This window comes from Populus nigra, chromosome 14 (assembly GCF_951802175.1).
Source record: "Populus nigra chromosome 14, ddPopNigr1.1, whole genome shotgun sequence".
Lineage (NCBI taxonomy): Eukaryota > Viridiplantae > Streptophyta > Magnoliopsida > Malpighiales > Salicaceae > Populus > Populus nigra.
This window is the reverse complement of record NC_084865.1, coordinates 11,033,250-11,105,338: the sequence shown is the minus strand read 5'-3', so window position 1 is coordinate 11,105,338 and position 72,089 is coordinate 11,033,250. Positions and strand designations below refer to the sequence as shown.

The window sequence follows — 72,089 nt, the reverse complement described above, 5'->3', positions numbered from 1 at the left end:
GTGATAAATGTTTGTTTTTTATACCAGCTAATACCTTTTATTACTTCAACTTGTTGATCTTCTATCGGTCTCTATTATTTTTGTTAATCTTACTGGTTACGGTAATTAATTTTATGATATTGTTGATTTAATAGCCTAATATTTTTTCCTTTTGAGAAATGGTAAAAAACTAATATTATTCTCATATCATAATATTTTTCTTATATTGTGAAATACACCAGAAATTATAGCTTAGAAAGTAAGGATTTTAGCATAATATACTCTATTTCTAACAGTTAAAATGTAAAATGATTGGTGTTTGGTTGGTAAATATGCTGTGAAAACAAAATTAAACAATTATCAGGATAAGTAACATGTAAATTATTTTTCATGTGAAAACATAGTAGTGGTGCATAAAGTCTTAATCACATATTTACCCCACAATAAATGGAGGTCTAAAATTGACAATAACATAACTAATACTATTATGCATTTTAGGTAACTCTTAATATGACCACAAATTAATTAATTGTTTCATATTCATTCAACTTGATGTGTATGAAAAATCCAAATTTTAACTCTATATTGCACTTATATGGCCTCAAATGAAATCAAAAGTAAATCTCAAACATTCAAAGACATTGAAACAAAAATCTAAACCAAGACTTGTAATATACTTGTTTGAAGCAAGGGAGAATAAAAGAGAAATGTTTTCTGGACAACCAAAGGCATAAATTAGCATGTGGAGTTATATCAATTTTGTTACCATTTAATCTTTTTCTATCAAATACACTGGTGAAAAGGATTGTCACTTAATTCAATTCATTTTCTCGTCTATTAAAGACTTCTCAAAAGCATGTGGAGTTCTTTTATTTTTGTGCAATTACTTTGGGTCTGACATATTCACCAGACCCACGTTACCTTGGGCTTGACTATCTGCCATGTCCAAGTTCTTTAGGTTTGGCATGTTTGCCAAACCTATTTTATTTAAGATGATTTTTATCTATAAAAATCTTAACCAAAAATTCAATTCATCAGTTTCCCCAAAGCCTTTAATGTGTAATCTTGCATTAGAGGCTTAAGAGATTTTGAGGGAGATAATCGGTTAGTAGACATCTTGTTGTCCTTCGCAAAAAAAAATTTCAACACATAACAGTCATCTGTATCATAACCCTTATCTTTGTAAAAAAAGTTGTATTTTTTAGATGTACATGTACTAGGTGGAGACTTCATGGGTGAAGGACATTAGACAAACTCTTTGTCTTTGATGGCTGCAACGACTTTAGTAAGGGAGGTGTTAAATGAAAAGGCATGTGCTTCAAGATAACCAAGATGTTCCTTGAACGGTTTCTTCTGAATCCTTTTGGGATTGTTATCTCTTCTAGGAGAGTGGTCTTGCTTAGGCAAATAACCTTGTTTGGGGGATCTTTCTGGTTGTTTGTCACTGGTAAAATGAGAAGGACTATAATGTAGTGTACTTGCCTCCTCTACCCAAATATAGCTCTTCATGGTTTGCTTCACCTTTAGTAATCTTCTATCTGATAGAGCGTACAACTCCCTCTACAAGGTTTTTTCCCTAACCTCACTAAAAAGCACTTTTGAAGTTACCGATTTACTTAAGTCTTTAACCTTAAACTTTTCCTTATTGAATCTTTTGAGGTATGTCCTTATAAATTCGTCCTCCGCTTGGGTGATTCCAAAGAATTTAGTGGAACTCTTTTTTGTTGGAATATTTGTACTAAAACATGTCACTAACTTGGCACAGAGGTGACTGAAGCTAGCAATTGAACCTGGTTTCAGGTTGTTATTCCATGCTCTTACTAAACCTTTGAAGGTTGTAGATAAGATCTGGCGCATGGCATGGTTGTCTTGAATGACTAGCTCCAGATTTCTATGCATATTATATACATGTTCTCTGGGATTTGTAAGCCCATCATAATTATCCAAGGTCATTTTGGTGGCAATGTAATCTCTAGGTATACGGTTGTTTGGCACACGTCTAGATAAAGAATAATCTCTAATGAGAAGATCAGGCAACAAGTAATATTGTAGCACTTCCACTGTTTAATAGTGCTTATAGGTGTTTAATTTGAAGGGTAGGACTAATGTCAGGCAAATCAATGAAGAAATCTATAAGAATTTTGGTTCCCTATACGTTGATTGATTCAAGTTTACGGCATTTATTTACTAGATTAAGAAGACTAATTTCTGTTACATAGCGACAACTCCATAGGACAACAGTCTAGAAATTCATGAAGGTGGATTTTCTTTCCTTATTGATTTCCCAACATTGTCTAGGTAAGGAGTTGTATTTGTTTCATAAGTTGTTGAAGGATTGGTTGTACAAGGGTTGGAGTATCTGTTGTGGTAAGGAGGTAACTCGTCCTATTCCAGGGGTGTCTTGGTTATCTGCCATTAATAACAATAATTAAGGAAATCAGTTAAACAATAAAGCTATATATGACTCTTTGTAAGTAGTTCATATAAAAGGCGCCACTAACAATGTCCTAAAACCCAAGATATGTAAATAAAAGGTTATTTAGTGTTTGAGATAGTGGTTAATCAATATGTTCAAATGTTTGGATTTCTTCTTCTTAATCTAAGGAACTCCAGACTTATGATAGAAACTTAAGTATCTGCAAAAACATTCACAATCATGGGGATTTAAAAATTCTCTGATGATAAAGTCGGTATATTTATGGAAAATATATTAAATAATTTAAGACAATAAATGACTTACAAGAGCCTCAAATTTAAGAAACAAAGATGTTTATTCTTGAGTTTTAAGTTGATTAATGCTCTAAAATCTATATATCTTTATCTTAAGAGATGAAAAGTTCTGACATTTTACCTTAATGGTTCAGGGCCAGTTTATACCTTCTGAACCTTTCGTTTTCAAATAAAAGAAGGACTGAAAAGTCATCTCCTTTTAGCGACATTAATGAAAGACAAATATCTCTTACATATCATTAATGAGATAGTAAGTATGGTAGGTCCCTTAGAAAACCTTGTATACACCTATGAGTATAGATATAATGGTTTATCATGTCTTTAATACTCTTATTATAGAGAATCATTCATGATCACGTATATAGCCTTAGAACTTGATAATGTCCAAGTTTTTTGGGTCTAGCATGTTTGCCAGACTCAATATATTTAAGATGAATTTTATTTATAAAAATCTTAACCAAAAAGTTACTTGTCATATTGTAATGTGAATTAACCAATCTTTATAATTATAAATAAAAACAATCTTTAATTATCTTGATAGGTGTACTTTAAGAAGAATTATTTTGCTTAATAGATTTTCTAAGTTTGGATTTAAGGACTCGGCTTTTAAAAATTTATTTTTCTATATACACTAAACTAGTGTAAGAGGTATGTTTTTAATATCACTCATAAAAAATTAATTTTACTTGACAAATAAATTGATCTAGGGATATATTTCATCATCAAAAATAATTTATTTTAGTTTCAAATTTAACATGCCATCCACTAATTTCTTTTAGATTCATAGATTTCACTAGCATATAGATAGGTTGTGTTTGGTTCTTGTTATAACTATTTTTCAAACAAATTTTTTTAAAAAAATTAATATAAAAATTTCAAGAAAAAAAGCATTAACAATGCAATTCAGCTAGTTTTTGGCAATTTCATAATTTTCAACCCTTTTTTGTTATATTCATGTTAATGATTTTTTAAACGCTAATTTACTAACAGGCTTTAACCAAATTATTAAGGAATATCTCAAAAAACACAAAGATAACAACAAGCATTAATATTGCCTGAGTCATTAATGGTGACAACATCATTTTTAAAAAAATATATAAATATAAATATTTGTAAAACCATAACATTAAATTTTAATTTTAATTATTATCTATAAAAATTCATGTGTTATTTAAATTTGAAATTCTTATGTTCATGTTGATGGGTTTGTGAATATATTCTTATGTTCTTGTAATTTAGGACAACTTTGTTTGATGTTGTGAGTGAATTTGGGATGGATTAATATAATCTTACATAAACCATTGAGTATGAACAATGGTTTTTGAATCCATTTTTATCAATATAATCATGAACATGTTTATACATATCAACTATTTACCATCCCTTATGATTACAATGCTCGTGTTTTAAAATTGAGGATTGAACTCTTTTTTTTTTTTCAAGTTTCAAATCATTGTTTTAGGTCATAAAAGGTTTTTTACTTTTAGTTATACATGCGTATGCGCGCGCGCGCCCACACACACAGATATATATATATATATATATATATATATATATATATATATATATATATATATATATATAAGTTTCTATAATTTATTCTTGTGTATTGTATCTTATGCATTGCCCTTTTTATTTATTGATTTTTTTATATTAGATATGAACTTGTGTTTATGAACCCAACCTACTATACAATACTTTCAGCAGGCACATTATCTTTAGATTAACAAGGAGAGCTAGTGAATCCTCAATGGTTGTTGAGCCAAGTAACACTTGTAAAACAACTAAACTCTTAGGGATAGTTTTTTTTATCATGATTAATAGCCCATGAGCATTGTTTTTATTTATTTTCTTTGCACCTTATAGGCCTTGATTTAATTTATTAATGCCTATTAATCAAGCAATGAAGGATTTTTTTAGACAAAATATAAAACAAAGAAAACAAATATAAATTATATTTTAAAAGCTTAATTTTTCTTGAAAACCTACATAATTCCAAGCTATGAGAGATAAAGAGGGAGCTCAATTCAAGAGAATTAGATCAACTTCTTGAATTACGAAATTACTCAGCTAATTGTTTTGCTATAACAAACTATTCACCCTGAAATTTTTTATAGGAGACCTATGCACACAAAAGCTAATACCGTATATACATTTTCAAACAAAATAATATTAAATTAAGCTGGTTAACACTCGTTAAGGAATTAATTGATCAGTTCTTGAAACTAGATAGAATTATTTAATTCATTACAAATTAATTTATAATTTATTAGCTTTTAGTTATTAAATTAAGCATGGTTAATAAAATAATAATAATCTTTATTTTATTTTTTTAGGTGAAAAACCGAGAGAATTGGTGATATGATCTTACGATGTAAAAAATGACCACATTCTGTCTCTTTATATTGGCCTTAATAATTATTATTTTTTCATAAATTTCTCAGTACCCAACCCATTCTGCTTCTTTCTACGTGCAACAAGAAGCCTAAACTCAAAGAAGTCTTCTCCCTCTTAACTTCTCTGTTTCTTTGTTGAAAGAAACGAAGAAAATCTATATGGCGAAGGAAGAGGCAGGGATTGATCGTTTACCAATAGACTTGCTGGCTTACATATTTGGTTTGATAACTCCCTTCACTGATTTAGCCCAGGCAAGTAGTGTTTGCAGGAAATGGAAAGAAGGGGTGAAGCAATCTTTGGCACAAAGAAACAGCTTGAGCTTTTCTGGTTGGAAGATGGATGATGACTCCACTGCCCGTCTTGTTCGCCTTGCTTGCAACCTTAAAGAACTCGATATGTATGCCTCTGTCCCTTTTCAATTATTGATTGAGACTTGGTGGTAATTTTTATTTAATGGGTTGTTTGCTGATAGTTAATTAAACCACTAAAAGATTGGAACTTTGTTCAAAAGAAAATGTAATGTTTGCAAGAGGTCAGGAAAGTTGGTTTATTTTTTCTTTGTGATTTTGGGTTTTGTTTGAAACTAAGGCTTTTACGTTCTTGAAAGATTCAAGCATAAGCAGTCATGTCTCTAGCTTCGATATCTTTTAAGATTTTAGATATTGTTTTTTTGTGGGATGGCTTGAGAAACATGCAACTTGTTTCCCGTTTTGATTGCCCAGTGAACACTATTGCCTAGAACAGCCAGAGCCTTCAATATTTATATGTGTATAGTGGTTGATTTGGCTATTGACATCGCCTGTTGGATGATTATTTGTGTTCAATATATATAGTGGTTGAATTGGTTTTTCGGAGCTTGAATTGGAAAGAGCTTGAAAATAATTTCTCATTTTCCTTTTCTATTTTCAGTTCTAGGAGCCGGTGGGATTGCCAGATAACTGACAATAGACTGTAGCAAATTTCTTTGGCAAACTGACATCCATATCTCTACGGGGCATGGCCAGGATCACCGACAGGGGTGTTGTTAAACTGGTATGTGATAGTCGCTTCATGGAGACGATGACTTTAACTTTGATTAGTGTAGAACTTCTTGTGATAATCTTTGGTGACTGTACTAGTCTCCAATCATGCAAAATGATTCAACCTCGAAGTATTTCATAGCGTTTTCATTTTTCAACAGATTTCAAGGGCTAGCTCCTTGCAACACCTGGACATTGGTGGTACTTTTATCACAGATGAGTCTTTATTTGCAATCGCAGATAGTTTTCCACATTTAAAGGTGAGTTGCCTGATGACATCACCCCGAATTCCATTTCGGACATAGTTTTAGATACGTCCATGTTTATTTGTCAAATGGCAGTGATGGTCTAACAATTGAACTGCTCGAAGGATGAAATCTTGCTTGACTGATGTTAATATTGGTCTCTAGAAAGTGATCTTACTGGAAATGACTTTGCATCTTATTTCGTTCTACACTGTTGTCCCATGGAGCTACCGCCATGTAACAGAAATCGGTCTTCTTTCTTTCTTAACGTATGGGGAACCAGAATTCCTGTACATTTCTTCATTTTTTTTTTTTTTTCAGAATTCCTGTACATTTCTTCATTGATTTGCCTGACATTAGTCCTGCCCTTCAAATTTAACCCCATTGAGCACTATTAAACAGTGCTCATTGCTCTTGTATGGTTATTATTTCTGCTTTATGTTTCAATCATTATCACGAGCCGATGGATCCAACAAACAGCTGGGAATATCCTTCAGATTCTTCCTCTGTATCAATGAAGTTAATTATTCCTATCTGTAAATTATGAAATTTGGCTTTGTATAGTATTCGTCAAGATTTGTGCTTTATACATATGAATCTTCTGATTTTTCAATCCATGCAGGTTATGATTTCTGTTTGCAAAAAATAACAAGGCAGAACTAACAAACAGTCCTGCAGAGGCGTTAATATTTTGATTTCTTAACTGTAGTTGTGCTTATTATGTATTGTTCTATCCCTTGCATTTATTCTCAAGAACCAAGCCCTCATGCATTTTTATTCCAATTGCTAGAATTCACCGAGACATGTGAAACAACATGACCTATTTCATTCTAGAAGACAAGCCCTCGAAGAACTCCTTATCCTGACAGCCTACATGTTCCACATTATTCAGAGGTGGTATGCAGAGGATAATAATGGCCCAAATATAAGTGGGCGAGCAAACCAATAGAAAATGTTGAGTGAAACTAGTAATGTAATGGAAAAACTTCAACAGTAGCTCCATTCTACTCTACCCCAACCGCTAAATACTATGGTCAACAGACAACCTGAAGAACATGAAGAGAAAATCTGTCAAAACTAGAAACATAAACATGAATTCTTCTTACAAGCAAGGAAGAATATGAGCTTTTAACACATGAATTTAGCCAGAACTCTGTGCAGTACAGAGAGTATGCAGTACTTGCAGAGCTGCTACAATGTTAATGCCTATCTATTTCCTCATTAGTTAAAAGGACCCATGCGCATATTTTAAGGACATTAGGTGTTTTAATGAAGAGATTGTAGAAAACCAGGAACAAAATAAAATTAGTGCTTAGAAATAAAGTATATACTGAATCAGGGAAGAACAAGAATGCAGATTACCAGAGAGAGATTAATATACTGTGTTGTAATTGGTAAGTTTCTAGATAATACCTAGAACCTGCCAAACACCTTTACCACTTGAACGAACACCCAAGTCCTTCAGAATAATAAAGAAGAGACTACCACTTGGCATCGTTTGCTAGAATCTTTAGCATTTTCAAATTGAAATTCGAGGTAATTCAGTTTCTACCAGTAGAACCCATAAATCTTACACGGTTAATGAACTTTTGACAGGATATGAGTAGCATTTGACCATATCAAATTGAATGCAATTGCTAATAGCCATGAAGATGAACCGCAAGTATATGAAAAGTCAGAAATGTTTTTTGAAAGTTGGAGATTAAGTTTATGGTTAATAATAAAAATAATTATATGCAGTCTGCAGAATTTAATAAGTACGGCAAAAGCCTTGGTTTGCAGATACAAGAACGAAATTCAGATAAAAAGTCCTCATATTGGCATGCTTCAAAATGCAACATATCCAGATATTTGTACACTTATTTGAGGCTTTTATTATAAAGTTTATGGAAATCTAAATCATGTTTTAGTTAAGATCAGGAACACAGATGTTTAATGTTGCTAAAAGTAAAATAATGGCAATTCTTTAAGAACCACACAACCCTTAGAGTGAAGGAAACTACATACCTGAACGTTTTCATGACATGTTCTGATCACTGTTGGCCACTGCATACCTGAACCTTTTCTTGACATATTCTGGTCACTGTTGGCCACTGCATACCTGAACCTTTTCATGACATATTCTGGTTACTTTTGGACACTATCTACCTCAGATTCCTGTGCAACTCCTTACTTTTTTGCCTCAATATAAGAATCTCAAAAGTTCTTTGTTTACAATCACATTTCATATCTCTGAAAAGTATTCCTTTACCTTTCTCTCAATAAGGCTGGGACATGGTATACCAGTTATTATTGGAGAATACATACAGAAACTATTAACCTCTACCAAAGAAGTAACTCCCTAACCATCTAAGGAAAAGAGTGGATCCCTAACCTCCATCCAGAAATCATTCACTGTATCCTTAATATGATCAAGATGCTGCTAATAGAAAAGAACAAGAACAAAACAGAGCTATTTGGAGATTGGATTTTTGATGCAGATTTCGAGAATTGAACAGATCCAGTAAAGCTTCCTGCAGTATTTGACAGTGGGCTTGTACTTCCCGCGGTATTTGTTACAGGACTTACATTAGGTATGGTAACATTATTGCAAGATCCAAAAGGTGCTCCAGCCTGCAAAAGACCATAATATGGCATCTTTAGCAATCAAATTTATTCACATTCTAATACCATAACTATTCAAGAGCCCTTCACAAATGGAACCCCAGGACTCAAAGTGATCAAACTATATTGTCCAAGCCATAACCAAAACAAGAATCCATTGCTTTTTGTTGAATAAGTAAAAAAGCAAGGAAAAAGTCAAGTTCAAAACTTATGTCATGGCAAGTCATATTAAATCCTTTAACCTGTCACAGTGACAATACACCATGAATATGTTTTAAACATTTATTCAAAACTCCTACTCATCATCCTATTGTGGCACAAGAATCACTCTCCCATGGAAGGGGATATGAAGCAAGTCTCACAAGCTAGTGGCTAATTGTGATCCAACTCTAGATTGAAAAATGCACCCCAAATTAAATAGACCAATATTCAAAAGAAATCAATTAGGCATGCATTTGGAAATATGTCAGAATTGGAAATTTTTTATTCTTTTTTTCCAGAAACAACTAAACCACAGTGTGGAAGTAAGGCAGTTAATATTACAGAGGTAAAATGGGTAGACCTGGCAAGCAGTCACAGTGCTACAACCGCATGCCTGTCCGTTCATTCTATCCATAGCATCAAAAACACCACCACCATCACTCCTCTGCACCATATTCATCCCAGTTAGAATGCTTAAATAGGATATGCTTATTTCACATCTATTAGTGCATGGTAGAACTAATACCATGTAAAAGTTGACTGCCAGAAAATTTGGCATCACATTTCCAGCTGCTTTATAGCAGGTACCAACCATCTGAGCAAGTGGAGTTGAATGCTCTTTGCAAGCTTCAGTTTCAACTGGATATGTTGGGAAGTAATTCATTAAAAAAAGTGATGCACTTTTGGAATTCAGTGGCTTTGATTCTTTTCTGCTTGGGCACGAGCCTGGTTTTACCCCAGGATCTCCAGCTGAAATTCAATTAATCATGCAGTTGTTACTGGACCATGCGCCTCCAAGCAAACTTTATAAAACCAATAGATATTTATGAACATGATGCTTACCCTCATTTTCCAGCATATATTTCCATTGATAAGCAACTCCTTCCTCTGCTTCCTTTGAAGCAATAGAAGTGAATACCACAAGCCGGTGATTTTCTTGCACCATCTCTGTCACAGTAGGCCAATCTTCTCCCTTTTTCGGCATCTTAGACACAGGAAACCAATACTTATCCAAACCAGCATTGATGAACAAATTTATCAAGCCTTTTGGAGTATGGACGTAGTCCTCAATGATAATTGTCACAATCTCATTTGGATTCTCACTCAAGAATGCTTCCACTTCCTTCAAAGTGTTTATTGCAGGTTGCTACAAAAATCCAGATGGGCACGTCATAAACCAATTTACAAAAACCATTAACAAATTTCAAATTAGTTAAATTGGTAAAATGGAAAGATGTATACAAACGCAGTGAAGTTGTAACATTGCCCTCGAAATGAATGGCAGAGCCAGATGTCGCCCTCGAAATCATACATATCCAACATCAACCCCCTCACACCATTCTAACAAACAACCGTGAAAAAAAAAAAAACAGACAATTAATGATAAGTAAAATATTCATCAATGTCTACGGAAAAAAAAAACGATTAGCTTGTATAATTGCCAGGAAATTAAGCACAAGAAAGGAACGAAATATAAAATTCATCATTTAATTGTGTCATCCAACTTAGCACCAGTATATAGTTGAATACTCGAAAAGCTCAAAATTTTCATTTCAGTTTTTTTCTCGCCTCCAGATTCTGAGTAACCAAACAAGTCATCAAGGAAAATGAAAAAATAGAAACCAAATAAAAACAAAAGGAAGAACAAGGACCACATACCCTCAACTGATTTGTCACAGTGTCTTCTTGATTATAAAATGTAAGCCTCTGAACACCAGGCAAAGGAGGTGCATCGACAATGCTAAAAGAATTATGAGTAACTAACCATGTATACTTATTAAAAGGCAACCCATTTATCTGCAAAAGCACACACAAAAAAATACACAATCTTTACAGTGCTTTAGCTAAAAACAACCCAAACCCATAATCAAAAACACAAAATTCAACCAAAAAAAAAAACATACAAAAGAATTAGGTATGATAGCTTGGCCTCTGGTGCAAATGGGTTGAGTCTTGCCTAAAGCAGGGCAATTTCCACAATAAAGACCTGGCCCACAATTTGTGGCTTCTGTACAGGATTGTAACACCTATGGGATTGACTCGAAATTCTGTTATAAATTGTACAGATCATGAAAAATAAAAATAAAGAAAAGAAAGAGATGCAAGCACCTGTGCATGAGCTATCAAGAATGAGGAGAGAAGCAGAGAGAGGTAAAGGAAGCCGATTGCAAGAGGGGCTCTGCATAGGCTACGGTGGACCGTGAAACACGGGGACATCGCCACTGTACGCTTATGCAGAGCTCGAGAACTGAGTAAAGAAAGATAGAGAGAGATTGATGGAGAGAAAGAGAAGTCTTTTGTACTGTGTAAACTGTAGTGAAGGTGACAAGGCGGGCTTTAATGACACTCCCCCTTTAATTTCTCTTTTTTCTATAGTTTTATTTATTACATTTATTTTTTTTAAGAAGAAGAAGAAAGTTAATTATATTATTTAGTCCATAAATTGTGCTGTTTTCCATGAATCGTTGGTAATATTTACTTCCTGAATTCATTTTAAAAAAATACTTAACAGGAATAAAAATTTTAAAAATATATTCTTATTACTTCTCTTTTTGTTTTTTTAAGAGAAGCTCAGATAATATTACTAATTACTCCCGATGATCATAAATATTTTTGTTGTTTTGAATTAAATAGTAATTATATTCATATTCCCCTTCCAATCAAGAAAAACATTTCGAATTTCATCCTTTATTATAGTAATAATTAAAAATAATTAATGCTAAATATAGCTGTAAATCATATATAAAAAGCTGTTTAAGAGACTTCATCGGAAAAATATTTTAGTTTCTCTCATATTAATTAATTTTGTTTCTCTGAAAAAAATGTTCCTAATTGTAATAGGAAAAAAAAAAAAGAAAAAAAAAAAGGCAAGGGATACCCTATCATCAACGGGTACGGCTCCCAACAGTTTGCAGTCTCTTTTACTTTATTAAGGTTAACAGGAACTACTTTTGTTTTTGAGCTTTTACTTTAACAATAACAACGACGTCGTTTGGTCTCAAGACTCTCAGGAGACAGGCAGTTGGGCTCGTTTATGTTTTGACAGGTTGATTGAATGTTATCGAGTAAATTATAATTTAGTCTCTATAGTTTTAATAAATAAACTAATTAGTCCCATCATTTTAAAAACCAATTATTTAGTCCCTTGATTAGCATTGATCATGCTTAATTTAATATTATTTAATTCCAATAAATCTCTTTTTCTCATGAACCTTTCCATGATATATATATAAATATTCGTTCCTATTTTTTAAGTGAAAAATAAATGGAAATATAGCATAAATTTAATGAAAAGGACTAAATATATGATTTTTAAAATTCAGAGAGACTAAATAATAAGCAACTCAATTTTGTCTTCACAGGCTTAACCTTTTGTCAGTGCCTCTCACATGGTGGGGTTAGGCTGCCTGAACCCCGTGCCGAGACACCATCTTTGGATATCATGCCTCCACATGATTGGTTGTCTTTGCTTTACCATTTTCTCCCAGAAAATTGCAGAGGTCATGTTTTTTTAAAAAAACAAATATTTTTTTATTTTTTATCAATTTAATATATTAATATTAAAAATTATTTTAATATATTTTTAAAACTGAAGATTTCCAGTAAAAAATGATGTGATGGAAGCTTGTAGGGTAGCTTGCTTTAGCAGGTAGGAAAATGATGAGTACTTCTAACTAACAGTAAATCTGCAGTGAAAAGGGAAGAATATAACAAAAGAAACACTTTACGTATGGGATTTGCCCGGAATAAATCCATTCTTCTAAATAAATTTAATTATTATTTATTTCGACTCGAGTTAACTCTGAATAAATAAATAAACCTTGGACAGAGCTCGATTTGACTCACGATTAGAGCACCATCTTAAAGTCCAGTTGGGGGCCCACAGGTTCGGTGGTTATTTACAAGCCTCGGTTAATCATGAAGAGATGCCACCCGAGAATTAGATAACGGTACTCCCGACCCGTGATACGCAGCGGGTATATAAATAATAATAATAATAATAATAACTTGCAATATGGATGTTTAAGCAAACGGTCATATTAGTAAAGAAATAAGAAAAGCTCGACGTTCAAGTTACTAAACTGGCTGAATTCAATAAGATCCATGTAATATAATAGTTTGATTTAAATCATATACAATTGTAATAGACAAATTATATAAAAAAAATTTGATAATAGTTGATTAAAATAAATAAGTTGTTAATATTATAATTGAAAAAAAAAGTAAAAAACAAATTGTTGGAGACTCACCGTCATTTCACCGTTGACAATATCCACCACCAAAAGACCTTGCTAAGACGATCCAAACCCCACTACAAAAGAGTGCATGATGACATTAAAAGAAGTCACATGAATCACTCCAACAATGTCGCGGAAAAGAAAACTAAAAAAATAGGGAATGATCATCTATACATATTCAACTAATTTATTTTATTTAACTTAATAATAAAATTTATTTATAAAAATAAACTTAATAAAAAGCACTGAAAAAAAAAATATGAGAGAACTCAATCCAATAAAGAAAACAAAGGACATAAAAAGCTAGAAAAATTAGAGTCGAATCTCTAATTAAATAAATATCAAATGATAAAACCGAAAAAAACATTAACTTTAAAAATATTAAATAAAACAAATAAATCTCGAGCAAACCCCTTAAAGTTGGGTTAATTTTAAAAACGTACAACTCATAAAATCATAAACATGAGCTTAACTAAGAAACTAAAATCCAAACAAATTAAAAGTTGAATGATGAAATCGAGTAAAAAAACCAATTTTAAAAACTTTGCAAAGAAAAAAAAAACAATCAAGATAATGAGGATAAGATCTAATAGGAAAAAAAATAATGGAGGTTTAAATCAAAATAAAAAAACTATTTCAGATTCTATAAATAGCCAATTAAAAGAATAAAGGTTAAATGCAAAGCAAGAACTTGAATGAAAATGAAATTCAATTTCATAAATTATTTTAAAAAAAAAAAGCAAACAATAATCAAAAGAACATGAACTAAATAACAACAAAAAAGAAGTTTAATGGATGATCTAAAAAATTGCAGGTCAGGCGCAGAGACCAAGAAAGAGAGAGGAAAGAAAAGAGAAGAAAAAAGGAATAGTCGTCAACGGTAAGCCGATGAACTTATTCATGCACGCACTGCTTTTTCATGGAGAACATGTTGAGACGCATTGGAAGCAACCCAAAGACTATAATTTTGGCCTCCTAAATCAATTGCACGTGCCGTCATAAGATGATGGAGTGGCTGACGTGTGCACTGCATACAATCCCGGGACTTAAATGACCCCACCCCAACTCATTAATTACAAATACTCAACAATAAAATGACACAAATACTCTTTAACCTAAGAGTTAAATTATTTGACATCAAGGATGCCAAGGTCATTTTACAACGCACCAAATATTAAAATTACAGGAAGACTCCCCATCATAAGTTATTTTTTTTATTCCAAAGGTAGATATGTTATTTTATTATGCATTATTCCTATGAAAGTACAGAAGTAATTCTAAGTAGAAGCTAAACAAGTTATTTCTTTTAAGGATAGTGATATAAATTTACAAATATATTTTTGTAGTCAAAATCCATTTTTCTTATTCATGGCTTTCTAATTAACAGCATGGTTTTTTTTAGTAAAAATTAAAGGTAATTAAAATAAATATTCATAAGAACTTTCAATGATTTTAATTAAAGAGGAAAAAAATTACCTTTTTAATCAAAACTCCCTTTCTTTATTAATGTAAGTTTTTTTTATTATGAAAAAAACATTTTTTTTTTATCAAAAATACTTTTTTAAAATAAAACCATATCATGATTTGAAAAGAAAATTTCAATAAAAAAAAAACAAAGAAATTGTACTTCAATAAATTTTAAGTGAATGCATGAAAAATAAAAGAATAATTAATTGGATGATATTAAATAAAAAATTAACAATTAAAAAACAAAATAAATCTTTTATTCTCATTGAATATTTGTGATAATATTTTTTAAAACTAATTCCACATATTAATAAGTTGATATATAATTATTCATTATGTGATTGTTAATATTACCATCTAAAGCTTTAACCTTATTTAAAAACTATGGCATAATATAATAGCTTCTTAAAAATTTACTTTAACAATTTTGTTTTAAAAATTTATTTTAAAATAAAAAAAGGTTGAAGGATCATTTTTAAAAGTCCGGGCACAATGGTTTTTTTAGCGAATGACACTTTGTTCACTTGGCTTATTTTAAAATTTAACAAAAAATATATCATCTATTAATTCAAATTCTGATCATCTTTGATAATTAAAAAATCAAATTTGAGTTTTGAAACTCTTAAAACCCAATTTTTAAACATGTTTTCACTTAAAAACACCTATAACAGTTGTAAGAGCCTCAATAATCTTATTTTTAATCTCAAAACATCTTTTAATCAATTTAAAAATTTTAAATCAAATTGAATAAAAAAAGACCAAAGCCACCTAAATCAAGCTTTCCCTCTAATACAAAGTTATTGACACTGAAATCAGTTTTTTTTTTTGCAACCAAGATTGACCCAAAGTTTTTTCTCTCATTTCTTTTTTGAGCGACTTTCTCATACTTCTATTAGCTCAAAAAGTACTAAATATTAAAATGTGAAGTTCATGAATGAGATGTAAACACCAAAAATTATAGGGATCAAATAATGAAAATTTAAAAAAAAATTTAGGGACTAAAATATAATTTTCATACGAAAAAACACGTACTTGAGCAATGTTTTATTGTTCCATGAACAGTAAAACCCAATCTCTTTTATTATATATGATGTAATATTATAAGATATATCAATATCTTGTTCGGTTAACAAGAATTTAATTATCTTAATAAACGAAAAACAAATATATACTTAGAGTTAAATTAATCTTTCTCTATACATTTATATTCCTTGGACTTATGAATTTAAATGTTGATTAAGGGGCATTGTTGTCCGGAATTCTTTTAGGTTGATAGAGAATTATATATAATACTAAATGATAACAAATTTGTTTATTTCAATCAAAAATGAAGTTAAAAAGCTAAGATGAAGATGTAATTTCTTTGTTAAAAAATGAATATTTGTTTTAATTTGAAATTGAATCACTAGAGTTTTCATTGGTTTGAATAAATAAAATTGAATTTTATTTTGTCAAATTGAGTATCAACTTAACATTGAAATTTATTATTAACATCATGAGAACCCTGTATAAAATTAATTAAAAACAAAATATAAAATTAAATCCCAAGTCAATTGAATATGAAATGATCAAATTAAAAATAAAAGTCAAATGACAAAAGAAAAAAGATTAAGGATAAAAAGAAAACAACATAGGTAGCTATTGCAACCCAAAGTATATTATATCTTCTTTTTATGTTGCACTTTCATCATTTTTTTTTAATATTTCTTTCATTTTGTATTATTTTACGTTTTCATGATTTTAAACATCATTTCATGGTTTACTGAGCATCAACTATGTGAAACCGAACTATAATTTTTGCTAAAAATAACAATCAAAAGCATATAGATTAAATTTGACAAAAAAAAAACAACAATAAAGAGTTAAATGCATAAACCAAGAAGAGAAAAGAGAAAATAGTGGGTAAAGTAAGAGAAGAAAATCGGGTTATTACAGCCACACTAGGGCCCTTCATCTTCACACACCACCAAGTAAGAAAGCCCTTGATGTAATGACTATGTCAACACCATGGAAGGCCTCAAAGAGAGCTTGGTGGTTGCCGCATGCACCATTATAGTTCTGCAGTCTTTCTAAGTTGTGAGCTCGTATATTGCATATGCTAGACATTTTTTTATGATCATTTTATCTATCCATTATTTGGTAAAAAAGGAGGTAGATATTTGTTTTAGTTTCAAATATGATCCCTAAAGTTTCAATTGTTTTAAATCCATAACAATGAATTTTATTGTGTTTAACCGAGCATTATCCAAGCGTCAAATTTTTTCTCAATATCGCGAGAGCTTTACATCGAGCAAAACAAAAAAAAATATTAAGCCCAAAAGCAATTCAACTTACTATAAAAGAATTAAACATAAAAGATAAAAAAAAATACAAGAGTGAAAATAAAAAGAAAAATAATAGGGGCAAAATATAAAAAAAAAGTGTGAAGGAGTTTCACTGTTTATAGGAACAATGAAATAACATCAAATGTTTTTTAATATCTTTTATAATTGTTCACATATAAACAAATGCATTGTTTAGTTAAGTTTATAATTTATGTAGAATGGCTTTTGATAGGGTTTTCGAGGCGTTGAAAATATGTTTTGATGTTAAATAATATTAGATTTTGCAATATAAGATTTGATTTTAATGATTAAATAAATTAAATTTTTAGGAAATGAATTTGACAATAAAACAAACATGTAACCTTTATCTTTTGTTACTTTGTTACCAACGCCTTTTCTAAAAATAATCGCCTTAAGATTTTTTATAATTAATTTTTTAGTTCTTTTAGTTTTTCAATTATACATTTTAATTGAAAACTTCATTTCCTTAACAAATCGATTTTGAATTTGAGAGATAAGAGAGAGGGTATTCAAAAAACAACATATAAAAAAGAAAATATTTAATTAATTATATTCTAATAACGAAATAAATTAGTTTTGGTGTTAATAAACTCATCTTTTGGATAGATATTCAATAATGATATATTTTTTTTGTGTTATTAAAGAATTTTTAAGTGAAAACAAGTTGGAAAACAAGTTTTTAAAATCCAAAATTTTGGACCTCAGTTTTCTAGTCAATAGACTTGAACAGAAACTAGTCAATCATGAGCTAATTTATTTGTCACAATGAGCGACCTATCGCGTGTTAGAAAAAAATATGAAGTTTATAAAAGAAAAATATAACTAGATGTATTTGGGCACCTAGGCCGAGCTCGTATACTATTTTTGGGTTTTTTAAATGTTTTCCTTGAATTTCAATCTAAAATCTTTTCAATTAATTTATTTAAAATATATTATATATATAATTTTATTATTTATTAAACTAATTATGGATATATTGTAGATATTATTTTATTAAATATTATTCAATTTTTATTTTGCTTTTCATTAAGATTATAGTAGTCTTTTAAAAACATTATCAAACATTGTTTTTGTACAACTAACCATAATAATTTCTTTTAAATAAATTTATTTAATTGCTTTTCCACGAGCATTTATTTTTAAATAAATAAAATTATCAAACCTTGAATTTCAATCTAATTTATTTTTAATTAAATTATTTCAAATATATTACATATATAATTTTATTAATTATTAAATTAATTATGGATATATTATAGATATATTTTTATTAAATACCATTCAATTTTTACTTTGCTTTTGAATAAGATTATAGTAGTTTTTTCAAAAAATGTTAGCAAGAATTCTTTTTGGACAACCAATCAAGATCATTTTTAAATTATTTTATTAGCATTTATTTTTAATAACATATAATTAAATATAAAATTATTAAATCCAATTATATCAATAATTCAATTCAAGTTGTAAGTTTAACATATTAATTCATCTCAATATTTTTTTTAAAATACTTCACCTTGAAATTTCTTTTAAGCCAAGCCAAGTTTCTACTAGCAGTGCAAGTTACCTTTAAACTCATAAAGTTAATTAAATTACATCTTAATCAACATCTATTGCTTAACTTCACATCTTAATATTCAATCAGTGTTAAGAATTCTTTTTAGCACGCGATTCTCAATCTTTTTATTTGACGTGCGCATCAGATTTTTGAGTTCACAATTAATATTTTTCTTGCAACTAGAAACACTTTAGCAATATCCATATACCGTAAGATTTGTTTCTTGCAGTTTGTTCTTGCTCCAACCCACATCATCGAAGTACAGGTAAGTTAACTAGTTTCAGTCTAAATTGGAATACAAATCAGTTGAAGTTATGGCGGAGATGACAATGGCCTCTCCGATAACAAAAATGACTGATCATGAACCTATCCCCTACGATAAGTGAGAATGATGCTTGTAATTGTAAAAGAATTGACAAAAAATTTTGAATTGAGGATGTAAGTAGATGCTCAAATCAAGCAAGCTTCTTGGCACGGCCACTTGAATGACCGCCATCTTCTTTCTTTGATCCAGACGCTTCAGGCTTCCTAGCCCAAGCAGGAGCTCTGTCTGGCTCATAACGATAATCATAGAAAAGTTCCTCCCCTGCATTAATCCTTTCTTTGGCGAATATGCCCACTCGGTGATCCCCTGCAACCATTATGACCTGCAAACAACGCGGTGGTTGAAAGTGAGGAAACAGTGGCAAGATATTAAATACATTTCAGCCATGTTTTTAGCACGCTATTAATCAGAAACCAAGTGCAAAAGTAAAAATATATATATTAGATAGGCTGTTGAGCTACAGTAGTCAAAGAGGATACCTTTGCATAGCAATTTGGTTCTGGAGAGTGGTTGGCAAACTTGAGTTTGTCACCCTTACGGTATGCATCAAGAACAAACTGCAAGAAAACAAATCTTGGTTTCATATGAACAATAAAAGATGGAGGTTGAATCCTCATATAAGATCTGAAATCAGTATAATGAGTCATGCCTGATCGTTGAGATTGAAGAGAAATGATGAATTTTCACGGTCGTAGATCTTCCCACGCTTATCTGCTTCCCTATGTGAAATCAGCTCTCCAGTGTACTCGCCCAGGTACTCATGCTTGCCGACACTATTCTGTGAGGAGCCAGATATATTCACAAGTATGACGAAACAAGCAAATAAATCTCTAGGTTTTTTTCCCAAATGCCTCTGAGATTATTCTCAAAAACCACATGGGATGAAAAGGATTCAAGGGCAAATTTTTCTCATATTACGTAGTCCATCCAGAATATTACCTTCAAGAAAGCACCCCAGCCTGATACATCAGATCTTCCGAGTAAAACCTATTCATAGAACAAGATATTAGTAAGATGGAGAAATCGTAAGCAGCTTGAAAATGACCCCATCAAACATCTGTTGTTTGAAAGCATTGATTTATACATAATTTGATGTGGACATTGGAAAGAAAGCAATCAAAGAAAATTTTTTTTGATGAAGTGGAGCAACCCATTAAGGGTGGTATTTGGGATGACGGTATTCGTTGGCTTTTTCCATCTTGCAAGTGGCGCTCTTTGCACTTTCATCAGTTTCATTAACAGTTCTCGTCTTCTTCCTAGTTCATAGCAAGACTTTAAACACCTTCATAATTTCATAAACTACCAATATATGTTGTATTTTTTTTTTTATAAACTCTATATGCTTCCAAAGACACCCTGAACTTTATCGCCCAATACATAACAAGCAGTTCTGTATTGCATAGTAAAGCCACAAATCTTTCTTATACACCACATTTTTCAGTTGACTACATTTTAGCATCAGCTTCCAGTTCAGTGCCACAAAGAAAAACTTGGTCAATTTCACAACTCTATAAAGGAAGCTGAAAAGCAAGCTAAAAGGATAGTTTTCCACATTATGGGCATTCATGAAGACAGACAACTAAGAACAAATAGAAGAATGGTACTGTTTACTAGAGAACTTCACCAATCATTGCACTAACAGATTACTTCAAATACCAGACAACTAAGAGAAGCGAATATTCAAATGTGTGTACCTATCTCTAAATGTCAAACAATGAAAGGTAATAAGAAGATGAAAGTGTCTCTACCCTTTGTTGTTGTTTGAGAAGAAGCTTCATATTTCTGCATTCATAATTATCACCCCTTTGGCTGGGGATACCAAGAGTACCATCACCACAACTACAAAGCAAATTTTAACAGTTCAAATGATATATAGTAGTGCAAGAAGAGTGAGGAAAAGAATAAATATATTTCTGGACAAGTAATAAACAAAACATTATTTTGAAACCCTGTGAAGGATGAAATTTCACAAGTAAATCAAATGACATAAAACTGACAGAAATAACCATAGCATTTTCCTAAGCACAAAGAGCCAAAGAGAATGGATTTGGCAAAAGCTTGGATGTACTGAAGCTGGTAAATGCTGGCATGGGCAGTGGTGGGAGTGACATTAATCGAGTGCTGTTGACTTGACCTTTCACTGGTAAATTTTGAGAACCTTCATGTATGGACTTAGAACCAAAATTTGGACCTTACCACTCTGAAGTCCACAGTTCATAGCCTGTGGGATACAGCCTCTTGTAACCAAACAAAAGGCTGACATTTAGAATACACAAACCCCACCTTTAAATTCTTTGAAACTCGATATAGTTTCAAACCCAGAAGGAAGCTAAAAGTTGGCTACCTGAACCAACTTAATGGAAATTTCAAACCTTTGTGATTCAATCCAACATTAGTAGAACCAAATGTATTACTTACCAATGTGCACATCATTAATTTCCATGTGCAGTTATCATGAAAAATTTCAGAATCTTCTACAATTATGATAAAAACAGTACACGGGCAAAGCTAAGTAAATGGTTAGCTTAGAAATAAATAGTTCATGAAAACATTAAATAGAGAAAAAAAAGGAGCAAGAGCACCAACTCACCTGACCCAACAATTCCTACAGACATCTGGATCACATTCCCGGTCTGCAGCAAAGCATGGACATTGACGACTTCGACATTGACTTTTGGCACAATGACAGCCTCTAAATCGGTTCTTGCAACTCTTAGGACATCTAGAGGAACAAGTAAAAAATAGTTGAGAGTATTCATCACACATGTACAGACAATAAAAAACATCTAAATCTAAGGCCCCAATTTGTTTAAGCTAGTAAGGTATGAAACTCTACAAGAGAAAACTCTAAATTTGAATGAAGCCCTACGATAAACTAAATTTTATTGAGTTCTCATTTCTGGAAGAAAAATAAATGGTAACTAAAAGATATACAAATAGCATAAACCTTGATCTCAAATTTTGGGTTGTTAAAGGAAGGCTCACCCGCAATACTTCTCACAACAGGTGCCATTTAGCAGACATGTGCACTGCTTTCCACAAGCAGCTTGGCAACTACATGGATTATACTGCCGGCAGGGTTGATCTTTTCTTTCAGTTATCCGCTTCCTAATAGAATGGTAAGCAGTAGATTTCCAAGAGTACTTCAAGCGGCGAACTCTACCTCTTCTCCTTAAAAATCTTGATCTCCTTCTTGCTTCATTCTTACCCTGATATGCAGTTCAATACCCCCAACCAAAAAAAAAGGAAGAAAAAGATTAAGATTCACTTGCATGCTAACAAAAACATGGCCATATACAAGAAGCAAAATTCTAACCACTGTTCCGCTGCAGTCAAACTTGGAGTAGCCTTCACCAAGAGTTCCAGCATCACCTGCCTCACAGGCTAGCCTATTCTCAGAGCGAGTTATATATTGAAAAACCTCCCAACACGTCTTTAAGCCATTTAAGAGGTTCCTAGCAATTAAGCAACTGTCATGGAAAACAAAAACAAAATTTAGACAGAGAATAGATGAAACCGCAGCCAATTCTCTTCGGAGCAATATGAAGGTATCAGTAAGATCATTAGAGTGTAACTGTAGGAAGGTCAATGGTAAAGGCTGTTAAATTTGTGGGACCATTCATTTGATTTAGTCAGTTTCATCATAATTTATGAGAAATAATGGAAAATAAAATGCGAATGAGCACGTATTATGTATGCATGCATAATAAGAAGCACATATGGTAAAGTAGATCAATGGGAATGCGTGAAGATTTCATGAATTCCCTCCACGCACCCCAATCCAGGCCTGAAAAAAAATGAATTCCCAAATCTCACTACAATCACTCAAGATAATTTATAGCACATTGTTTATCTAACTCCATTTTATAAAGCATTAATTCTGAAATACTCTTTTTAAACCAAGATACTTGATAAACCTCTTAAATAAAAGAAATCATTATTACAAATATCTCGTTTAACAAAAAAATTCTTCAGCAGTCTTTCATAGGTTTGATTCCACTGGATATCACTGTACTATCTTTATTTCTTAAAACAAATTCAATGGCAATGAAATAAGAAAACTGAAAATGTAAAAATCTATTTACCATAGGTGAATTAAGTTAAGTACCTTCTAACATAATGGTCACATCAAACATCACTCAGTCAAAATCATCACTCTTCCAGAATATCAAAAAAAAATCAACAAACAAGGAAACTGTAACAAAATTAATGGGAATGAACAAGAAATGCACCCCCTGACCTGTTCCCGCCAAAAATCTCAACACCTTTCTCAAATAGGCTTTTTTCAATAGCTTTCCAAGATCTGTTATCACTTAACTCTTTTTTACATGTATTTTTGTCTATGAACTCTTCTTTCCTAAAGGTGTCATCACTGCTAGGCACAGGTGGATCCATGACCATCTCACTTGATGGACCATCATGAAACTCACTCTTTCTCCTAGACCTTGCAGTGGTGGGAGATTTCAAATTCTTATGGGAAGAAGAACTTGCATCTTCCTTTCCTTTGTGTGAAGTGGACCTAAGTTTCATATCACTTGACAGAAGGCCTCCACTAGCAACAGAATCAGTATCAGAAGCCACCATTTTCTTCTGCCTTTTCCGCATGCAACTTAGAACACGTTCAGCCACTCGCTTGCTGTTCCTTTTACAAGTCCCACCTTTCCCAACAAGCTTAATCTTGGAAGGTGACAACTGACTAGTGGGAGAGGTGTCTTGCCGAGGTCCAATCTCTGAGTCACTGCTCTCTGAAATGTTTTTTGCATTTGACGAAGCACTTTCACTTTGGCAGGACTTCACCCTCCGGTTGGCAGATGGAGCAGAAGATTTCTTTCTTGATGTTATAGGCACCCCAGCACCATCTGATTGACAAACAGAATTTTCTTCAATAAACCCACGCTCAGGAGAAATCCCTGAAGAAATTCTCTCTGATTTCAAAACCTGACATGAAAGAATTTGATGGCACTTAAATATTTTTGTTTGTCAGATCCTGGTGCAGAAATGCCCAGTCTAAACAAATTTTATTAATAAATCACCACACATATACCGATTTGTAGCACTGTGGACCACATGTTATGTTGTCATCTGGATAGCTCCATGGAGATTGTTTCTCAGCCTAAAATATGTGTGTCAACAAAACATATGAGATTCCCTCTAGATACTAATGCAACATCATGATGGTTAGTCATACAAGATCAACTTACAGGGAAGATAAGATCCTGTGAACATCCATGTAATCTACAATCAAAAACCTGCCAGCATGAAACATAATGAGGAAGCTATATAGTAATGGTAAAAGCACAACACTGAAAGTAGTACAAGAATGATGCTTACAAGACATCGGCGACAAAATAGGTTGTCAAAAGAATCCAAAGCAACTTCAAGATCTTTATCAAGAAAAGAATTCAGTGTTTGTGCTTCATTATCTTTATTCTTAGAATCCTCCACGGCCTTCTCTTCCTTCTTAAGAACCTCAAATCTTGCCTGTATAAGATGTTTGATGGTGTTTCATATCTGTGTAAAGCCAGCAAAAAGCAAATGGGAAACGGCTGGACCCAAGCTTACACTATGACCTTTTTCTCATTAGATATTATATGGAAACAACTGTTAGAATAAAAAAAAAATGGATCCTTCAATCGAAGGCAAAAAACATATAACATAGTCTCAATATAATACATTCTCCTCATTACTAAAAAAACACCCTCTTGCAACAAATGCATACCTTGACTTCACTAGAACTTCTAGAAAAACACTGTGCTAGTGATTCCACAACTGGATCGGACAATCCAGCTTCTTTTATAGTCATCCTGGCAAAACAATTTATTAACCAACAGAAAAAACAACTTAGGTTGCATACTAAAGCATAATAAAATCCCTGAAAAAAAATCTGAGGACATAATTTACATTGAACTAGGAGATAGTTAAATGTATTTATATTCAAGGTTTTAGCATCAACCAGTATGCATAGCTATCCCTTTTCCTTTTTAGCATTTATTACTAAAACTGTATCGAACATATATGAGTTACATCACATGGCAACTAATTGTCAAAAGTCACTGGCTAAATCAACAGACAACTCATCAATCTTTTTGGCACAGCTACGCCCATTATTTTGACAGCATTTGGCACTGTCAATGCTCAAGATAAAGGCCACGAGCTGGTCCATTCAAATACAAGCTAGATTAAAATTTCTTCCTTTAAGATGAAGATAAAATTTCCAGGGAGCTCCCACTCCAAACAAAATTCCCCTTTCTTGTTCAAAAAGTTTGAACCTAAGACATTCAGCGCCAATCAACCTTGCTTTAGCATACAATTTAAAGAAAAAAGAATCAATACATCACACCAGATACCATGATTATACCAACCGTAGAATATAATCTTCAGATTCTAAAAAATCTCGCTTCTCCTCTTCTTCATCAATTATTTCCTCTTCACTGTCACTGCAGATTAGTGCTTCACCACCATTTTGGTCATAATAAATTCTCCTTCGACCAAGCACTGATTGGTCCTCTGTCATTCTTTGATTTCTACAGCAGGAATATCATAAATTACTAACCCAAAACCAATGCAGCAAATTATAAGTTAGTGGCATGAAGATGTATAGAAAGAGAGACCATGAAACTTGAATTCAAAACTCAAAATCAAAAAATGACCAACTACCATTCCGGTAAAACAAAATCTTGATACAGAATAATCTAAACATACCTGTCCAAAAAAATCCATGATGTGTAAGGGGGTAACCTCTTCACTTCAGGTAGCTTAATTGGCCGTACTGCATTCTTTACTGGGATACTGGATCCCAAAAGAACTGCAGTAGAAGTATTACCATCTTCTTCAGAGCCACGACTATCTTTATCTACATTACTGGAATCAATACCACCATGCATACTGAGTGCATCCTTTTGCCTCTTTGTAAATAAATCTACACTATTGTCAGTATCACTAATCCAACTGTTCTTCCTTTCCTTTGACAGCTTATAGAGGTGGTTCGTAACACCATCCAACTTCTGTTTGTTGTCTTCCATCCTTTTCTGAAAGCAATAAATATATAAATGGACTGAAAACAAAACTCAAAAGGAAGCATTTCATACAAATAACAAAAAATGTACCATAACATAAAAACATCGGTCAGCTGCAACTTGCTTCTTTAATGATTCAATAACTGATAAAACCATTTTGCTTGTTAAAGCTGTCTCTTCATCAGACTCCGTCGCCTATATAAAAATAAAAATAAAAATTCATCAGTATCCATTCTAATTAGTAATTACAACCATGAACGACCGATTCCAAAACTGAAATAAAAAAGTTAACTAAAATCGGAAAACTTAATACAAGCAACCAGGAAAAATTGAACCGGACCAGACTGGTCTGATCATAACCATAAATTATAAATAACCTCTAAATAATTCACTGAACATTAACTAAAAAAGGAAAATCACAATCACCAACCATAATAATTGTAAAATAAACCGGATCAGCTGGAGCTCCAAGGCTAGTGCAGCGACATGCATTGCAAGGATTTTGCAATATTTTGAATCAAAATTTAGTTTTGAACCACAAATTATGCAAAAATTACTTAAAGTCAAAATTACCAATATAAATGCACCAAAAAAAATTAAGACTAATACGAACAGCGCAGTTATAAATTAAACACGTTCTCTCTACTGTCTTAAGAAATCATCAACAAACAAAAGAGAAAATCATAGTAAGAATAACCAAACGAAACCTTGTGAGAGAAAATAATGTTCATGAGTTGGGAGAAAGGGAGTACCGGTGAGACTTTAGGAGGCTCCGATCTGGTGACGGAAGCAGGCGGAGGCGGCGGCGGCGGCGACGCCATTGTTAGGATCCGAATCAACAATGTGGATCATAAAAAAATGCCGTCGCTCAAGGAAAGATTGGGAAAAAACAAAACAAAAACAAAAACAAGTAGGAGAGGATTTGGCGGGTCGGCTTGAAACCCTAAGAATAAAAATTTGGGGGAGGTTTGATTTTGGATTATTTTTTTCTGGTTGTTTTGTAATTATAGTAATTTAATAATTTCAATGGTTGTTGGATTCTTTTCTATTTTTCTTTTTTTCTTTTAAAGAAAAAAAAAAGGTGAGTAAAATGTTATGGGGGGAAAGGAAACGTGGCAACTTTATTTTGAATTATATACTGTTTAAAACCTTGCAGTGTATCGTGTTTTTTTACCCGCAGGCTAAATATATGGTCGCGTAGCTCTGCTCTTTCTTCGATATTCCTAGACTTTGCTTTTCGAAAATTAGATAGGTCAAATCTAGCAAGCCAGCGACAAATATTATGGATGGTGGCTCACGGATCACCCTTACCTTTTCAAGTAGATTTGAGATGGTTGTTGGCAAGTGTTTTCTTCTAAGACCATGTTTGTTTCTCGGAATTCATTTTCCGGGAAATCACTTTCCAAATTTTCCTGTGTTTGTTTGCCATTAGAAAAGTTGGTCAACGGAAAACACTTTCCGGTCAACAAAAAACACTTTCTGGTCAACGAAAAACACTTTCCAGTCAAAAAAAAATTTGGTTTGATTTCTAGGAAAGTGTTTTCCCTTTTGGTTGTGTTTGTTTTCCAGAAAGTGGTTTCCGGGAAACCACTTTCCAAACTTTCTTGTGTTTGTTTGCTATTGAAAAATTTGGTCAACGGAAAACACTTTCCAGTCAAAGGAAAATTTGGCTTGGTTTTCAGGAAAGTGTTTTCCTGAAAATTTTGGGCGGAAAACACTTTCTGGAAGTTGTGAAAAATTTAGAAATGTCATTATTTGCTAATTATATCAAATTTAATCCTCAAACTTTTGATTGTTATATATAATTTGTTTTGAATATTTATTTTTTAATTTCATCTCTTAAAATTTAATTTTTATATTAATTTTGGTCCTTATTTTTATAATTGCTATTTGCTTTTTTCTTATCATTTTTTTATTGAAATTTTTTATCTATCAAATTTGGTCCTCATTCTTTTGATTTTTACTTATTTTATTTGAAATAATTTATAAAATGTTAATTATTATTATTTTAATTTCTTCACCTTTCATTTTTTTTAATTTTTTAGATTTGATCTCTATTATTTTGATTATTATTTATTTTATTTGAGATAATTTATGAAATTATATTTTTTTTTCAATTTCATTCTCATTCAACTTTTTAATTTGTAAGATTTGTTCCTCATTATTTTAATAAACTTGAAAAAATAAAATATTAATAAGTTATTTTCCAACTCATTTTCCATAACATAACCAAACACTGGAAAGTGTTTTCCAACTTATTTTCCATTACACTACCAAACATCGGAAAATACTTTTCCGGAATTCACTTTCCCGGAATTCACTTTCCCCGGAATTCACTTTCCAAAAGGAAACTACTTTCCTGCAAACAAACAGGGCCTAAATAATTCAAGTTAGATAGGCTTCTCAATTATTTAAGATGGTATGATTTAAGGGAGCATATATGTTTAATATTATTGAAGGAAAAAAATTGAACCTCAAGTTTTTTTATTTTTTATTTTTGAAGCCCGTTTAATATTATGTTAGCATTTGTTTTTTAAAGTGATTTTTATTTAGAAACGCTTTGAAATAATATTTTTTTATTTATTTTTTATATCAACACAACAAAATGATATGAAAACACTAAAACGTTAATTTAAAGGAAATAAAAAATAAAAAATTTCATTTTTTAAACCCTATTTGTTTTTACTTTTTAAAAGTGTTTTTGAAAAAATAGATATTTTTTATTTTAAATTAATTTTTTTATATTTTTAGACAATGAATTTGTTGATGTTAAAAATAATTTTTTTAAAATAAATATTTTAATATATTTTTAAATAAAAAATACATTAAAAAAATAATTATCATCCTCCCAATCAACAACTCCAGCCAACAAAATCCTAAGCTCCCGTGAACCTTACATATTTCAAGAAGAAATTTTATAGTATGATAATTAATTACATCTTATAAGGTATAATTTAGTTTTATTAATTAATATGTCACATCATCGGCTCATGTGAATAATTCTAAAAGTTTAGTTATTCTGTTTTACTCTCTTTTTTTTTTCTTCCTACAACTCTCGATTCCCCAAAAAATCACAGCCTACCGTGATTTCAGTGACCTACGCCTCCTTCTCTCTCTACCGACCAAATCCCAATAGCACTCTTCCAAACCAGATCCATTGTCAAGCAACCACCACCGGAACAACCACCTCTCAATCATCGTCAAGGGCAGACACTCTTAAGAAAGGTTTCCCTTTACATTATTTTTCTTCTTCTTTTTATTTCAATTAGGTTTTCTTGAATCGTCTCTATCTGGGTTAAATTATAATTTAATAATTGTAATCAGGTGTATTATTTTAATTTGATATTGTAGAGGGTTCTTTGTTATCAGCAGCTAGATTACTATTTAGGATCAAGAGAGAAGGGTTCTGGGGATCAAAACCATTTACGAGTTGATTTCAAAGGAGAGAATACAAAAGACAGATCTATGGTTTTGAAATCAATCAATGAGAACAGACTCCCCTATGTGTTAAAAACAAAGAGGGAGCTACTAGCAGATACTGTTTGATATGATGGCTGTGAATATCACCCAAGCCTCTATTATGATGCTATTACAAGGAGATGCAGAAGAAAATTTTAACACCAAAGTTAAAATTATGATAAGAAGTATATTATAAACAAATAATATAACAAATTATGTCACAATTTGAAAAGACATGTATTTAACATAGATATTGTAAATAAATAATATAATAGATCCCAAGTTCTTAAAAATCTAATAATATTTTTAGAACTACCTATTGTTTGAAGGCATTAAAAGCAAAATAAAAGTTTATAATAAAATATTTAATAAATCTTCATCATTAGCTTCCATCTTCTACAAAGCAACGAGTCCTTTGAGTTTGGGCTGATGGATTGTACCCTTAACAATGATTAGATGAATTCTATAAAAAGAAATTGTATCTAGAATAATATGAACAAATAATTAGATTGAGAAGAAATTTACCTCAAAGTTATTTTTATTGTTGGATAGACATACCAAGTGCTTCTGATAGTTATAAATTAGTTAGGTGCCTGCACGAGGTGGGTTTTTTTTTATTTTTATAAAAAATATCATAGTTTTAAAATTCGGCCTTGTTAGTTGATCTGGGATCCGATCGATCTGAGACTGGAATCAGATTAGGTTTTAAAAAATAGAAAAAGTCAAAACTCGGAGTGACTTGACTGACCCGACGGGTTGACTCAGCAAGATCCGGTCAAAAACCTGGTTGCAATCAGCTAACTTTTGTTTTTTTTACTAAAATAATGTCGTTTTGATTTAAAAAAAATCAAAATTGACCGGGACGACCTAGTGACCCGGTCAAAACCCAGAACCCGAGCCTTGGACCGGGTCGAGTTTAAAAACTCTAAAAAATACTATAAAAATTTACAATACAAAAAAAAATATTTTTTTCAAATTTATTAATTATTTTTATTAATGATATTAATTATAATAAAAGTAATAATACAAATAATAATATTTTTATTATAATATTATTAATTAGATAACTTTTTATGATGTTGTAAATGTTTTTGTTTTTTTAGATAACTTTTGGCCACTCATTTGCAGGATCCAACACCAATTTCTCATTAGTAGTGCCAAAAGGATTGAAGTTTCTAATATTATCTACTTTTTTTTAATATCATCATTATCTTCACTTAAATCACTTCGCAACCTTGTAATCTAGACGTCGATATCATCCAATTTATTTGAGTTATTTTCATCGCTAGCTAGGAGTTACACTCAACACAACAGAGGCTCTCGAAATCTCGTATTTTCCGAATTCTGTCTTAGTAATGCCCAACAAATTCTAAAATGGTCATATTATCTAGCAAGACATTTGAGTGAACACATTGTCTGTGCTCTTACTCTGTGAGTTGATTTAATACCCATGATTAAAAACAAGAGACTGTTTTTCTCTCAAATAATTCAAAGTTATAAGGCAACTATTTCTATAAAGATAAAACTCCTTAAGTATTTGCTCCCTCGTTGCCTCAAATTCATTAATAAAGTCGACATTTCGTAATAATATATTGAATGATGATGAGTTCTCACTCTTAGCTATTGAATAAGCTTGATCAGTAAAACTAGTTTACGGTGCCTCACCACCCGTTGCCTCAAAAAATATTTTATATTAAAAAAAAAACTAAAAGTCATCGATAAATTATTGTAGCCCAAGCACAAACCATTGTGAATTGAAACAATGAAATTATCCTTATACTTTTCTTAAACAAAATTATTAAGCTTGATATGAGGGCAATATGATATTTTCACCAAGGTTTACTAGTTATTATCAAAATAATTGGGGACAAATAGATATTTTTATTTTTTTAGCACTGTAAAATAATTTAATTACACTTAAAAGAAATTTTCATTTCTCTTGCTTCTAGTGGCTTTTTAGTCTATTCTCTTTTCGAAGCACAATAAAAATAACTAGATTACAAATGAAGGTAAAAAATTTTTAAGTTACATCCATGAGCGTTTTTGTATTTTTTTCATATATTTTTTTGTTATAATAGATTTGACTGAGAGGTAATTCGATATTTTAACGAATATAAAATGTAATTTTTTAAAAAAAGCCTGGAGTGCGGTAATATTTGTGCCCTTTGACAGATACGTGAGGCGTCTTCTGATGACCAAACAATGACTTCCACATTGGAGCTAGAAGCACTGTGATGCTTGTTTTCATGTGGGGTGGCACATGTGGTGTTTAAGCGACAATGTGTCGCCAACAACCTTTTTTTTTTCTTTTTTTTCCGTTCTTTCCCTTTAAAATTCACATTAGCCATTCAAAATCTTAAAGTTGTCCTCTTATTTAATGATATTTTAACTTTAATTCTTTTTTTAATTTTTATTCTTGGTCCTTTTGTCAATTTTCAATTTGTTTTCAATTTCATTATTAGATCCATAATTATGATTTGTTATTTTTTTAAATTTGATCCTTATTTATTTTATTTTGATTTTTTGTTTTGGATTCTTTTATTGATATGATTTTTTTTTTCAATTTCACTCTTCAAATCAAAATTCTAAATTGTCCTCTCATTTATTTTTTATTACACATTTAGTCCTCATTTTCTTAATCACTATTTTTTGTTTTTTTTATCCTTTTATATAATGAAGTTTTTTTTTTCAATTTCGTCCTTTAACATTTGATATATTTGAAATTAGGCTTCATGTTTTTCTAAGATAGGGTGCTTCTGGTTTAATAACTTGAATCACTAGGTTTGAAAGGTTAGCATGTGTTAACGTCATTTTTTTTTTGCATTGTTTTCTTCAATTTTAGCATTCAATATTGTTCATTTTGAAAAACAAGCTTGATGATTTTCTTTGGTTTCCTTTCAATTAGATTATCCTGATCTCATGACTTGGATAACAAGTTTGGTTATTAACCCGATCATTTTTTTTTGTTGTTTTTTTATATTTTTATCCTTTAAAATTGAGTTCTTTTTAAAATTAAGCTTTGTTATTTTTTATGTTTCGTCTTCTATTAAGTTATCACATTTATATGATGTAGCTCAAGAGATTTAGGAGCCTTACCTAGGTTTATAACAATTTTATTTTCTACATTTATTTTGTTGAATTTTTTTTTTATTTTAGCCTTTTACATTTGAATTGTTCGGGATTGGCCATCATTAATTTTTTCAGTTTGTTTTCTATGATGTTGACTCGACCTCACGACCTGAGTTGTGATTTTGACGTGCTAACTTGGGTTGAATCGAGATGCTTTACTTTGTCATTTTTTTTTTAATTTTTAATTTTTTCCTTTAATATTGGATTATCTTGTAATTCAACTTTGTGACTTTTTTCCCTTATGACAAGTATTCATTTTCTTCTAGTTATTGTTATCATCTTTTCTTTTAAGATTCAATCCATTTACTGCCATTGCCTTTTCTATTGTATAATTGAATAAACATGGCATGTTTGCAGTGTCAAGCATTGATTTTTAAGTTACAGAGAAATTGATCCAATCTGCCACGGATCGCGAGCCACCTATCTAATAACCATAAAAAAATCAAAGTACCATCACATAAAATGCATTCCAAAAAATATTTTATCCTAATAGTGATTTATACCATAAATGATGCATAAATCATGTTATATTTATTTGTGTGATGTGTGATATAATAAATTAGCATATCACCAAAAACTTCATAAATTCTCAACTAAAATCTATGAAATCAAAATTCAAATCAACAAACCCAAGCTTCATTACAAAATCAAGTAAAAATAACCTTAACTAAACAATAAAAAAAAATAAAAGGATAATAAGTTGTCAAGGTGGAACTCGACATATTCCAACCAAAATAATGTTGGGAGCTATGATCATTTAGTTGTAAATATGTTATAACTAAGCTATGTGGATAGCTTTACAGGGATGTATATGGATTGATGGGATATAATTAAGCCCAAGAAAAAAATCTACATTGTGCAAGGTGATTGACTTGATAAAAAGTCCATAACTTTTATTATAACTATTGAATAATGCTTAAATTTTTAGTTTTGTGTTAATTGTGATTGTTGTCTTTCTTGTATTGTTTTGATCTATGTCATAAAATGATCAGAATAAATATTCAAACTCTTCAATTCCATCACCTATCGAAAACTCCTATACCAAAAAGTACAAATCCAAACAAAATTCAACTTGACCCATGACCATTTTCTTTAGAAATGAGACCTTAACTACAAGAAAACAAGTAAATTAATAAATTAATTATCAGTAATCATTCTAATTAGCCTTAATTACACCATTGACAACATCACCAAAACATAATTAAAACTTTAGTAAATAGTTTTTTTTTTTTTGGGTTTTGGCTAAGTTTAGTGTGCGTGTAAAAGAGAGAAAAAGAGAGAAATGATGACAAATGACACTATTAATATTTCTTTAATAGAAGGGTAGTTTAGTATTTTTAGATTTTCAATTATGCAAACATCTACCCCATCAGATGAGGATGTTTCCTATAATATTTGAAAAATGAGGTAGCAAAGTGTTACCACAATTTTCTTTTTGTATATTGTAAAGTGATTAATTAGTTAGCCATGATGTTCTCCTTAAAAAAAATCGTATTTGTTAATAATAACAACATATAAAAAAGATAATATAATATCTTTTTATATAAAATAAACTAGTATGTGTTCAAGGTAATTTGGTACTGTTTAGTATGTGTTTTTTTTTCTTTTTTGAATCAACATAATTTTAAGTATTTTTATGGATAAAGAAAATTTAACTCAGTGCATAAGAAAAGGTTAAGCCATTTCTATGAAAAAATGAAATATTAAAAACATGCTGCAGCATATTATATAAATCATTCCAAAAATGCAACAAGTATGTATTTATTAAAATAAAAATCATTACCCAAAATCATGAAATTTGAGAATTTTAGTGATGTACCTTTTATGTTTGTTGGTTCATCATGTTGTCATGTCACATCCGTAATATTGGCAACTAAAGAATTGTATTCATTCATTAATTTCTATGGAAGTGGTTATTTAATAAAGTAATTAATTATCTTAATTTGTAAGTAAGTAATCATTACCCATAAATTGAAATGCACATCTATTGAATTGTTAATTGAATTACATAATCATCCGTAAAAAAAGATTTAATTACATAATACATATAGTTATAAATTGATTGGTTCATGAGAATAAGAGGCATAGGACTTCTCTTAGTGTTAGTCAACAATTATAAGTCAGCCATTGCAGGAAGCATGCACAATGTTAGAATAGTTTTTTTTTTTTTTTATATATATAGATTAATGTGGATGTCCGGGCCAGTTTGCGAGTTTGCGTGTACCTCGACTAATCCCACGGACCCTGAAGTTAACGACCATGCAAGCCTCCAATGACCATCATATGAGCAACCACAGGGCTTGAACACGTGACTACATAGGAAGCAAACCCTTTAATCCCAAGCTTTTACCACTATACCACCACCTAGATGGTTACACTGTTAGAATAGTTGATAATTATAGTAATGCATATATATATATATATATATATATATATATATATATATATATCACTCTTTGTGTCAAATTATTTTTAGTTACTCATGCTACAAAAAGAATTATATTTATATTATATTTATACCAAGATATACATATATAAAAAAAGGAGAGTTGCTGTCAAAATTCCATTCCTCTCACCTTTTCTTTCAATCTATTCCTCTTAGAGGGACTCCCTACTATATACTTTCTGGAATATCACTTTCTTTTAATCCTTGAAATTTCTCAACACAACAAGAGATTGTTCTTCTCATCTGGCTTTGAATGTTACATGAACTTTGACGAGGGATGTTGAAGTTAATGTCTCCAATTGATGACTGAATTACTTCAATATGTGGAAAGCAACGGCTTGTCTACTTTCTTTCAGAAGTAGTTGTCTTCTTTCCTAATCCTATTTACCTTAAATACTTGTCGAAACACGTATTTCATCGATTAGTCAGAGAGCAAGTTGGTATAAAATAATAATAATAAGAGGAAAACCACCAATTTCTCCTCATGTTTTTATAGCATCTAGCAGCTAAATTTCAATTATTTGTGAGTTTTACCAGTTTTGGCTTCTTGAAGATGTTTGCTGAACATTTTTCATGAAAAATTTTAGGCACACATGAAGTAAATAAATAATGGTATCTTATTAATTATTTTACAGGATTTATTTTGAAGAAAAAAAATAAATATAAGTAATAAAGAGATAATTACTTACTAATCACCATAAAAAAATCATAATCCATAAAAAATGATAAAAATATCTTCATCTAATTTTTTTTTACTTGTATTTATCTTTTTATTCAAAGTGTATCATAGAAAGTAACTAAAAGATGCTGCTAATTACTTACTGATCACCATAAAAAAAAATATATTTTTTCCCATGAGTGAGAGCATATTTTATAGTTGTTAGCAGGTTTTGTAGCCGGGTTATGGAGACCTCATAAATACCCCAAACACGATTGAATTTGAGTATCAAACACCCATACCCATTAGGTATGAATAGTAATTTTTGATTCAGATTAAGTATGGACTAGTCATTTAACTCGCGTATTTTTTTTTAAATATTACACATGCAAGCTGTTTCAATATATTTTATAACATAAAAAAGTTTAAAATATAAATTAAAAAGTCTATGCAATAGTTAAATAAATCGATAACAATATATATAAAAAAATAAAAAAAATCATTAACAATAACCAAAAGAAAAATTAAAAAAATTAAAAAATAAATGTAGATTAAAATATTCAATCATATAAGATATTCACTTGATTATATTCACTAAACTTATTTACTTAAATTAATGAAAGATAAATTCACATTCTAAAAAAACCATGACCTAAATAATAAACACAAATGAAATTGATTGAATAAAACCATGCTTAAAAAAAAATTACTCAAGGCCGAACACATCAGCAATATTATTTAAAAATAAATTTTTTTATTTTGAAAAATAAACTTCATTTGTATAAAACCAAATAGTAATAATAAATGAATTGGAATAATATTTTGAAAAATCAAACACAAATAAAATAATTCTAAAAACAATTATATTAAAAAAGGCATGCAAAATTTATTGCTTGGATCATAAGACTAGAACAAATTCATAGGAAAAAAATTTAAAGATAATTACAAAACCAATATTTAATAAAAATATATAATGATAAGATTGTATGGAGCTGAATCTTCAATAAATTAAATATTAAAAAATAAAATTATAAAAAAAATTAATTACAGAACAATTCTAAAAAAAATGAGAGCCAAAAAACAATTCAAAGACAAATAAAAATTTAATTTGACCTATACTTCATAGCACACCGTAATTGTTTTTTTTTTAAAAAAAACATAATAAAATTTATAAATATAAATTAAAAAAATTTATTCAAATATCTAATAATCATCGATTCTGCTGTTGCCCTTGGTACCAATGATTATTAGATATTGTCATACAGTAGAGATCTCACAGGGTATAGAGTTTTACTTAATAAACTAATTAAAAAAAAACAACAATACCCTCTTCCCAGAGCTGTGAAATTCTACTGTGCAAGTTCAAGTTCATAGTAGAATATCTCTTGATCCCAAATTCAACGCTAGGTAACCATTGTCTTCCTTAGCTGCCACTAAACAACAGGTCTGGGCCTCAAATATCTGGGCTTTAGCCCCAAACCATCTTCCGGTCCCGACTTCTCCTCATTTGTATCCAAGGGCAACAGCAGTGGCAGGGAGCAAACACCACCGTAGTTCACGATTAGAGGCATGAAAGTCGGCGGAGGAGTGTTTTATGCAGCTCCACGCGCCACCTCATTCCTTCTCAGCCTCCGCAGACACACTACGCTACGCACTTTTTCTTGTTCTTCATTTCCTGGTAGATACCATTATTTATACAATTTTGTCGTTGCCTTTGTTTCTTTGTTTTTAACAATGTGATGTTGATGAAAATTTACAGACCATATCGGTTTTATCAAAGAAGTGGCTGCAACTCAGCCTCCTAAGCATTTGTCTCATTTGTTGACGATGTTAAAGACAAAAGGTAGATATTGTCAAGAACAAAACTTACTCACTATTCAACTCTTGAAGAACAGAACTTTAACATTCTTTGAATTTTTTTAAATTAATGGATTTATCATTTTTTTTATCAGGTTATTTGCTTTATTTGGCTTGTAACTCTTGGTTTGTTTTTGGGTTTTTCTTTTTGAGTCTTGCTAAGGATTGGCTAGGATAATGAATGCTACTTGGTTTATGTTTTCTTTGGTGCTTATTAACTTAAGTGACAAGAGGTGCATTTCTAGTCTATAAAGTCTTATTTTTGCAGTAAATGTTTCTTTTTTGAGGTTGCTGAACTTCTGCTGTAAAGTGAAGTGCGCAATATCAGATGCCATTTGGAGATTTATCATCCATAGAGCCATCAACTCATATTTTCAAATTAATTGTATATATTGTGATGTGAAAAAAAGACCTTCCTTCCCGAAAATATGTGAACAAATACCTCGTGGTGACTAACAAAGCTGGTTGACGAGGCTATAATGATGTATTATGTTTGTGTAATAATAGCATCCTTTATTTTGTTCAGTTTCCTTGTGATCTAAACAACCTCCCCTTAAATCGTGTTGCATTAAATCCTTGGTAACAGGTGAATCTATTGTTTCTCCTAGAGCCAAGAAAGGGTTGTTCCCTCTTGCCATTCCACTGGCTAGAAACAGTTCAGGTATCGATGAATGCAAGTTGTAGGGACTTACTATTTTTAAGATTTGAGAAGCAACTAATTTTTAGCATGATACATGTGATTTATTTGTGTGAATAGATGCTGTGATTGCGCTGCTGAGATGGCCAACAGCACCATCTGGGTAAGAGTCTCAAATTATTCATGGTCTTTGTTTGTTGTTGGTTTTCTTTCCCTGCTGTCATTGTTGTCTGATGTGTCCAGGATGGAAATGCCAGTGGTTGAGGTTCGTAAACATGGAGTTTGGCTTTTGGCAAAGACTGTAAGTTGAGTATGCATGCTGCTGCCAATGGATATAACCAGTAGTCGGACCTTCCATGTGTAAAGACATTTCACTAACAACATAATTTTTGTCATGGTACAGGTAGATCAATATATTAATCGAATCCTGGTTGAGGAAGATGCTGATATTTCTTCAGAAGGCAATGCTGATCTATTTCATGCTGCAGCTGATGCTGGAGATAATCTTTATAAAAAGGGTGACTATGCTAAGTCTCAGATTTTAGACCTAGATGTATATCTCTCAAAAAAGGTACAAATTATACTGTAATTAGCCATAAAAACTTTTTTCTTTCTTTGATTCGATGGAGCTAAACAAATTTGAATTCCTAGCGGTGGACACTTTGGAATCCTCAAAGTGATCTTCATACTCTTAATTGAATTTTAATTGTTAAAAGGTTTATTTTCAGGTAGGTTTGTTTCCAGATGTCTTAGAGCGCAAAGTGATGCTCCATTTGCAGAAAGGAGATCATGTAAGACTAGCCTGACTTTTGTTACTATTTGCAAGCAACATGGATTTGCTTGCGAGTCTGGGTGGCTAACTGTTTGCATATGCATGGTTGTAAAGGTTTCCGCTTTAGTGACTGTGGAGTTCTATACAAAGAAAAAGCATTTTCCAGGATTTGCAAGGCCTTTTGCATTCAATGCAGAGGTTATGCTGAAGTTCGTATGATTTTCTTCTATTGCTATCTCCAAAAAAAAAAAAAAGTTCTGAATTTTCAGTTTGTCATTTATTTCCTTTTTCATATCATAAGAAGCCTCTTATACTTTCTACAGGATTGGACGTAAGTTAGAAGCTAAAGATGCTGCCAGGGGAGCTTTAAAATCACCATGGTGGACTCTGGGTTGCAGATACCAGGCATGGGCTGCTCAGATAATTTCTCTTTACCATTATTGTACTGTGTTGTGTTTTCTCTTCCTTTCTTGAATTTATATTGTTGAGGTTGGAGTCCTATCCAGGATGTTGCTCAGATAGCGCAATGGGAGGATGAGCAAATTGAGTATATTAAAGAAAAAATGACTGAAGAAGGAAGGCAAGAAGACCTTAACAAGGGAAAAGAACCATCACAGGTTTCCTTCTGTTTTATAATGTATCTGTAAATGCTGGACTTCACTATGAAGCAAATTCATAGCCAGCGTGTATGTTGATCCTTGTCTTTCAAACTTGCAGATTGCATTGGATGAAGCTGCATTTTTGTTGGACTTAGCTTCTGTTGAAGGGACTTGGGATGAAGCTGCGGAACAGATAGCTGAGTGCTATAAACAGGCTGGACTTCACGATGTTGCAAGATTTATCCAATATAGAGATTGAGTGTCTAGGTTGGTAGATATAATCAATCCAACATGTTTATGCTGAGTCAATTTGGATTTTGAAATTCCATTTTCAGTTTTAAATACACAGCATGACAGCAAATTAAATTTTGAAACAATTTAAAACTTCATATATACTGTTTGCTATACTGATGGATAATCTGTGGTGACTCTTTCAAGCTTGAGCATACAAATGACCTCCAAATTCAAGCCTGCATCAGGATTTAGGCTTCTATCCAATTAGGGATAACTACAAATCAATCCCCAATTTGTTATTGGCCCCACAAACCAGTCCTTAACCCATCTGTTTTATCTAGACATCATTCAACTTTTCATAAACTTAACACGTTAGTCCCCAATGTTAAAACAACCACCACCTTCTTTAAAAAAACTCACTCTTCCCCACACCACGGTCTCCCTCTCTATAACATCACCAGTATAATCCCTCACTCAAATATGGGGATTCAAATTCTCAAATTTAAAACCCTAACAAAAAAAAAAAAAAAAAACAATAGCAGTCTCATCTACTCTATTACAACCTCAGCATTTTTTTCAAAACGAGAATCTCCGAAACCTTTTGTTACCCGTGTGAGAGATTGACTACTACAATTTCTGGCAACACATTTCCAGTGCCTTTAACCAGAGATTTCTTGTGGTTTCAAGGAATCAAATACAGTTAAACTTAGTGTTATTTTTAATCAATTTTGTTGGGTGATGAATTTAGGTTTAAATTAGAGCTATTTGGGTTATTAGAGCGAAATTTATTTTCTTTGTTTGAATAGAAGGGATTTAGCAGTTTAGGATTATGATTATTGTGGCTTGATGATCTGATTGCTACTGTTGCGATGTTGTGGCTGATGTTTTTTTTTATTTTGCTGTCTTGTACTAGTTCTACAAGGTGTTTCTGCATTTTGATGTCTAGTGGTTTTCTCAGTTTGGTTGTGTGTACCATTTGAGTCCTGGATTGTTGCCCAAATCCTTTTTTGTGGTGGGGTTTGCTGTTGCCAATTTCAGATTCTTGCAGGTCCAGTTTAATATGCCTGGAACATTCTCGAACTACTTGATCAGATTCTGCCTCTCGTGGTATCTTGTCATTCTTTGTTGTGGTGGGGTTTGCTGCTGCCAATTTCAGAATCTTACAAGTCCAGTTTAATATGCCTGTAATGTCTTTAAACTACTCGATCAGTCTCTGCCTCTTGTGCTATTTTGTCATCAGATCTCTCTCAGTTCGGATTGTGGTGCTCTTGCTATCTTCAACTTGCCTTGTGTTTTTTTTTTTGCTGGTTTCATGTGCAGTGCATCCGCTTCCGTTTTTGAGATGCTGGTGTCCTTATTATCTGGCTTTTGCAGATTGCCTGTCTGGTAATTCTAGTATTTTGTTTTGCATCTGTTTCTTCTTTTCCGTATTGTGAGAGTTGTATTGCTAAGCCATTTTTCTTACTGGCTGCATTTTATATACAAATTTAATTTATTAATGAGAAAAAGCTTAGGATTATTGTGTTTTGGAAAGACAGACTTGATTAATTTAAGCTTTGTCCCAAGCAATGATCCCCTCAGAAATTAGAAAGCATTGTCCCGAAGTGCAAAACCTCGCCTGGGGACAGCCAGTTATATGTACAGAAGGAATACACACGAAGATGCAAAAAAGAGCTCGCAAAATAACAGGAGGCAGACCTTAATGTATTCGATCCCTAGTATGCAGCAAACTTGAGAGCTACCACCGTGGATTACCTGTGCAACCAATTTTTATTCTATATGGATCGGGGACTGTGCAGCCAGTTACGGGGCAAATGGAAAGGATGGTATCTTGATGTTTGACTTCTTCTTTCTCCATAGCAGCTTTCTCCACAAATTTGCACCTCCACTTTTCTTGCTAGGCACAACGGCCAAATAATTAATTGCAACGTCGTCATCCTGGTGTTTGATTCCATTTAAAACGGGGATCTTTTCAAGAGGTTCGATCACCTTAGTGGAAATGACGGTGGGACTGGAATTGTTATCGCTTTCTTTGCGATTGATTGATTTAGTGTCCTTCACTTCAGCACTGTCCTCTTTTAGCATCTGATCTAGCAAAGAGGACCTCTTGTTCTTGGGTGAAGTCAAGGCTTTGCTTGTGGACGTGGTGACTGCGGTGGTATTTGTGCCGGTGGATGTAGAGATGACCTTGTCAAACAGGGCTGCTTCGCTTGGGGAAGCCAGTGCCTTTAACTGCTTCCCCAGGTTTAGAATTGTCTCTTGGCACTCAGCCAACTTTTCTGAAGCAGCCGTTATCTCCCTACCCTGCAAGATTCAGGAAGTTCTTGGTTCAACAATGAGATACATTCACATGTAATTTAGGCAATTTAAAGGTGACAAACATGAAAACTCTGATAATACAAGAAAGAATAGAGGATAACACGTAATTGGAATCAATGATTGTTCTGGCTTTTGGATGCATAAAATGCACTGCATATTCACCGGAAAATCATGTTATTTTCACTGATAACAAAGGATCAGGTGGTTGTGGAAAAGTAGGGTTTTAAGAAGGGTATCTTGAGCAGCTTTGCGTGAAGTATCAGCTCGCAGATGTCAAACAATGTAAGCCAAGACGCTAGGCAATGACACTTCAATGTAAATCCCGACGACTTAGCAGCTCTTAATCTCCATGGTTAAACACGAAACTTCAACCAAGCCCAAGAGAATGAGCTGAAGTTAATTTTCAGATGAAGTATCTCATTTTTTCCCAGAGAAGAAAAGGTTAAAGAGCAATCAACTGATCCCATATGCAAATTGGCTTTACTCGAACTACGTAGAGAGTATATATTTTGTTCAAAGAGTTCAAGTGCAATTCGTAAGGAAATGCCATTCTTTATACCAACTAGCAGTTCTCCTATCCTCTACATGATTCTATAAATCACAAAAAGAAGTTAATATAAAGGCAAATGAAAATAATTTGTATGTTCAAGGTGGCATGATACCAACTTACAGGCCGGAGTTGGCTCTCTTCCTGATGGAGTTCAGAGTTAGGGACTTCCTTTTTCGTCATACTGAAAATAGCACATCAGACAGATGAGATCTCTCAATAATTTGTTTGAGGGAGAAAATTCAAAGTTAGACAGCATTTTGGGTCATGAAGAGTATGGCATCCTAAAATGCATGCGATATTCTATCTTTCATGTATTATGTCGATTTTATCTGATGTTGTGGGGTTACTTTATCTTCAAAAGAGATAAATCATATAAAAATTAAATCCACTACCTTTTAAGTTGGAGCTGCAGTTCAAGAGATGTAGCTTCCAATTCTTCACAGCAACTCCTTTTGTTCTCCAGTTCCATTTCCATGGAAGATAACTTCTGGTGAGCCTCATTCAATTCAGCTCTGGCCACTGTAAGCTGTGTGTCAACATCTTCTTTCATCAGCTTATGATTTTCATTTTGGTTCTCAAACCTTGCCTTCAAATCTCTCAAAGCTTCTAAATCTGTTTGCAGGCCTCCAATGATTTTCTCAGATTCCTTGAGTTGATTCATCAAGGACTCACTGTTATTAGTAGCTGACTGGACCCTGGCTTCCAAGTCCCTCTTTTCAGAGTCAATATTAATCAAATCCTCTCTTAACTTTTTATTCTCGTCTATAATTGTAGATTGATGACATTCATCCTTCTCAAAGTAGCTGTGATGTCCATTTGAAGCAACAAACTCTGCTTTGCACCCACTCCGTGATTCATCCCAGTCAAAATGTTTCTTATCTTGAATGGAAAAGCAGTGGTTCATAGTCCAGTCCAAAGCAGAACATAATTCTTGGGCAAACATGTTCAAATCGGATTTTCCATCCAACAGATCATAACACGCATGAGCAAATTGCTGTAATACAGCAATTAGTTCAGAAGTTTTCCACTGCAAAACACGGACCATGTAGCCTGAAGGTGTTTCTGTGTTCTCATAAGGCAAAAAACTCCCATCCTTTCTGGTCAAGGTCTCTGAGTTTCCATAATCAGCAAAGGATAAAGTGATCCCTTCAATAAGCTCAATAATCTTGCAGAGTGATTTGCTGAGATCTGGCTGACTGCACTTATCTGTCGACAAGGCATCAGCTTCAGTAATTCTACCAGGTGAATCAGTCACCAAATATATAGGTTTCCATGAGGTATATCCACCAACATGAAAGGAATTTAATCCATCAGAATGTGTTGAGCTTTGCCTTGTATCATCATATTCTGCAGGGCTTGCATGATTTATATTTGCCAGAGCTATTCTAACATCCTCCAGTATTTCATCAGGCTTTCTTAGTGTGACCCGATTTTGCTCCAACACGACTTTCAGAATATCATGTAGCCAACCAGAAGCTTTATCTCTGGAATTGATTACCTGGTTTGATACAGCAGATCCAGACTCTGATACTGGAATGATCTCCCGACCTATTTCGTTAACATTGTCAGAAGAAACACGAGGACCTTCGAACTGTTCAGCTACTGAGACTATTACAAGTTTTTCCATTTCAGCAAAGTCATCCATCATGGATATGTCTGAAGCTCCTATAGTTCTGTTTGTTGGCGACCCCCTTTGCTTTCCCTGTTTGAAGTGCTCCAATTCTGAAATCAAAGCAGAAGCCCAAGATTCAGCAGAGCTAACCTTACTATCACTGCCAATCTCAGACGTTGAGGCCAGAGACAGCTCATGTGGCATAACCACGCTCCTTGTTCTGTCCAAGGTTGTCTGTCCTTTTGACAATTCATCAAGATGCGACTCAACCTGTGATAATTTGGAAGCTGTGCGAGCGTACATGGCTCTTGAAAACTGGAGTTCATTTGCTTTTTTATTAAAGGCTTCCTTGAGAGTCTTGTTTTCTTCTTCCACTACACATAACTGCTCAGTCAGAAAGTTGATCCTTTTTCTGGGAGAATCAGCAGAGTTTTCAACAGCTGAGTCAACCACTAAACCCATAGGACGACCATTTAACCTTCTCCTACTCATTTCAACTGAATCTCTTTCTAGGATTTCTACTTCACTTCTCATTTTAGCCAAGGCAGCAGGGCCGGGCAACCGCTTGCGGACCAGGACACGAAGCCTCTGACATTCTTCTTCCAACTTCGCAATTCTTTTCACACTCTCTAAGTGTTGTTTGTGTGATACATCTACTGTTCTCCGATTAAATTCTGTCTCCTTATTTCGGATCTCAAGCTCCTTTTCTAGCACTCGGACTTCGTATTTGAGAGAAGCACTATCTTTTTCCGTGGACTCTAACCTACTCATCAGGGCATTAAAATCTGCCTCCACCTGAGCCTTTTGCTTACTTAAATCTTCGATCAACTTTTCCTTTGCTAAGAAAGCCTTGCTTAGATGAGTATTCTCAAGACCAATTTTGGCAAGTGTTTTACTGGTCTCTTCCAGCTTCTCTTCCAAAATCATCTGGGACTTTTCAAATTCATTGGATGTCTTCATGACAGCATCATGAATCCTTTGCTCCTGATCTTCTCGAACAAAACATAGCTGCTGCATACACTCCTTGAGGGCAGCTTCCAGATGAGTCGATCTTTGTTCTCCAGCCGCTCTTTGCTGTAAGGCTTCATCTAATTCTCGCTTTAGAGACACTGCTTTTGCTTCTGCCTTCGCCTGGTCTATTAAAAATCAATAATCATAGAGTACACAAGATTACAGAAGACATTTGACAATGTGAATTGATAGATTGGCAAAAGAACCCTACCACTTAAGTACTGAAACGGAACAATATTTAGTAATTTACCTGTCATGGCTTCCTTTGCAAGCTTGGCTTGTTTCTTTGCAAGATCATCTTTGGCATTACACTCAGACAGGGCTGATGAAAGCTTGTCACTCAAAATTTTCAGGTGATTCTCCAATTCAGCCTTATCAGCCAATAGTGTCTGTATCTGGAACATCCAAGTTTTTTAGTAATCATCCAAAATAAAAATCAATTCTAAATGTATACGCGAATTTATTAGTAAAACTTCCAGCAATCAAGGACGTGCCAAACTGATTTGACTCTCTCTCTTCTTTGACCAGTTTTAGTGTTTCCTTGCACACATTTTTACACACTAAACCTAGAGACAACTAGCTTGATTGCTCTCAATAGATGGCTAAACTAAGGCATAATCATAACACAAAAGGTTGTTAGTTCTAGCATAACTCAAAAGAGTCCCAGTGGAGGAGCGAATCTCTTCATTGACAAGCTTTATAGGTTGAAGCAAATCATGGTTTTTAGTATTGCAGAATTTAGATCTGAAGTTAGTAAGCAGGTAACTCTCTCCTCAAAGAAAGTGAGCAACTCTCCCCTCTATGGTTCTTCTTCTATCCCACCCCCATCTGAAAAGGAAATCGGTGAACTAATAAAAATAGCGATTTGCCGTTGACCATCACCTGGAAGACATTGCTTCAAGCTTCAGAGACCGTAAATATTTGAGTTTTGGTTCCGAAAGTGCATTTTAACACATTGTTTCAACTTTTTTTCTTGTTAGCCATTTGGTAAATCAGGGAAATGTCAAGTTTTTTCTAAGCTAGAAAAATGATGGATTTTGAACTCAGGTTTCCACTATCATTCAAGGAGAAGCATTACCACCTAGGCAGGGTGGCATCTTCATTGTCTTAAACCGACTTTCGTAACAGGCTTTGGTATACCAATCTGGATTAATTGTGGTTCAAGCATCAAAACTAGCTTATTTCATGTTGAACTTCAATATAACATTGCAAGAAGTTGTAATTATCAGAGTCACTGCAGTTATCAACCAAGAATAAATACAGTGATCAGTAAAGGCTGACCCCTCTAAATCAGTGCATGACATGCAAAGCCAATTAGAATCTTTTACAAGAAAGAAGCTGATGTTCTTAGTGTCCATTGAGGAACAATTATGGAGCTTTCCCAAGAATAATTGAGTGTTCTAGTGTTCCGATTTCTGATCACAAAGAACATATATTGTGGGATTGGAGAACCATAAATTGCATTATCTAATTATAGATTGCATTAATATACAAAATTGAAGCTCCCAGAATTGCTGAAATTTACCTCTTCTTCGTTTGATGAATGGTCAACTTTATGATCAGTTGCAACAACAATCTTGTCGGCAGATTTCTTCCTCCACAGCCATGTTTTATGGTCCATGACTTCACTCATAACTGCTAATACTTCAAATCACTTGAAATCAGAATGAATTGCAGCAGAAAAACAAGAGAAAGAACCATCAAACACTCTTTAACCTATATATAACAAACTAGAACATGTAAAAAAATAAAAAATTATCTTACCATTTCAACATTTAACATGCATGGATCATTAAAACCATGAAATGACATATTGATCAGATTTTCTTGAACAAAAATGGAATTCAAAACACGAAAGGAAACAAGTACTGAATAAAGAGAAGAGAATGCAAGACAAAAACACAATTGATATTATTATCCTACCGACAAATATAAAGAAAAGAAAACCCTCAAAGAAGAAGAGAAAGGTATACAAAACCCTACACTTACACACAGCTAAGAAAGAGAGAGGGAGAGAGTAGCTAAGGCAGCACTGCCTGTCACTGTGAATTGTGTAAAAGTAAAGTGAAGGAAAAGCTACGTATGAGCTATAGAGAGAAATTTGTGTTCCATGTATGCGATCCGTGGATCATATGTTTATTACCCCCGGGTGCTGGACCACCTTTCGTATTGTATTATTATTCAGCGGAAATGTAATGGCATGCCTTTATAGTTTCAATTTATCGACTTTATGAGATATCTCTAAGCAACCTTCTTCCGCTTGAACTGTTTCATAGAAGATTAACAGGCTATGCTGAAAGGATTGCTTCATTTGTGAAGTACCATAAATTTGACTCTTACATTAGTGTCGTTGAAAGGACAGAGGCTGGTTATTGCTTCGATGAAACGGACCGGAAGAGCGCGGGTCTTTGTCGTTGATGTTATGCTACTTTTTGTCATTTGCTTCTTTGCTCTGCAACTCCTGCAAGTGGCAGACTGGTCAATTTGTAAAGTAGGTAATACAAGAATACGTAATATCTCATGTCTGTATCGAGGATTAAGAAACAAGCAATTAGTTGATTAAGATTAAATTAAAAAATATATTAAAATCTAGCATTTTCACTGTAGTTAGTGATTAACGGTAACTATAATGTCTTTTGTGAATAAATTAATGATAATTTTTTCTAAAAATTTGTCAAAATAAAATTCAACAAAAAAAATAACCAAATATAAAATAAAAAGAAACCTACAACCAACCTCAAAGTTGCATGAAAAAGTTGTGATTAGTTCACCTACTTCCCTTCTTCTTCCACTAAAATCTTTTTAGTTTTTACCATTTTAATTTTAATTTAAAAGTTCATTTTCTTAATATTTTAGTTTATTAGTTTTAGAAAGGAGAAAAAAATCACCTAAAAATAACAAAAAAGAGAGAAAGAGTTCTTAATTGGTCATATTTAAACAATAAAAAAAGATTTTATTCAACAAGAGAATCTCATTAAGAAGTTTTTAGACCTCCATTTTGTTAAAAAAGGTGGGTCGAAGTTAAGATTTTTTTTTTCATGGTTTGTTTTTGTGTTTTTTGAGCTTTTTAGGGTTTTTTTAAATTGATAGAATTTTTTTGGGATTCTAAGTGTGTATATTAGGTATTTTTAGATGATAATGGGTTGAAAATATATTTTGAAGTAAAAAAACTCTTGGTTTCTAGCTACTTCTATGGTGATCGAATTCTAAATAGGCAAACAAATGTGTCATATGTTTTTTTTAATAAAACAAATGGATGAACGAATTTGAAAAAAAGGCCAGGGCACGCTGGGTCACTTAGGCTCACATGTCTGATCTATTTTTTTATTTTGTTTTGGAATTCTCTCAACTAATTTAGATGTAATTTCTTAAAAATTAATTGATTAAAAATATATTAGATATATTATTTTATTAAATTCTTACAATAATTTAGAATTTATTTAGGTATTATTTTACTTAATACCATTCAGTTTTTACTATGCTTTCAAATAAGATTATATTTTTTTTTAATATTAGCAAGCAATATTTTTGTATAACACATCATAGTTGATTTCTTAAAAACATTTTATTTGGTTGCTTAACTATGAGTGTCAATCTCTATTATCATATAATTAAATAAAAATAATTTTTTTAAAAAAGGTATTAAACCTAGTCAAATTTATGACCTGGGTTACAATTTAGCAGGTAAACTTGGGTTGACCTATGTCGAACCAACATGACATTATCTCAATATGAAAGGAAAAAAAAGATGACTTCTTGAATTTCTTTTTAGTCAAATCAAGTTTTGATAGGTTGTTCAGCTCGTCTTTGGACTATCCTGTCAATAGGGATGCATGAGTCAACCCCCCTACCACAATTTGATTTGAAACCCTGGCCACACAAGGGGCTGAGTTGGGTATCTCTAGATTGACTCGCTTGATCAGGTTTAATGACATTACCAAAGAGTTCCTTGCGGTTGCACGCGAACATTATTTTATTCTTATGTTTTTTTTAATATACTCACATTTAAATTTAAAAAATGTTTTTTTTTCATAATTCAAACTTGCTTTTAGAATAATGATCAAACGTTGTCTATACAATAAATATTCTCGTAAGAAGTTTTTGAAAAAATTGAGCACGTCAATTAGACAAAAGAGTTCTAATTAGAGAGATATCTTTTTTAATCCTTAGTTTAAATTGTCTAAATTTTTTAGGGGTATGTGTTCTGATTCTTTTGATTTTTAACAAATAAACAACATGAAGCAAAAAGTTATATTTTTTTTATTGAAACTAAAGATGTTAATAAGAAAAGGAAGACCTATACTAGCAAATTAGTTTGTTTTGATGGTATTTTAATTATTACTCTTCTTAAAAATGATTGTGCCATATAATCAATTAAAAAAAATTAAAGTTCTCCTAACAATACAAGGTCAAATATCTTAATCTATATCTATTTCTGAACTTAAAAACTTACTCTTTAGTTAGCATTAAAATATATCTTTAACATTTATTGGTGCATTTAATTCTTAATCTACTTATTAAATATGTGCATCAAATTTTTAGTTCATGATCAAATGTTTTCTTATAATTAGAAAACACATTAGCAATACCTGCATATTTTTTTATGTTTATTTTTTTTGGACTCGATCTAAAGCGAAGTGCAAACCAATTATCTAGTGTATCTAGATAAGTTAGTAAAACATCCATCATGTATATGCAAATCTTTGCATTTTATATCTAGACATTATTATCTTAGACCCTCCTTAATTTTATATATCCTAACAAATATGGTTGGATGAAAATAGTATGTGACGAGGTTTATCAAAAACTTTAAAATATCAAGTTATTTCTAAGGTTGATGAAATAGCTAGTAGAATGAGATTGCTAGACTGAGCCTTATAAGTACTTGTAAAACAAGTCTTCTATTGGTTTTAGAGGACCATCTGATGCTTAAGTTAACATACATATATGGAGGGTAAAGCCTTAAAGGGTGTGTTATGTATGTTTAAACAATGCCAGAGATGATTAGATGCTGAAGAAAAGAATATGAGCTTCCAGGTTGGACTCTTTTACCTAATGACTCACGAACATTTTTATAGTCATGCGCCACAATAACTTGTATAGAGATACGACTGGTAGTTCATTGGTGAGTCAAAATGATGATATCACAAGGGTTATCCCTAAATATGGATATACCATAACATCACTATATAAGTTCCATTATAATAGAAGGATATGCAAGTATTTAATGCATATACATTCTATCACTATAATTGGTGGCGAGTAAACTAGTTTTGATTAGGGAGTGATACACCTAGGATGTAATAATTGGATTTAGAGGTATAAGATTTATCAAAGGAAATGTGTGTACATCAATAAAGGGGGGGACACATGTTTGATCAACCAATCAAGGGGGACATTTAGTTGGTTCACCAAGGAAGGGGATTTGATATCGGTCCCATTAAAAAAGGGTTATTTGATTAGCTCTGTTAAGGAAGAGGGATATGCGATCAATTCATCAATGAGAGAGGTATGCGATCAATTCAAGGGACGCGTTATTAGTTTATCAAAGAAAAGAACATGATCAATCTATTAAAAAAAAGGGTACATGAACAGTCTATTAAAAAAAGGTGTGTAATCGATCTAAGGGATGCATGACTAGTCCACTAAAGAGAAGGTGATGAGAGGTTGGTCTTATTACGAAGGGCATATGTCCAAACCCATGAAAAAACAGGAAACATAATTAATCCTTTAAAAAGAAGGGTGCATAATTGATCAAAGTGACGCATATTCAATCTATTAAGAAGCGATTAGTTCGATTAAGGAATGATTCATATTTAGGAATCTCAACAGTCCAAGTATCCTACCAATTCAGGAATCTCATCAGTATAAGTATCCCATCAGTTTCCCTTGTCTCAAAATAAGGCTCACTTAGATTGAGATTGAATGGTTTTATTGTACAAGTGATTTAAGAGGACTCGTTTTGTAGATGCGAGTCATTAAGCTTACATTGTATAGCCATATTGGTTGATATGTTAAGGTGTTTTCTAAAATGATTAAGGATTTATCTAGGATAACTTCAAAACTTTATTGTGATAACCTTTTATACTATGTGCCTTTATACTTGAGTATGATGTACCACTTAACTATAGAGGACATTGCTTTTGTTCCTAGAAAATGTGGGTGTCTTTAAATTTTAGACAAAATGATTGATTTGAACAACATATGAAAAACAACATATGAACATCAACTTGTAGAAATTAGACAATGAAAAAGAATTCTTGTAATCAAGGTAGAGAATGTTTGTGTACTCAAGTAAAAGTGTCTCTTATTTGAACAATATATTGGGAGCCACTTTGCACCCAAGGTACATAGTGCCTTTGTATTTAAGCTAGGTTGATTTATAGTCAAACAAAATATAAAAAGCCATTTTGTGTCTAGGGTGTAAAGTGTCCTTATGCTTGGATAAAGTTAATTTTTATACCTGAGATGGAGAATGTCTTGAGTTAGATTAAACCATTCTATATTTCAATAAAGATTGTATTATACCCAAGATAAGTATTTCCCTAACTTAGATGAAAATGTCTTCCTTATCTGACTTAAGCTATGTTGTCATTTCATGATTGTTTTAGAGATCTTACTATACTCAGATTAGATATTGTCCTAAGTTTAGATGTTGAATGAAAAATGTATTATACCTAGGTAGAGAAGCTCTTGCCTAGTGTCAAGACTTTTATAGATAAAATCCCATGATGAATGTTTTATGAAGATCATTGTATAAAGACTATTTCATAAAGATTACACATGATGATTTATCATAGGGATTGAGTTATACCCAAGTTATGATGTTCTTTCATATAAAAAAGAGTCATATACACAAAATACCATTACAAATATTTCATGAAGAACATTTTCCCCCTGGAAAAAGTGGTTCCTCATACCTAGAGTGGAGAGTATCTTTATCTTTGGGTAAAAATATATCTTGTACCCAAGATGGAGAATGTTTTTATGAAAATCACAAAGAGCAACTTCAAGAGTATTTCATATGGATGACCGTATAAAGAATATTTTATAGGGAAACACACATGGGGAAAATCTAAAGACAACCTTATAGATAATTTTATTCAATTTTAATAGGGTAGAGAGTATCTTTATCCTTGAATAAAATTATATCTTGTACCCTAGGAGGAGAATGTCTTTATGAAAATCATTGAGAGCCACTTGGAGAGTATTTCATGAAGTTCGTCGTATAAATAGTATATTATAAGGAACCACACATGAGGGAAAAATTATAGAAAGCATTATATGGAGACTATTTTATGAAGTATATTTTATATAAAGTTTTTTATTGAGACAATCTTATAAAAAGAATATATTGGTGATCATTATGTAAAAAAACTTAAATGGAAGGAACATACACATAATAACTCATGGATAATAGTACACGGGTATAGTCTTATAGAGATAATGTTATTATTTCTTAAATCTAAATGTGGTTTTTAATGATTTGTTTCACTTATAAGATATTCATGTTGGGGAGCATGTATAACTTTCTTTGTAAAGTTGGGTTATAAACCCTATTTAGTAAGGCTTTAGTGGTGATTGGTTTTAGAAAGCTATCTTCCTTTAATATCTCTTCATTTAATCTTTTTAAGTAAGCTCTAATGCTTTCAATCTCCCTTTAAGTGATGGAGAACAACTTTGTAGAGCTTTTCTTGGCTTAGATACCTGTGTTAAAACGGGTTATGAGCTTTGCACAAAGATCCTTAAAGCCAATAATGGATTTGGGATCTAAATGATGATATTACATTTAGGCTAACTTATGAAACATGGTTGGGAAAATCTTATACATGATATTTATGTGCTGTATGATCAATTCTAGAGTGTTATAGATGTTTTGCACATTATCACTTGGTTTTATGTGCCTATCATAGATGTTTAGGTTTGCTTTTGCAATGATGAATTTTATCAAGAGATGAGTATCCAACACTTATTTAGATAATAGAGAGCCCTTCACCTGATGAAGGTTGTACAACTCCACACCAAAGGTATTTATAACCATATATCTATCTTTTTTCAAGCTTTTTTTTTTCTATCTAGGCTAGTAGACAAAGTCCCTAATGAAGAGTGATGATGGTGACTACTTTTATGATTGTGACTATATGTTGGTTTATTTTTTTTTTTACTTTTCTTGATTACGCTTGAAGTATCCAGTTAGATAACGCTCTTTATAATGTCAATAATAAATTTTTGTGAGGGTTGTGAGAGTAATAATGCTTTTCTCTCTCTCTCTCTCTCTCTCTATTGCATGTCATTTTAGCTTGTTTCCTCCTCAAACTGAAGATGTATACACATATTAAGGGGTACAAATGGTGGTATTAATGGAGGAGACACCTTTTATAAAAGAGACAAGTTTTTCAATAGCTCTTGTATGGTCAATAAAGCCTTTATAAGCATTTTTACTTGTTAGTTCAGCTAGTAAATATCTAAAAAAGCTATTGGAGCACCTATGATGGAATGCTGTATAACTCTTATTTCTTGGGATTTATGGGTTACCATCCATGGAAAGAACTTAAAATCTTATAGAAAGAGATGAAGATAAATCAATTTTTGTTTAGGATACTTACAGATAGTGTCATAGATGAGGTTTATGAAAAGCCCCAATATCATGATCATTCCAAGCTAGTGAAAAAGTTGAGAGATTGAGACTATTAGAGTCAACTTTATAAGCAATTATAGAACAAGTCTTTTATTGGGCTTATAAGACCCTCTAATGCTTTAGTTAGCACAAATATAGGAAGGTTAAGCTTTCAAGGTTGTGTCATGTGTGTTTAGAGAAAAAGATATAATAGATGATTAAAAGTTAAGTAGGAGAATACGAGCTTTCAAATTGGATCCATTTACCTGATGACTCTTTAATATTTATACAGTCACGATTCACATCAATTTTCATGGAGATAAGTGTTAATTCATTAGCAAGTGAGGAAGATGGCATAATGAAGGCCAACCTTGGGTATGACATTCCAAAACACCATCGAATGAGCTCTATTATGATAAGAGGATGTGTGAGCATTTAATGTAAGTATATTTTATCTTTGTAATTAGTGATAAGTAAATCAGGCTTGATTAGAGGGTAATGCATCTAGAGTGTAACAATTGGGTTTAAGGGTATAAGCTTTATCTAGGAGAAAATATGATAACTCTGTTAAGAAAAGACACATAATTTATGCAAGAAAACATGATCATTCTATTACTAAAGGGAACCTGTGGTCCATCCATCAAAGGTTGGGTCTACTAAAAAGAGAGGAAGCGAGGTCAGTTTGTCAAGGAAGAGGAATGCAAGGTCAATATGTCAATAAAAAGGAAGTGAAGTCGGTATAGAAATGAGAGAGGATATGAGGTCAGTCTTGTTGAGAGGGATGTATGGAAAGACTCATTAAGAGAAGGGAACATGCAATCGATTTGCCAATAAAAAGGATGGACAATTGGGTTTCCAGTGAGAGAGACACATTATCTTTGTGATTGAGAAGGGATAAATGTTTAGGCATATCATTAGTTCGAGCATCTCACCAGTGTAGTCATCCCATCATTATTCCTCTCCATTTAATAAGTTCAAATCCATTATAATTTAAATACAATCTTAATTGTATTTTGCTAATTAAATTTTGTTTAGAAAATGGTAACTTTTAATCAAATCAAATTAGTTTTTTGTTTAAATAAGAAATAAACAAAGATTCCGCTCTGTTTGAGAAGTAACTAGATCAGTGCTCGTACTACATTGTGGATCGGATCAATTTGTTTTAACATAAAAAAAAAATCCAAATGTTAATGTGTTTTTTTGAGAAAAAAAATTAAACTATATGAGAATTGACCTTGCATGACTTGATTGACTTGACAAATTCAAAGACAACCCGGACATCGATAAAAATACAATTTGAATGTAAAAAATTAGGACAACATCTTTTTTTAAAATATTGAAACGACAATATATTAGATGGACTTGAATCAACTCGGGTCAATCTGTTAAATCCGCTACCCAAGTCATGAAACCATGATAACTGTAAAGAAAACAAATTAAAAAAAAATTAAACTCAATTCTCAATCAACGAATATTAAAGGATGAAATTTAAACCAAAATTCAACTAAGAAAATAAGTCAAGCTAACTCAAGTTAACTTGCTAAACATGAGTCATAAGATCAGGAGAACCCCATAGAAAGCAAATCAAATAAAATTATTAAACTCAATTCCCAATCAACCCAAAATTAAAGGGTGAAAATAAAATAAAATAAAAATAAGACAAAAAAAACCTGAGTCAACCGATCAAACCCATGAAACCTAAACCTAAATAACTTTATAGAATGCAAACCAAAAATAAATCATGAAACCTAATTTTCAATCAACCCTATATTAAAGGATTAAACTCAAAAAAATTCAACTAAAACAAGGACAAAAAAAAACCTTGAGTCAACTTGCTTAGCTCGCGACCTGATTCATAAATTGTAATAACTACATAGAAAGTAAATAAAAAAAATTATAAATATAAATTTCCAATCAACTTAATTTTAAAGAATTAAATTGAAAAAAAATGACCCAAGTCAACTTGGGTTAACTTGCCAAACCTAGGTCAGAAGACTAGGATATCTCTATAAAAAGTGATTTGAAAACAATTATAGAGTTCGATTTCCAATCAATTTAATGTTGAATGATGTAATTAAAAAAAGAGAGAGAAAAATGGACAAAAAAAATAACTAGAGTCAACACGGCTAACCTATAAAATTCATTACCCGGGTTATAAGACTGAAATAATTTCATAGAAAACAAGTTGAGATAAATTATGAATCTATGCACTTAGTAAACCCAATATTGAAGGATAAATTTAAATATAAAAAGTTTTAAATAATAAAAAGAGAAATAAGCTAAAAATATTTGAGAACCAAAGTGAAAAGGAACTTGGCTCCTCACCATTAAAATTGAAATATATGTCAATGTTTGAATAAATATATCAATTTGTATCTTATAGTTTTTTTATTAATATTAAAATAGACATTTGTGTGTGTGTGTGCGTGCATATTTAACCAAATCACATTGATGTCAATTTGAGGGTGCAAAGTGCGTATTTTAAAAGGATAGGTTGCAAAATACAAATACACACAAAATATAGAAATTATTTTAAGAAAAATTTCTATTGATTTTGATATCATTATACAAAAACAGGGTTATAAGGAGAGACGACAATCCGATGGTGTGATTCAGGATCCAATAAACTTGTTAATGAGAAAAGGTAACAAAATACTTTATTATTTGATAATAGTATGAGTGTTTTTCTAAATAAAAAACCACATGCCTTTAGTGCTAGTTTGGAATATGGTGATATATATAAATAAAAGAGAATTCCATTATTAAATGAAAAAAATGATCTAACACTCTATGTCGTAAAAAAGAAAGAGAGAGATTGAAATTTGATTTGAGTTTTATTTTAATTTGAAAATAAAATAATATAGTATACATTTTTCTATGCTATAATGTGTGGAATTCAAGTTTTTATAAACAATAACAAAAAAGTAGCTATATGTAAAAATTTTAACTTCTAGTATACCAAAAACTAACTAATGTAGAAGTTTTAACTTCTAGCATACCAAAATCAAATATTTATCAGGCCTTAAATTTCAGTAGCTATTGATTTATCATTGGTTGTAATTGTAATAATTCCACTTGAGCCTTACTTGTGACCCCACGTAAGCTTGTCTCATCCCACATTAATGAAATCATTGAAATGTGAGGATAACCTATGGCTAATATTGTTGAGATTCTTGAAACACATATACATAGTGAAAACTGTAAATTTAATTTTTTTTAGAGTCCTAAGGATCGCATTAAACAAATCTAGGGTTGTTTAGGGTTTATATGAAGATTATATGAAGATTAAATGTTTCTTTTGGCTTTGAATAATTTCTTTAAGACTAAGTTGTTGCAAACCAATGTCCGACCTCTAATAGTAATCCACATTACTCACCAGTAAAAAATCTCCTAAACCTTTTTTTGGAGAGAAGAATTGCTATACTTAAGAGTGCTCTTTTTTTTTTTTATGTATTTTAAGTGGTTTCATACTGTACTCTACCCACCTTTAGGAAATAAAAGACATGACTTTTTATTTATAGAAAAACTTAAAACCTCTATATATGACAAAATATCAATTTGTCCTTTAAATAATATCATTTATATTATTTTAGGCTAATTTTAAAAAATTATTCAATCAAGTCCTTACTTGATTGTTTCTAGATCTAGAATTGTAACCCCCTGTATTGATTACATTCTAGTCCTCAATTTCTAAAATTTATTTGCAATCAAGTCATGCTTGATTAATCATCACATTTTAATTTCTGACCAATGGTTCTTATGTATTGACCAATTAGGTTTCCTAATAAATTAGCCTAAATATAAATCATAATCCTAAATAAAAAATGATTAAATAAATTAAACAAATTAATTTATTATCAATTTAATAATTGATTGATTTATATTTGAAGATCAAGTACACAATGTTTAGTAACCTGTCATGATCCTTCAAATATTAGAAAAATCATAAGTGGTTTGACTTAATCTTTTAGTGACCAATTTCTCAATGCAGTAAGTATCCTTTCATCAACAATATTTCGAATTAGTTATTAATTCTCTAAATAAGATTTGAAACTCTTTTTAAATCTCATTCCATCTAGCATAATGACTTACAATCAATACTATTTGATAATAGATAGAACATTTTTTTTTTAATTTGTCTAAGGTGATAAATCCTCTCTTGATTACTTAAATACTTTCATATAGTTCATGTTTTATCTAATATTTGCTCATTTGTTACCTTTGATTAGGACAATTTGTAGGAGGATCAAAACATAATAAGATAACTTAGTGATCTCAAGTTTGATGATCGCTTACCTAATTGTCACATAAGCCATTCCATATGATCTCTCTATTTGGAATTCTTATATAGGTCAGTTAAGTGTACATGTCATTCGACAAGCACCTATATATTAATTTTAAGTATCCTTCATACTTCATCTTATAAGAACAACCACTTCTTTTCATAAAAGAAAGAACATAATATATATCAATCTCAACAACTCTAATTAACATAAAATCTTAATATATCATTAACGATGAACATTTAGAAACAATACCTAATGCAATAAGAATCCCATAATTATAACAATTTTATAATTTTCTTTGCAAAATATTTGTCCTAGAAATTTTATTTTTACTCTAAATTCATTAATCAAATATTATATTCATTGATAAAATACTTAATGAATATTAAAAATAAATAAATCTTTAATAATAAATTAAATATATTTATATAAACAAAATCAACAAAGTTAATGCTGACAAATACAACTTAACGTATAGGCCTCAACTAACTAAACTAACTAGACGTTGGTCATGTGCTGACAAATTTATTCATGTGCTGAAAAACACGAGACGTTGCAGAAGCCTTTCGAAACTGAAACCCTTAAAAAAGAAAGGGAATTTAATTGGAACACGATTGCATCTGATTTTGTGAGATGGGGTTGTTGAAGTGCTCCACTTAACACTTGTTGCTTTCTTATGTCACTTAAGATGGCTATTTTAATTTTAATTTAATTTTATTTTATTTTATAAAAATAAAAATACAAGTAGCCGTCTTATGTTGTTCCTTTATGTCCGAATATGACATAAGAAAGGTGGTGCCTTTCTTTTAGTTTAATAAATGATGCTTATGGTTTTGTCTTTTCCTTCCTGGCATCTTCGGTTGTTGTTGGCCCGCTTGCAACCACTAACTAATAATCTCATTATATTTTAGGTTTCAATGTCCAGTTGCTGCCCTGCGGGAATTTGTTCTTGGTAATGTTATCATATCTACCTTAGGTCTTGTTTATTTGATAAATGGTTTTGGGAGTGATGTAATGATTATTTTTTAAAAATATTGTTTTAGTTTAGAGATTCATTAAAGTAATATATTTTTATTTTTAATATTAACACATCAAAATAATTTAAAAATATAAAAAATTATTTTAAACAAAAATATATTTTAAAAATTTATGACACGCGATTTTAATTATATTTTTAAACAGTCACCTAAGATGATGATTTCTCCTAGCCTAATCTCTAACCTCGAAACCAGGGCTTGTTTCAAAGTTAACCAGAAAAGGTTGGATTGGTTTCAAAAAATTAACCTAGCAGATGCATTTGTAATCTGGTCAACTCAGTTAAATTTTTGGTTTGATTAATTTTTTAAATATTATTATATAAAATCATAATTGTTTTAAAAATAATGGGAGAATTTTTAATTAGCAATATGTTTTTCGAATAAATAAGAATGACAATTAAAATCACAAACATTGTTTTTAAATAAAAACCCATCATGATTTCAAAAGAAAGTTTAAATAAAATAATATTAAAATAATGCATCTATAGGTTTTTATGTGATAGAAAAAAATCTATTAATGTAATGATATTAAGTCAAAAATATATTAAAAAATAAAAAAATATTTTTGTTGAATATTCGTGGGCAATGTTTTTTATTTTTGGCAAATCAAGTATATAATAATTGAAGAAGAAATTATTGACATTCTCATAAAAACTTATAATATTATTGAAGAGGTATGCCAAAATTAAATAACAATTTAAATATCATGTTAAGTATTTTATTTATAATACATTTAAATCAAAATTATAAAAAAAAACCATAGAAAAAAAATAAAGATATTGGCTCTGTGTGCTTGGCCAAACAAAAGAAGGCATGGTATGCAAGGACCTCAAAGGCCAGGCTATGCCCATAGCTTTATTTTTTAAGCTTAAAAATAGACAAATATCATTTATTTTTTATTTTTATTTTTAATAATTAAACATTAATAATGCAACATCTATTGTGCTAAATGCACTAAGTCTACCTACCCAAATTAAGGCCCCTTTTTATCATGTTTTTTTTTAAATATTTTTTTGTTATAGATTTTAATTGTAGTGCACTATAAATAATATACTTAATATGATATTTGATCTAATATTTAATATTTTCATGGTTTTTACATGATATTATCGATTTGTATGGGAATGTTAACAATTGTTTTTTTAATTATTTTTACCTAATATGTAAAAAAAATAAAAGTATGATCATGAATATTCAATTAAAATAAAATTTATTTTTTTATTGATTTGTTGATATGGTTTTATCATATTAATTATTGTTTTTGTCTTTAATCACAAATAAAATATTAAGACATTATCTTAATATTTTTTTTATTAAAACTTTCATTTAGATAATAAAGAAATGTGTTAATAAGGAATAAAGTTATAGTGAATTTACTTGAAATGATAAAAAAAGTAACACACTTTTATTTTAATTGTCACTGCCTTTTATTCCCAAAATGTGATGCAATTAAAAAAATTATTTTATTCCAACCAAAAAAAATTTAATAAGAAAAGAATATTTCTTCTAACAAAACACCTTTTTTCCCAAAATTTAATTCATTATTTTACATTTAAATATGTATTTTAATTATAAAAGGACCAAATAAAAAGATAGTTGCACAACATTGAGCGGGAAAATAACTATTTCTTCTATTAGCAAAAAAATAATTTCATCCCTCAAATTTTTATTTTTATATTTTGGTTTTGATAAGTTAGCTGTTTATGGTATGATCCTCATATTTTTTATATAATTGTTTGTATTTCCCATGAAAATTATTAATTTATGATTTTTATATTGTTTTTTATTCAAACTTCCTTTCAAGATTATAATATGTTTTAATTTAAAAAAACAATACATTAAAAAAGAAATGTTTTCGTGAAAAAAAGAGAATAAAAAACACAAGAATAGGTAAATGAAGTTTTAATTAGAGTGATATATTTTTTGCTCTTTATTTCAAATTAATAGGATTGTTTCTAATTTCTATTTTGATTTCCCTTATTTCAAATCAATAAACCATAATGCTATTTAAAATATACGTTTTTTTTTAAAACAATTAATAAGAAGTGAGAATCTTGATTAAAAACTTTTTTTTTAGAATTTAAATCATTATCTTTCTTAAGAATATCCATTTTATTTCCCCCACAAATGTAATAAAAAATTTAAATGATACCTGTTTTACTAGGTCATATATATATATATATATATATATATATATATATATAGATATATTAATCTTTTGCTTCTTAAAGTAAAAATTAATTTATTAGTATTAACGATAATTTCAATAATTTATAAGTTAATATATTTCTTGTTTTATAAAATGTAAAGATCATGTGTTTTTTTTTTATCAATTAAATTTTTAATAATATCAAAAAACATATATATGCAGTACCGAAACCTTATTCCCTTTCGTTTAGTTTGAATTTTATGCACGGCATAGCATGAGTGCCCATGACTAGTTTTCATTAAAAATTATAATTTTTTATGCTCCGATCATTAAACTTTTGTTTTTGCCTTTATAAGTTATGTTGCACGGCATATGCGTTCTGAAAAGGTTTACTTCCTGAGGCGCATCTTTCCACACTAAGCTTCCTTTTTTAAAATTTATATATATATATATATATATATATATATATATATATATATATATTAATCATTGGTTGTTGAAAAAGAAGAGAGAAATCTACAAAAAAAAAAAGAAAGAAAGAAAAAGAAGTTATAATACTTTTGGTCGATTACATTTTGACCATAAAAAAAAAAAGCAAAGTGCATCTTATCATTAAACATGTTTTGGATTTTTGACTACAAAAAAATTATTCTTGATGAAACTACTTTCAAGTTTACATCTTAGATTTGAAAGAATATAATTTTTAAATTTATGATTTGTTTCCAAAACAAGAAAAATAATTTACAAAAATAATAGCACTTGAACGAGTTTGCAAAATTCTTTAGCAAATATAATATTGATGCATGAGAAGTTCATGTTGCCTATCAGGAAAACAAAACAAACGACATGATTATCTATAAGGCTAAATGATTATGATAGATAAGAGTCGGCTAAGCTAAAGGGAAATACTGTTTATGGATAAAATAGTTAGAGAGCGATTCTATAAGAAGAATATGCACAACATAATCAATTGGTAGGAATGTGGCTCTAAATAGTCTATGATAATGATTAATCTAGTGAACTCCCTCAACAATTGAAAGTAACATCACACATTAAAAATATGGTCTAATTAGGAGGATCTTCATGGATGGAAGATGGTTTCCTTTTTGAAAGATGATCCCGATGCCTAACAAAAAAGTGTAACATCAATGCCTTTTTTTATGATCACTAAAAGGGTTACACAACCAAATTAGTTGGGGCAATTCAAAATAATCTTTGGCAGCAAAAGACTTGTTAAATTCCTTAAATAAAGATAGAAAACAGAACATCAATTCTCTATTAAGGCAAACAACAAATATATGATTGTGCACAAATTCAACACTTGAGAGGCGCGAGGTAGGGGGGATTGTCTGACTAAGGGGCAACATCACATTTAAGAGATAGTTTCCCACTTTTTAAGGAATAGTCAACTGCACAAAGCATTACATAACACACATAAAAGGATAACACCTACAACATGAGGTCCAAGTTGCATAACCAAGAAGCAGTAAAACACATTAATCACACGGGCAAAAATAGAATGGGTTGAAGAGAAGAGTCAAGTGATTAAGAAAAACTTGTCAAAAAAATTGCAAACCTAATTTATCAAGTAAAAAAGATTGCAAAGAGGGGGGATTATATTTCAAAACAAGTAAGGATGCATGTATATCATCTAACTTTATAGCATTGCATAATGTTTTTGCAGAAAAAATTATAGAAATAAATCCTCGATGGAGTCCAAAAAGGCTCTAATGAATCAAAATCAATAAAAAAGTTATCCTTGAGCCATGATACCAAGGAAAAATTTGATTGTGCAATCAGGAAGCGCTAGGAAATCTTGAAGCCAAGTAAGTCGTTTCTACACCTTGAGGTAGATCAGTTATCTAAATGACCAAATTTTGATATTTTCACATCCGGTAAATCACCTGTTATAACGGGACCATCTCCACTTTGTTCATCTTATATAGGTTACCCATAAGAATGAGATCACTTGTATGTGATCACGTGGTCACGCAACCCACTCGTAAAGACATCAAATTCCCAGAAAGTCAAGTAAATCAGGTTTAATAGGAGTGTGATATAAAGATAACTTATACATAGGCACCAACAATATTGGAAACGGAAATCCTCACCCAACGAATATTAATTCACGAACGAGAAGTATATAAATGACGCTATGAAATCAGTTGTTCTTCCAACTATATGATTCCCAAGGGTGTCAGATCCCTCTGTTGAATTTAAGGGTGTCAGACGCCTTTCGTTGCAAACATCATGTGTCCATACAAGCTTACTATACAAAGCTTTTTACAAGACTTTGTAGTGTAAGCATTGTAAAGAGATGTCAACTATTATAACCTAATTTTTGACCCCCTATTTTTTGTATATATTTTGAAAAATTATAAAAATCTAAAAAATATATATATTTCAATAAATTTAGTCATTTCATTATCATCATTTTAAAACTTTTATGTGTTCAAAATAATCATTAAAATATACAAAATACAAAAAAATAGATGGAATTTGAAATTGGACCAATAATTAACTATCACAAGTAAAAATTGAGTTTAAGAATTTTTGGGGCCATAATTGAGGGTTTAATTGAAGAATAAAATAACTTAAATTGATTTAATTCTATCTGGGGTATAATTAAAAGAAATTGACCAAATTAAAAAAGATTCAAATACCAAGAATTGAAACGCAAAAGGTGTTAAAATGGAAGGACGAATATGAAGTTTGGTTTAATTTCAATTGAAGAAAACCTAAAAAAGATACTTCATTTCACATTAAGTGAAATTGTGGTAATTGAGGAAGATTCAATGACCAAGAATTGCAACGTAAAAGGTGCTAAAATGGAAGGACGGATATGAAGTTTGGTGTAATTTCAATTGAAGAAAACTTAAAACAAAATGTCATTTCACATTAAGTGAAATTGTGTGAATTGCTTGGACAAAAAAGAACAATCTTTGAACATTCAAAGAAAAACAACATCATTTTGTCCCTAAAATCTATAGAAATCTAGGTTTTCATAAATGTATTTAGAAGAATGACTTTTCGCTTATGTCTTTCCCTCAATTTCAACTCTCAATTAATCCTTCCAGTAGGCAAAACACACATGATGATAATCTCAAACATGTGGTCTACTACACCAAAGAAATATAACATCTTGTATGCCATGATTCTCTCCCAACGAATCAAGCAAAGAGATCTTGGTAGTCATCATTTAATCCATGTTTCAGCCGAGGTTCGTTCATTCTTTAAAAGGTTAATATCGTGTGAGATTGATGGCCATTATGAAAAAAAGATTTAAGCTTAAAATCCTCTCTTATGAAAGGCCATCTTTAGACACATAAGGAGGGGGAGAACATTGAAAAAAAAAAAAGAAGAGAAGAAAAAAAGGGGGGTAAGCCTAAGAAGTTGGTTTGTAAAACACCAAGCATCTTTATATTCCCAAGCTTCTAATCTCGTGGAAAGAGAGGCATAAGTATTTAGGAGTGAAGTTTGTTGCATCTTCATTGCCTAGGGAATTCTACCACTCCTATCGAAATAGAGAAAAACTAGTAATCTCTTTCATAACAATTATAGCTATTTTAATCACTTTCTCTCTTATACATTATGTCATGTGTTCCTGGTTTGAATAATTAATCTTGTGTCCTCTCAAACATTTGTCATCCTTGTATTCTTGTAAGATTTTGATGACTTGCTAATGACCAAGTAAAGGAGCGAGTATATTTACATGACATGTGTGTCAAAAGAGCATGTATTTTGAATGAAAGATGATGAATGTATCTATGTTTATTGTGATTCATAAAAAAGAAATAAGTAATTGTGGGGAGCACTGTGATGCATAAAAAGGAAATGAGCAATTTAAGGATTTTCTTTCCATATTTTGTTGAAACTGAATGATGATTTGATTCTTCTTTATTGAATGCGATTTCAACCAGGATAAAATTGGGCCACTTTTGCTTATGAAAATGTTAGTTTAAACATGCTTTTTTTCTTTCTATAAAAAAAATAAATGAAAATATGGATCCATTAACTTTTGTGTATGCTGCGAACTATCAATTCTTTTTTAGCTGAGAGGAAACATAAAGTAATATTATTTTTAAGCAAATAAGAGGCATGTTTTCATGTCAAGAAAATTTATGGATAGGTGTTGTCAAATGATGGAGCTCCCTTCATAAATTAAAGGGGTTCTAGGTTTAATAATAAATTTATGATTTGAGGGATTCTTTATCTAGTATCATGGTCACTAGAAAACCTATGGTTTGCGAGAGCCTAGGTAAGGGGACTAATTGTGCAAAAGGAAGACGCATCACCCCCAATGCACCCTATTTAAGGTAAACTACATTATTGATTGACTAGTTTTCTAGGTCATGTTTCTATCCGTTGGTCTCATCTAAGGTTCAAGGCATATCTCCTTTCGTAAGGAAGTCTTTACCTTATTAAGTTAAATCCTAATCATTCTAGGACCTAAATTTTAGCATCACAATTATTTGCTAGATATAGCTCATTTCTAATGTTTATTGCTATTAATTCATTTAATTTAATATTGTGAGTATAGGTTACGTTGCAAAATTTATCCCTCAAATATTAATTAAAAAATTTCTTTTTTGTTATATTTTTGAAATTTTAGTCAAATCTTAATGGATGATCATAAACTGGTCAAGATATCCTTTTTCGTATTTTTAAAACATGATAAAAATGCATTTTGTTTTTTTAGAAAGTAGCATGAATTTTTTTTTAGAATTTTACCGTATGCAATTAAAACATTTTGTTAATTAAAAATCTTTATCTTTTTATCTTTTTTTTCTCTCCTTTTTTTCACCATCTATTTAAAGCAAAGTAAAAAAAGCAATAAAAAGAAAATGCAACAAATGCACACTTTTTTAATATACTTTTTACTCACAATCCACAATTACATGTTTACAAACAACAAAAATTCAAATTTAACAATAATTTAAAACAAACACTAAAAATTGAAAACAACATGGTCCTTGCAAAGATTGGAAATAGGTTGGAAAGATTGCTAGGAACTTAGGAAGCACATTGGAATTCTGAGACAACCAAAGTAATGGCGGTGCGTGGGTTTCATGCACTGCCATCATTGGTGGCACATGCAGGTGACGCTCTGGTGTCTTGGGAGGCACGTGGATCGAGTAGCTCTTCCTTCCCTTTTCACTCCTATGCTGAGGGTGTAACAAAAGGGAACTCGTAAAAGTAAAAAAAAAAACGCAACATACTTTCATTCTTTTTCTTTCTTTTATTTTTTTAGATCTACTTCTCTCTCTCTCTCTCTCTCTCTCTCAATAATGGTTTAACTGCTGCTACCACATATGAAGGATTGTGTGTGGAGAAGGTCAATTTGGTGGTTATTGATGGATCGTTGATTCACGTATGGAAAGAGAGGAAAATCTAGTGTGACAATTGACGATTAGTAGAGTTTGTGGTCGTTGTTGGTGGTGATAGAAACTGGTGTATCAATTGTAGATGGGCAAGGGGTTGTCACGATTCTCTTCTTCTCTCTTGAAGGTGTCTATCACTGGATGAAAAAGTAGTGATAGTGGCTATGAGTAGCTAAAACGAGGGTTATTTCTCTCAGCTGAGAAGGGATATGTTGTCGTAGGTGGTTCGACTAAAAGAGGGGGGTTGCTAGTGTAGTATTTGACTAAAGGTTTGTTGTTTTCTTTGTGTAAGCTATACTGTGAGGAAGAGTGTGTTTTTATAGTGAGAAGATGACTATTTATTGAGGTGTTTATGGTGGGATGATGAAGTTGCAAGGTGGGTTTTTATGGGAGGCTTTGGTTGAAGATGAGTCTCAAGTGGTTATATATGGTTGGCGGTGGTAAAAAAATAAACGGGAGGGAGGAAGTGAAAGTGGCTTTTATTGTGATATCATCAAATAATGTATCAAATAATTTATAAAATATAATTTACATAATTTTTAAAATTTCTCATGAATATTCAATGAATTTTTATTTTATTTTGTTATGTCATTTTTTTTCCATGATGTTCTTAAATCAATTATTCTTTTATTTTTTATACTATTATGTTAGAATTATCATGTAAGACTTATTTTAATTTTTTTATTGCAATTTTCTTTTCACAAGATGCTCATTTTTTAATTAAAAATATCATTCTTGTAATATAAAAAGACATGTTTTTACTAGGAAAAAAAAAAGAATAAGGAAGAAGGTTTTGACCAAGAAATGTGTTTTTTCTTCTTCTTTATTAAAATAATTTGAATGCTAGTGAATGTTCATTTTTATTGTATTAGGTTTTCGTTGAAAAGATCATACTACATATAAAAATTACATATTTTATCTAAAATAAAAAAGAAATGCATTGATGAGAAAATAAAATCTTAACTAAAAAATATTTTTCTATAATTTAAATCATTGAGAGTTTTTAAAATATCTATTCTTATTATCTCATAATTAATGAAAATATTTTTTCTATAATTTTGCAAAATAGGATTTGATTTTATTAAGGAAAAATTATTTTGACCCTCTCACAATTTACTTTGCATTACATTTATGCTCAATTTTGTAAAAAATGATTTTATCTTATTAAAGAGAAATTACTTTGACCAGCTTATAGTTTACTCATGTTTACACTTTGCCTCTTTAGTTTCAAAAATTGTAATTATATTCTATAGTATATAAGTTGTATGACACTTTACATTCTTATTGATGCATAAAAAAAAAATCAACAAAATAGTTTTAAAAATTTACTTATATTTTAATTAATGACTAAATAGACCTTAAAGTGCTAAAATTATAAAATTTTTGAAAAGTTTTTTAAAAACTCCTAGCCGCCACCATCACCCTTTTCTCCTTGTCAGAATCCAGACACAATGCAGAAGCTTTAAAGATTATTTCCCTATACAAGCATAATCTCATTATCTTTTCATGTGACTTTCTCATTTCAACTAGGGATTTCCTTATATAGGACTATGTTTGTTTTCCGGAAAGTGGTTTTCGAAAAATCACTTTCCTGTATTTGTTTGTCATTAGAAAAGTTGGTCAATGGAAAATACTTTTCAGTCAAAGGAAAATTTGGCTTAGTTTCCAGAAAAGTGTTTTCCTGGAAAATTTGGACAGAAAACACTTTTTGGAAGTTGTGAAAAAATTAGAAATGTCATATTATTTGCTGATTATATCAAATTTGGTTCTCAAACTTTTGATTGCTATATATATATATATATATATATATATATATATATATTATTTTGAATATTTATTTTTCAATTTCATCTCTTAAAATTTAAAAATTAACTTTGGTTCTTATTTTTATAATAGTTATTTGCTTTTCTCTTATCATTTTTTTTATTGAAATTTTTTATCTATCAAATTTGATCCTCATTCTTTTGATTGTTACTTATTTTATTTAAAATAATTTATGAAATATTAATTATTATTATTTTAATTTCTTCATCTTTCATTTTTTTATTTTTTAGATTTGATCTATTATAATTATCTATTATTTTGATTATTATTTATTTTATTTGAGATAATTTATGAAATTATATATTTTTTCAATTTCATTGTCATTCAACTTTTTAATTTGTAAGATTTGTTCCTCATTATTTTAATAAACTTGAGAAAAATAAAATATTAATAAGTTATTTTCCAGCTTATTTTCCATGACATAACCAATCACTGGAAAATGTTTTTCTACTTATTTTCCATTACACTACCAAACATAAGAAAATAATTCACTTTCCCGGAATTCACTTTTTAAAAAAAAAACTATGTTCCAGCAAACAAACGGGGCCTAGATCTCATTGTCTTTCCCTGTGGCTTTCTAGTAACCAACTTTTATTGCCCTTTTTATGCTACAACTTGTTAAGTACTTTCTATTTTTAACATATAAAAAGTATCAATTTTCATAGAATGCATTAAAATCTCTCCTATCTTTTCTTTGCCTTTATCCAAATAAAAACATGTCCATGAAATAAAAGGTATAACTTTACCATAATCTTTATAAAGATTGATTGAAAGAAATCGATTAGTTATATATCTCAGGATTCAGATCAAAACTTAAAAATCCATATCTCTACTTGTTATAATATAGAAGTTGATTTAAAAAATTCCATGTACACTTAAACACCACTACAGTTCTAAAAATTCAACCACCTAAAACTCTTACTTTATCAACCATCAACACAAAAAACAATACCTAAAACACTAGATTTAAACCAATAAAAAAAAACTTAAATTTTTTGTAAACAAAAAAACTCGATTATAGAGAGATAATTATGACCACTCTAATCCTCTCTCTACTAAAATGTGACTTAACATGTAGCAACTCTTATTTTCTTCTCTACCAAAACACCACCCAAATCTAGCAAAACATTCTTGGATTTTTTTACATGGGAACATACGAAGGAGGAGAATTGTCCATAACAACAACAACAATCCATTTCTTGAACATGATTTGTGATTTAAGATTTAGGCCTTATGCAATTAATGTATCTAAATTTTTAAGGTGATTATGATTTAAAATTTGAGAGCGGACAAGGAAGACTCTAGGCACTAAACTTGAGGATGAATGAGATATTAGTTTTATGAAGGTCTACAACTATAATTCTACTTTTTTTTTTATGTGTTTAGAGTTTACTCTGAAATTTCTAAAATTGACGAGTATGAAGGATTGATGTATGTAAGTATATGTTTGGATTTTCAAAATGGATGCATATTCCAACTTATTTTAATTTGTTTCCAGATTTTCATTCTCAATAATAGATTTGGTGTATGCAACTGAAGAAATTTGAATTGATTTAAAAAGAGAAGAAGTTGTGGTTTGAGAAAGGAGAATAATTTATAAAATATGATGGACTGATATGTCATACATGTCATTTGAGTAATTTTATATATAAAAATATAATGGACTGATATGTCATACATGTCATTTGAGTAATTTTATATATAAAAATATATTTTTTATTTCATCCAAATTTAAAAATTGTGTTGAACTAGGATGTAAATTGTGATTTTTAAAACTAAGATAAAGTGTAATCACGAGTGAACTATAAGAGGGTCAAAGTAATGTTTCATTTTATTAATATAAAAATAATTGAAATAATAGGGACCAAATTTAATATATAAAAAAAACACCACAACCTTTTTTACTTATAGTTTTTACTTTTTTATGTTTTTATCCTTGACTTTCCAGGGTTTCACATTTCAATCTTAAACTTTATTTTTTTTTAAACATTTTAGTCCCTAAAATTTAAGAGGAGAAAGAGTCTTTGAAAGAAGAAGGAGAGAGAAAATGGTTACTCAGTCATATTTCAACCATAAAAGGTTAGTGTTCATCTCATTTGGTTCCTCTTGACGAGAAGAGTGCTATTGAGATATTTTTAAACTTATATTCCATTAAGAAAAATAGATTGGGATTAATAAGAATATTTTATTCGATTTAATTTTATGATTTTGGACTGCTGTAAGGGTTTTTTTAAGGTTAGAATTTGGTTTACTAAGATTCTTAGAGTGTTTATAATGTGTTTTTAGATGAAAATAAGTTGGATGATGGGTTTTAGGTCTAAAAACACAAGAATTTACCTTTTGACCACTGAAATCTGAATTAAAAGATGACATGTCATTTGCCAACTATAGAAGACAGATCAACTATATTTTTTTTAAAAAGGACGGATAACATTTCATCTGTCCTGAAATATGAGGAAAAAAAAATACAAAATAAGGATAGACAAATATGTGTGGCCTTGCACGCCCATACAAATGGGCTTAATATCTTAGTCCTAAACACCTAGCTTTTTTCTATGGTCTCTAGCCCCTCCACCTTTTTCGTTTTAAAAAATGATTGAAATGCAATATAAATAAGATATTTAAATTATTTTTATTTTTTCAATAATTATTAAATAATTTTATAGGTCTTTATAAGAGAATTAACAGCTTTTTTAATTATTATATATATAATATGCAAAAAAAAAATTAATAAATATTTTCTCATGAATATTAAATGAAAATTTTTTTTAATTATTATATATCACATTAATTAATTTTTTAACCTTCAATCACTTATAAAATATTTTTTTAATATTTGTTTTATTAGACCTTGTTTTTGAGATTATAAGTTTTTATTTAAAAAGCAATATTTTCAATTAAAACAAATATTTTTATTAAAATAATAACGACTTGCATTGATAAAGAAATGAAATTTAGATTGAAAAATAGAATTTTCCTTCATATTTCAAATAATTTAATTTTTTAAGAACCTTTATTTTAGTTTTTGCTGCCTTTTATTCCAAAAACATGTTGCAAATAAAAATTTATGTCATTGTTTTTCAAAAAGTTAGGCCTTTTTCATGATGATACTATGGGTTTTTTATATGGATAATTATGTAGTAATCTGATATGTAGATTTTTTAAAATAATTTCCTTATTAGTATTCAATAAGAATAAAATATTTATTTTTTCATCTTTTTATTGTACATTTTTTTATATGAATCTCTCAAATTTATTGGTCCATAGTAGTTTTTCATATTGGTACATTAAAACAATCTAGTCATTATTTGTTTTCATTTTTTTAATTGAAAGTTGTTTTCATAATCATAATAAGTTTCTGCTTTAAAAAATACTTCTCATAAAAAATATT

General features: G+C 30.8%; 4 protein-coding genes and 1 pseudogene across 10 annotated transcripts; 2 read left to right on the top strand and 3 right to left on the bottom strand.

Moving 5' to 3' along the window:
- The first annotated feature begins 5,148 nt into the window (after positions 1-5,148).
- Positions 5,149-6,985, top strand: LOC133672828 (F-box protein At5g67140-like; annotated as a pseudogene).
- A 1,539-nt stretch (positions 6,986-8,524) lies between these two features.
- Positions 8,525-11,496, bottom strand: LOC133672827 (PI-PLC X domain-containing protein At5g67130-like). Its single transcript, XM_062093366.1, has 8 exons — positions 11,285-11,496; positions 11,080-11,202; positions 10,835-10,972; positions 10,418-10,516; positions 10,019-10,322; positions 9,702-9,925; positions 9,537-9,620; positions 8,525-8,983 (listed from the first exon to the last, which is right to left on the bottom strand). Exons 1-8 carry the CDS (start codon positions 11,390-11,392, stop codon positions 8,762-8,764), a joined length of 1,302 nt encoding a protein of 433 aa, XP_061949350.1. The 5' UTR covers positions 11,393-11,496; the 3' UTR covers positions 8,525-8,761.
- A 7,451-nt stretch (positions 11,497-18,947) lies between these two features.
- Positions 18,948-27,172, bottom strand: LOC133672826 (histone-lysine N-methyltransferase CLF-like). Its single transcript, XM_062093365.1, has 17 exons — positions 26,874-27,172; positions 26,212-26,316; positions 25,808-26,133; positions 25,468-25,629; positions 24,825-24,909; positions 24,437-24,586; positions 24,307-24,354; positions 24,150-24,218; positions 23,346-24,043; positions 22,422-22,575; positions 22,091-22,314; positions 21,696-21,827; positions 20,854-20,944; positions 20,045-20,092; positions 19,755-19,883; positions 19,585-19,662; positions 18,948-19,427 (listed from the first exon to the last, which is right to left on the bottom strand). Exons 1-17 carry the CDS (start codon positions 26,940-26,942, stop codon positions 19,236-19,238), a joined length of 2,760 nt encoding a protein of 919 aa, XP_061949349.1. The 5' UTR covers positions 26,943-27,172; the 3' UTR covers positions 18,948-19,235.
- A 9,916-nt stretch (positions 27,173-37,088) lies between these two features.
- Positions 37,089-40,083, top strand: LOC133673353 (protein IN CHLOROPLAST ATPASE BIOGENESIS, chloroplastic-like). Its single transcript, XM_062094096.1, has 11 exons — positions 37,089-37,491; positions 37,573-37,656; positions 38,257-38,331; positions 38,428-38,470; positions 38,551-38,608; positions 38,711-38,878; positions 39,036-39,098; positions 39,194-39,288; positions 39,403-39,484; positions 39,586-39,696; positions 39,797-40,083. Exons 1-11 carry the CDS (start codon positions 37,383-37,385, stop codon positions 39,935-39,937), a joined length of 1,029 nt encoding a protein of 342 aa, XP_061950080.1. The 5' UTR covers positions 37,089-37,382; the 3' UTR covers positions 39,938-40,083.
- A 1,345-nt stretch (positions 40,084-41,428) lies between these two features.
- LOC133673352 (filament-like plant protein 7) lies at positions 41,429-47,876 on the bottom strand. Of its 7 annotated transcripts, none has more exons than XM_062094092.1 (6): positions 47,745-47,876; positions 46,930-47,048; positions 45,655-45,799; positions 43,174-45,529; positions 42,902-42,962; positions 41,429-42,216 (listed from the first exon to the last, which is right to left on the bottom strand). In XM_062094092.1, exons 2-6 carry the CDS (start codon positions 47,035-47,037, stop codon positions 41,716-41,718), a joined length of 3,171 nt encoding a protein of 1,056 aa, XP_061950076.1. In that variant the 5' UTR covers positions 47,038-47,048; positions 47,745-47,876; the 3' UTR covers positions 41,429-41,715. The 7 variants fall into 7 exon arrangements, with proteins under 7 accessions (XP_061950076.1, XP_061950074.1, XP_061950077.1 ...); XM_062094090.1 differs by lacking the exon at positions 47,745-47,876 and adding an exon at positions 47,169-47,730 and having other exon boundaries at positions 46,930-47,039; XM_062094093.1 differs by lacking the exon at positions 47,745-47,876 and adding an exon at positions 47,394-47,730.
- Between the last annotated feature and the right edge of the window lie 24,213 nt (positions 47,877-72,089).

Bases quoted from the DNA above. Each gene is read 5' to 3' on its own strand.
- LOC133672827 (XM_062093366.1), bottom strand. From the start codon at position 11,392: ATGTCCCCGTGTTTCACGGTCCACCGTAGCCTATGCAGAGCCCCTCTT. The intron at 10,323-10,417 runs GTATACATCTTT...GGATTTTTGTAG, and splicing joins GTTACAACTTCACTGCGTTT to CAACCTGCAATAAACACTTT. The intron at 9,926-10,018 runs GTAAGCATCATG...ATTGAATTTCAG, and splicing joins ATATATGCTGGAAAATGAGG to CTGGAGATCCTGGGGTAAAA.
- LOC133673353 (XM_062094096.1), top strand. From the start codon at position 37,383: ATGAAAGTCGGCGGAGGAGTGTTTTATGCAGCTCCACGCGCCACCTCA. The intron at 39,099-39,193 runs GTAAGACTAGCC...ATGGTTGTAAAG, and splicing joins ATTTGCAGAAAGGAGATCAT to GTTTCCGCTTTAGTGACTGT. The intron at 39,697-39,796 runs GTTTCCTTCTGT...TCAAACTTGCAG, and splicing joins AGGGAAAAGAACCATCACAG to ATTGCATTGGATGAAGCTGC.
- LOC133672826 (XM_062093365.1), bottom strand. From the start codon at position 26,942: ATGGCGTCGCCGCCGCCGCCGCCTCCGCCTGCTTCCGTCACCAGATCG. The intron at 24,044-24,149 runs GTATATGTGTGG...CTTTCATGTCAG, and splicing joins GTCCACAGTGCTACAAATCG to GTTTTGAAATCAGAGAGAAT. The intron at 22,576-23,345 runs GTCAGGGGGTGC...TTTCCATGACAG, and splicing joins GAGATTTTTGGCGGGAACAG to TTGCTTAATTGCTAGGAACC.
- LOC133673352 (XM_062094092.1), bottom strand. From the start codon at position 47,037: ATGAGTGAAGTCATGGACCATAAAACATGGCTGTGGAGGAAGAAATCT. The intron at 45,530-45,654 runs GTAAATTACTAA...GATTTTTAATAG, and splicing joins TGCAAAGGAAGCCATGACAG to ACCAGGCGAAGGCAGAAGCA. The intron at 42,963-43,173 runs GTAGTGGATTTA...TGCTATTTTCAG, and splicing joins CTGCAGCTCCAACTTAAAAG to TATGACGAAAAAGGAAGTCC.